The sequence below is a fragment of the Dendrobates tinctorius genome, unplaced genomic scaffold (assembly GCF_039654945.1).
Source record: "Dendrobates tinctorius isolate UK_male_01 unplaced genomic scaffold, ASM3965494v1 ptg000083l, whole genome shotgun sequence".
NCBI lineage: Eukaryota > Metazoa > Chordata > Amphibia > Anura > Dendrobatidae > Dendrobates > Dendrobates tinctorius.
Window position 1 is genome coordinate 27,207,174 of NW_027361751.1, and position 72,089 is coordinate 27,279,262.

Consider the following 72,089-nt stretch of genomic DNA (forward strand, 5'->3'; position numbering starts at 1 on the left):
TGGCCTGGAAGAATGAGGTGGGCGGGCCCGGAAGAATAAGAATGAGGTGGGCAGGTGGGCAGCACGGGAGAATGAGGTGGGCAGCCTGGAAGAATGAGGTGGGAGGGCGGGCAGGCCCAGAAGAATAAGGTGGGTGGGCATGCCCGGGAGAATGAGTTGGGTGGCAAACTTGCTCAGGTGCTGCCCCCAGCAATCTTGGTGCCATAGGCACATGTCCATGGGTGCCCAATGGCAAATACGGCCCTGGCAGCCAGTTATTTATTTTTCTTTTTCCATCTGAAAATATTTTAGTTTATTTCAATTGAATTGTACATATTATACAGTAGATGACATTAAAGGTGGAAAAAGTTTTTAAATGATTCTTCTTGGTAGGATTTTTATATGTCAAATAACAGGCATTTTAACAGAAGTATGGTATGTTGATTTTTTATACCCTCAGTAAGTGTCAATTTGCCTAGAGGTCCATGGATTTTCTATGAAAGCTGTACAACACTTGCTCTGCTCTCCGAGGAGAGCTAACTCGAATGAAAAAGATACAAAAGGGCAGAACACTCAGCTTAGTTCTTCTTTCCCTACATTTTAGTGTTCAGATTTCAGTACCAATCATGATTTCTAGCGTTTCTGTGAAGTAATAGTCAGAAGTTTATTGAAACGATTGTAAACCTTTAGGACTCCATAATATATTGTCACCTTTTATAGAGTAACATTGTAACTTTAAAAAATGCAGGATACAGTTAAACAGATAGTAGAAAAGCTGATTCAATGCAGTTTGATTGTTATTCGATTTCTTAAAATGTTTATATTTTTTTTTTTTATATATATTCTTTATTTAGAAAATTTCAATAATATAACAGGAAAGGAAAATTCCATTTTCCAGAAATAGTAAAAGAATGAATGAGATAAAAAAACAAAACAATCGTAATAAACCACAACGATAACACTACAAGGCTGCGGATTTGCGAACCAAAAGGGTTGTAAGAAGAGTTTAAAAAACAAGGGGCAGTGGTGGGGAGGGACACGGGAAGGAAAGGGGGAGAGTAAGGAGTCAGAAAATCCTGCTTAAAATATAGAGGTTAACTAAGCGATTTGGGAGATCAAGCTCAAATCAAGGCAGGAACATTACAGAACAAACTATATGTAAAGAAAAAAAAATGAATAACAAAAGAAATTTGTAGAGGGACAGAATTAAAGGATTACTGGTTGTGCTTATTTGGTGATCCTCTGAGGCGTTCAACCAGGTTACCCATGCGTTTAGAGTCTTTAAGTTTTTAGATCCTGAAAGTCTAATTTTCTCGTATATACCGATTTGGTTGGATTCTTTTATCCATTCTTTGCAGGTAGGGGTCTCTACATCTTTCCAGTGTCTTGCGATAGTTATTTTAGCTGCGTTGAGCAGGTGAGGTATCAGTGAGCCTTTTTTAAAGTGTAAATTTGAAGGATCCAGATTGAATAGAATGAAATTTGACGTTAATGGGATGTCTACGTTTAATAGATTTAAATACAATAATATCACAAACCCATACACTATGACTACCCTCAGATTATGGCACAAAACAAGTAAAAAAATGAATCTTATTCCAAATATATGCAAAGCCACTCCTATCTTGCATTTGATCCCTAATAAATATAGATCTCTTAAGAGGAAAATCAGGCTCTCGATTCCCTTCAGAAACATGCCGATTTACTCATTGGTGCACAAAAACAAATGTATGAGCAAGAAGATCAGCTCACTCACTAAAAACCTTCACTTGAAAGATGAGGAAATTCAAACTCTACAGGAAGTTACAAATCTTTATCTCCCAGACATTTCTACCTCAGCACCTGATCCGCCAATTCTTAAGCTAATTATGAACACAAAAGAAAAGGGTAAAATAATAGCCAAAATAAATAAGAACCTAACCCAAACACAGGAGACCCCAGATTTCATTAAAAAATGGGAATTAGAAGTAAACACAAAATTTCTCCCTGAAGAAATTCATACAATCTTCAAAAACATACACTTCCTAACATCTACAGTGAGATTCCAAGAACTTAATTACAAAATTATATCAAGATGGTATAAAACACCTGACATATTGAATAAAATAGACAGCTCCCAATCTCCCCTGTTTGTTGGAGATGCACCAGAGAGAAGGTTTCTCCATCTCACATTTGGCTGGAATGCACAAAAATTAAAAGTTTCTGGGAGAGAGTTAGAGAGCATATAAAGAACAAAATGTTTGTATTTTTAGTTTAAAACCTGCCCTTAGAAAAGTAATACAGTCCATCAACATTATGTAATGTGGAAAATTAAAAATATTCTATTTAGCTCCTTTAATTATTTCATATACCAGGGCAAATGTAATCTAAAAATGTAATAGAGCAGCAGACCTTTCGTTTCTATTTGTTACAGTTGAGACAAGTGGATCCTCTTAAGTAGATCATACAAAATGTAAAATTACTTGCTTTTTTAATTCCTAATGTGATAGCGGAATTGTGTGATTGTGAGATGCTGCGCTTTCAAGCACTCAGCTTTATTGCATTGTGATGAGGGGATTTTTCTGTTTGTTTTAGTGAGCAGAAGATAATTGTTTTTATTGCTAAGACTTCATCTTCAGAATAAATCAGTATTTTTACCAACATAAATGTTATATTAATTTCACATAAAGACGGGACCCTCTGGGTCATGGCACCCACCCACCTAGGGCGAGCTGACCTTATGAGGAACAGGGAGTGTCAGGGGCAAGACCAAGGGGGTGAGCCACCATGACTGCTGGCACCAGACGGCCGGCTCAAGTAGACACTAGATACGAGTGTCTGACGACAAGGACGAGCAGGAAGCAAGACAAGACGTAAGTTCAAGGTATCTTCATTAAGACAACTTCAGGATAACATGCAGTGCAAAAGCGTGAGAACAAGCAAACACGGCAAGGTGCATGCGTGGGCACGCCAAGGTCCATAGCATGGTACGTGCCAGGTGGCAGGCCAGGGAACAGGCGAAGGCACAATGGCATCGGACTCCGGACAGCTGGCAACGATCGACATGATCAGGGCATCAGGCTGCGGACATCAGCTCCGGACATCAGGCCGCAGTCATCAGGCTTACGATCTCTGGCAGCAATCGGCAGGTTCCGGGCATCTGGCAGGCAGACCAGGGTTCAGGCAAGGAGGCACAACAGATCTCCAGGCATGGTGCATGTCAGGGAACACGCCGATGTCCAAGGCAGGATTCCAGGCAGGGTGCATGCTAGGGGCACACCAGGGTCCAGGGCAAGGTGCAAGGCAGGGTGCCTGTGTAGGGGACACGTCAGGGTTCAAAGTTCAACAAACAAGACAGGGTGTGTGTGTAAAGACACGCCAAGGCACAAGGTACAAGGTAGAGTCCTGCGTGTGCAGAGAGACACGCTAGGGTCAGATTCAAGGCAGAGTCCTGCACATGCAGAGAGACACGCCAGGGTCAGGTTCAAGGCAGAGTCCTGCCCGTGCAGAGGGCATGCCAGGGTCAGGGTTCAAGGCAGAGTCCTGCGCGTGCAGATAGACACGCCAGGGTCAGGTTCAAGGCAGAGTCCTGCGTGTGCAGAGACATGCCAGGGTCAGGTTCAAGGCAGAATCCTGCATGTGCAGAGGGCCCACCAGGGTCAGGGTTCAAGGCAGAGTCCTGCGTGTGCAGAGAGACACACCAGGTTCAGGGTTAAAAGCAGAGTCCTGCGCGTGCAGAGGACACACCAGGGACAGAGTACAGGCAAGGACCTGTGCGTGCGAGAGGGCATGACAGGGGACATGGCAAGGTCTGCACTTACTTTTACAGAAGCACGGGGAGGTATGCCACGGGGCAGGTGAGGGCCTGCACATGCTAAGAGAAGCACAAAGACCACAGTGCAGACAGCGTGAGTTCAAGGAAGAACAGAGAGCACGGCTGTGGCACTGGCTAGCTGGATGGGCTGCAGCACAAACAGGCGGGCAAGACTCCAGCAAACCTGACTGGGGCATAGCAGGCGACACAGCTGTCACTGACCGACGAGCACAGCTGAGGCACAAGCAGGCGGGCACGGCTAGAGCGGGCACGGCTGAGGCACAAACAGGAGGCTAGGAAGGCCAGGCGCATGCAAAGGGCACACAAAGAAACAAGACAAGGCAAAGCAAGAAACAAGGCAAGGCAGGGAGCGGAACACAGAGAGGAACATAGGCAGAAACACAGAGTCAGAGAGAACAGAGCTAGCAGCGGAGCGTAGGCCGAAGCCCAGAGCTGGGCAAAGGCTGAGCCTTGGGACTAGCCAGGAAACGAGACATAGAACTAGCAGCGGAGCGTAGGCCGAAGCCCAGAGCCTTGGGACTAGTCAGGGAGTGTGCTAGAGAGCACCAGAGGACAGAGTCTAGCAGCGGAGCACAGGCTGAAACCCAGAGTGGGGCCAAGGCAGAGCCTTGGGACTAGACATAGAAATGTGCAAGAGAACACTATAGGGAAGAGTACGGAAAACCAGGCAGAGACCAGAAACATGATAAGCATTACAAGACTCAGAATAGCAAAGACCAGACATGGCGAAACAGGTGAGGCAGAGCAAGGACACAACATGGCGAAAACAGGCTAAGGCAGAGAACAGCGGAAGTACTACAAGGCAAAGCAAGGCAAACATGGCACAAAAGACAATACAAGACACGGCACGCGACAAGAGGCAGAATACAAGCACAGAGCATGTGCAGAGAAGCACTACAGGGCAGAGTGCAGGGGCACAGAATACAGGGAGCGACTGAGCAGACCAAGCAGCCATGCAGGGAAGCAACACAATACTCAGGCCCTGACCATAGGAAGGGGCGGTCTGATATAGCACCATAGCACCTGCAGTTCCGGGTCAGGATCAGGGAAGGACTTCCGATTCAGATCCTCCAGGATCATAGAAAGCGTTGCTAGATCAGACTGGGAAGAACCATAGAGCAGGTCACATGATCAGGAGTTCCAGGAATATAGCGGATTGCAGAACCAGAGCAGGGCTGGAACATAGGAAAGGTCACATGATCAGGGGTTTCCAGGAATACAGCGGATTGCAGAACCAGAGCAGGGCTGGAACATAGGAAAGGTCACATGATCAGGGGTTTCCAGGAATACAGCGGATTGCAGAACCAGAGCAGGGCTGGAACATAGGAAAGGTCACATGATCAGGGGTTCCAGGAGTACAGCGGATTGCAGAGTCAGACAGAGACGGATGGTTACCCAGCAACAGCGTGCAGCCATGAGGTAAGGCGCATGTGCACACTGCTCAAGGCAACTTGCGGCATAACATACATGGCGGACATGACATAAAGACAATTATAAAAACAAAAAGGGATTAAAGTGAAGACTTACCATGTGGCAATGGTTGGTGGGGGAAGGGATTTCCTATGTTAAAAATACAGCAAAAAAGGCAGAGATGCTTACCTGCCCCGGCCTCCAAACAAATGCACTATCAGGATGCAGTGGACATATACAGTTAAGATGGCGGCAACACAGGTGCAAGAATACTGATGAGACAACCGCTCACATCCTACCAATCCATGGAGGGGGCGGTTGCTTGGTATATTAATAATAATCTTTATTTTTATATAGCGCTAACATATTCCACGGCGCTTTACAGTTTGCACACATTTTCATCACTGTCCTCGATGGGGCTCACAATCTAAATTCCCTATCAGTGTGTCTTTGGAGTGTGGGAGGAAACTGGAGTACCCAGAGGAAACCCACGCAAACACGGGGAGAACATACAAACTCCTTGCAGATGTTGTCCTTGGTGGGATTTGAACCCAGGACAACTGAGCCACCATGCTATTAATGCACAATGAAGACTTGTATGCGGCACTGTTCACACTATGGCAATGCACAGCATCCAGGTTAACAGCTTATTAGTTACGCCCATCTATTAGATCAGGAGGGCTGCCCAGCACTATCAAAGTGCATCCCATGTGAACAGACATCACAGTTTACAAGACCAAATGGGCCCAACTGCACTCCGAAAAATAAAGTGCAAAAAACACATGAAAAATGTGAGGTATTAGTTGATATTTTGGCCAAAATACATAAACTTGTAATCCTCGTTACGGATCCCCATGCCTACGAGTCCTAACACTAAACAGCAATAGCACAAAAAGAGGACTTGAAAATCCTCCAAAAATTCAAAAATACAGCAAAGAAGGCAGCTATGCTTTAACCTGGATGCTGTGCATTGCCATAGTTTGAAGAGCGCCACATGCAAGTCTTCATTGTGCATTAATATAGCAAGCAACCGATCCATGGATTGGTAGGCTGTGAGCGGTTGTTTCATCGGTATTCTTGCACCTGTGTTGCCGCCATCTTAACTATATGGGTCCACTGCATCCAGTGCATTTGTTTGGAGGCCTGGGCAGGTAAGCATCTCTGCCTTTTTTGCTGTATTTTTGAATTTTTAGAGGATTTTCAAGTCCTCTTTTTGTGCTATTCCTTTTCCAATGTTACTAGGAACTTACTAAAAACTCATAACCGTCATAACAAGGCCATGAAGCAAGGTTTAAAATTTCACCATCACCACGTAGATACCGCACCAGAGCCATTATCAGTACATGAATGCACCGAAAGAACTACTATCAGTTCATGAGTGCAGCGTCAGAACCACCATTGATACATGCATAAATTACCAAGCTTAGTACAATGATTAATTGCAATTGTATTGCAGGAACCTAAAACTCCTAGCATGTTTTAACAATGGTAAGGAGATACTGGGAGTTGTTGCTTACGGTTATTATCAGACTTTGGACAATACAGGAAACATAGCACTGATGAGACGCAGGAAGGATCATAACTGAACAATTACATCCAGTTACCTTATATTTGACATCTTCTCTGACTGAAGTTGTAGGAGGGTGGACCAAATGCGTGGACTTGGACAAATGTGAATAGTTAAAATGTATCAATTCTACTGTACAAAATGTACTATGTATATATGTAACTATATCTACATGTTTCATGTTATTAGAATTGTAAGGGAACTATTTATTCAGAAGGTGTAGTTAGGGCTTTTGGCCACTAGGGGGAGACAGAATACAAGGAAAGGTCTTAAGAACAGCTAAGTCTAGGAAAAAAGCCAAGTCATGGTGGGTGGAGCAAGTGGAACAGGAGAAGGGGATTTCCAGGACGAAAGGATAAAAGGGGGAGGTTCAGAGATCTTGGGGAAGAAGAGCTCAGGAGGAGACAGAGAAGAGAGAAAGAAAAGAGGAGAGAGAGAGAGCTCAGGAGGGGGGTGGTCCCTTGAAGACAGCAAGAGAACAAGCCTGGGGTACCAGATGGGCAAGCTGCTGCACACTGAAAGGACATTAGGTGTGGCGGCAGATAGACGGGCTGAGTAAGCTGACCGCTGTAGTCGTGGCCTAAGGCAGGCGCAGAGAGGAGCAGACTGAAACGAAGTCGCCCCGGGTGGACGGGCTGAGTAGGTGATTGCTGTGGCCTCGGCCTAGGGCAGACGCAGTGAAACAGGCCGAAAGGACGTCGCACCGGCAAACAGAGGAGGGGTAGGAGGAAACGGATAAAAGGTACCCAGGCAGGTGTATGGAAGCTGTCAGAACAGTTGCTGTATTCTGTAGAAAGGAATAAACAGTTCTTGTGTGAAGCACTCTTGGCTCTGGACTCCCATCTTTGCTCATAGGGAAAGGGAAGGCGGATGAAAGTACAAAGTGCGCGGTAAGGGCCACCCCCCCGTTGGCACTCGATCCTACAAAGTCATTCCCATCCTTTTTGTCTTCACGTAGTAAAGATGCCATGAGGAGATTTCATGCCCAGAGCTGGTCTTTCAAGTCTTCCCTCTTCTCCGTCTTCATCACCACTTCTCAACACACTGACCTTTAAAATAAAAGTATAATTATACTGCTCCATAAATAAAAATATCTCCCATACTGTGCCACTGAATAAATAATTGCCCCTCATTGATTCCTGCACAAAATCTCCTCCCCAAACTGCCCTTCTACAAAATATCCACTCCACTGCACCTCTCCTATTATCCCCCACACACTGCTTCTCGATCTTTCCAAAATATACCCTGCACACTGCCTCTCTCCAAAATATCCCTCACTGCCCCTCTTCAAAACATCCCTTGCAGATTGCCCTTCTGCAAAATATCTCCTCCAAATTTCTCATCTGCAAAATATCACCCCCAAACTGCCCCTCTTCAAAATATCCCCCTCTGCCACTCCCAATAATATCTCCTCATACTGCCCCTCTCCAAAATATCCCCCATTGCCTTCTCAAAAATATCCCCCCACTGCCCCTCCACAAAATATCTCCTCCAAACTGCCCCTCTCCAAGATATCCCCCCACACTGCCCCTCTGCATAATATCCCCCACACTGTCTCTATGAAGAACGTACCCTCCACTGATTCTCACAAAATTGTTTCCTCTTTCACAATTTTCACCCCCATTATGTCCCCTCACAGTAGCATTAACCCCCTCCCCCCTCATTCACAGTGATAAAATGTTTAATCTTCAGCTTCTTGATGGAGCGCTTACTGTTGTTCATGCTGTCTCTGCTCTTCTGCGACACTTCATTGCCTTGTGCCATCAGCAGCATGCAGAACTCATCATGCCACTGCATGATGGATTTGGAGCTAACATGCGCTCCTCTTCCCCAGTTCCGGCACCGTAGTGTATATAGGAAGCTCTGTGGGAAACATTATTTGATGGGCCACATGTGGCCCTTAGGCCATATGTTGTGCAGTCCTGGTCTGACCCATACTCACTAATAGTATGTGCAATGTGCACTTTCTAGAACTACATACTTTTCCTATTGCAACTTGATGCAATTCAATATGGATATTCTGATTCTCTGTTTTCTTTACAGCTTCTTTCAATTATCTTGTTCCCATGTCATTCCTGATGTTACACTTCCAATGGTGTCTAGTCTCCCCTGTATCTTTTTAACACTGTCGTTTTCTAATGATTTCGCCCTCATCACATGTCCAAAATAGGTCAGTTTCCGTCTAGTGATCTCGCGCTCCAATGACAAGTCTTAGTTTATGTGATCAAAAACATCTGTGTTGGTGATTCTAGTTGTCCATGGGATTTGTAGAAGTCTTCTCCAGCATGACAACTCAAAGATGTAAATTTTTCGTTTACATGTTTCACGTTTCACAGCAATATGTCACTATTGGAAATACAATTGCATTGATCAGCCTTTCATGGTGACTGAGATGTCCCTGTACTTCCACATTTGGTCCATGCATAATAAGTGTGCACGCCCCAGTACTGATCGACCCTTGATATGTCTGTTATTCTTTACATTGGCTTCCTCATTAGTCCTAGCCATTTAATCTTCTTGATGTTCAGGAAAAGTCACATCCTCACGCTTTCTTTTTTCAATTTCAGAATCATCTTCAAGTAAATCTAACTCTCTGCCAGCTGGATGGTATCATCTGCATATCTAATTGCTGATGTTTATTTCACTCCAACACTCCAATCATCTAGATATACCCCTGTTGATAAAGCTAATGCGATACGCGCGCCGGGGTTGCCTCTGGGAATCCTGATCTTTGCGCTTTCATTATTCAAAAGATATATGTTATCTATTATGACCTTTCATGCACATGCACTTTATTATCATCTCTTTTTATTCTGCTACCCACGTTCAGTAACAAAATTTAATGAAAAAATAAGGAGTCATGACCTCAGCACAAGCACTTTACTATTTCCCTTTGTTAGGGGTTCATGAGAGTGATGTACTTACCTTTTTCCACATGGAAATTTTCTCTATACGAACTATCCGATTTTTGAAATTTTACCCTGATATTTATGAACTCTATGGCCAGTCCCTTTATTCCCAGGGTACTTTTGAGATCTTTTTTGTCTACCTCTTTTATCATATATGTAATCTAATTTTGTACAATTAATAAAGTATAGTTATCTAACACGACGGAATTTTAAGACAAGGGTGCAATAAACACAATCCTGACCCGGCTCAATCTTCCTGTCGTCCTTTTCCGATTCTCCCCACCGCTTTTGTGAACCACAGTCATTTTGAGTTGCACAGTCCATAGGTACAGAAAAGGGTTTCTGACCCTTTAAGAGTTCACAGTCCCGCAATCTAATGGGGGTACGCAACGTCTGTAAAACAAACTTGAAAGGGGATAAAAAAAATACAAAACACTTTGACTGTCCTGGCCATGATCCGGAAGTTCCTAGTACACTTTAGGGCCTTTTGCCCTCAGGAATATGGTACATTTATTTTTAATGGCTCTTTGCCTGTAGCTTGCGGCTAGTAAGCCAACTAACATGTCTCTGGCCCTCACCCTGGCTTGCCTCCTTCTCTCTTCGGACCAGCCCAGGCCCCACAGATCACTTACTAGTCGCTGGATCCTGGCTCTTCTGTCTTCGGTCCTCAGGAACCCCAGCAGTGAAGGCCACGGCCTGGATTTGGGCCTTAGTGGCCCAGTGAAATCAGCCAGTTCCAGACCACAAGCCTCTGCTCCTTGTGCTGCCAGTGTGGCCTGCTCCTGTTCTTCCACTCCTCCTGTTGCACCCTTGGAGGTCTCACTTGACTCTGCCATTGTCTCACTCTGTTGTTCTTCTGCCTTCTGGGACCCATCATGGTTCCGCTCTGTCCAGGGTGGAGCTATATCCAGCTCACCTTCCCAGTTTCCACCAGTCTTTGCTAAAGTTGAGCGACTTTTGGTTTTTTAGGGTCGCATTTCGTTTCGTGAAACCCGACTTTTCCAAAAGTCGGGTCGAGCAAGATTGTCCGATTATAGGGAAAAGTCGGGGTCGTCCCGAAACACGAAACCCAATGTAAGTCAATGGGGAATAAAAGTCGGCAGTGAGAGGAGGACAGGAAACACACCAACAGTGCCCATTTGAATGCCAAAAGCATCAATTCTTCTTACTTAAGCTTGTCAACCTTAATTAACTTCATAATACAAGTTACGCACTGAAAAATGGGGGTTATTTGGCTAAAGTTGTGGGGGGGGGAGGGCTGGCTGCAGGTTTTCATGTGCCCTGGGCGAAAGAGCGCCCCTTTAACACATACCACAACTCATCATGCTCCGATACGGCAGATAAATAGCGGTATAGTACAATGAAAAATACCTCACTTTTTACATCTCATGACGAGGCCCATCTATTTCTCCATACAGAATCATTGGTCCCATATAATGTTTGAAACAGTATATGATGAGCTCCACATAATGCTACAGTATATGTTGGTCCCCATGGATGAAGCTCCACTGTCTTATGGGCCCAAATAATGCTCCAAACATAATGGGCCCCATTTCTAATGCTCTAGTGTATAATGGGCCCTGTAAATGCTGCTCCAGTGTCTGATGTCCACCTTTGGAATGTTCCAGTGTATGGTGGGCCCCATCTATCATTCTCCAGAGTATAGTGCTCCCCAAAAATTGCTGTCCCAACATTGAAAACAATCAAATAAGTCTCCTCGCTAGGGAATCCCTGTACTTGTCTGGACAGGTGCTGTAGCTTGCTTAACAGCTCGCCAGCCGTTCTCACGCCCAGTATGGATTGCACGTGATTGCACAAAGGTTAGAAAGGGTACCGTATCCCTGGATAACATGTATGGATAGTGTACACATTCAAAATATATGTCTATACAGCATGAGGCAGGCTCAGACGGTGTTAGGCCCAGTATGGATTGCACGTCATTGCACAAAGGTTAGAAAGGGTACCGTATCCCTGGATAACATGTATGGATAGCGTACACATTCAAAATATATGTCTCAGGAGGCAGGCTCAGACGGTGTTAGGCCCAGTATGGATTGCATGTGATTGCACAAAGGTTAGAAAGGGTACCGTATCCCTGGATAACATGTATGGATAGCGTACACATTCAAAATATATGTCTATACAGCATGAGGCAGGCTCAGACGGTGTTAGGCCCAGTATGGATTGCACGTGATTGCACAAAGGTTAGAAAGGGTACCGTATCCCCGGATAACATGTATGGATAGCGTACACATTCAAAATATATGTCTATACAGCATGAGGCAGGCTCAGACGGTGTTAGGCCCAGTATGGATTGCACGTGATTGCACAAAGGTTAGAAAGGGTACCGTATCCCTGGATAACATGTATGGATAGCGTACACATTCAAAATATATGTCTCAGGAGGCAGGCTCAGACGGTGTTAGGCCCAGTATGGATTGCACGTGATTGCACAAAGGTTAGAAAGGGTACCGTATCCCTGGATAACATGTATGGATAGCGTACACATTCAAAATATATGTCTATACAGCATGAGGCAGGCTCAGACGGTGTTAGGCCCAGTATGGATTGCACGTGATTGCACAAAGGTTAGAAAGGGTACCGTATCCCTGGATAACATGTATGGATAGCGTACACATTCAAAATATATGTCTCAGGAGGCAGGCTCAGACTGTGTTAGGCCCAGTATGGATTGCACGTGATTGCACAAAGGTTAGAAAGGGTACCGTATCCCTGGATAACATGTATGGATAGCGTACACATTCAAAATATATGTCTATACAGCATGAGGCAGGCTCAGACGGTGTTAGGCCCAGTATGGATTGCACGTGATTGCACAAAGGTTAGAAAGGGTACCGTATCCCTGGATAACATGTATGGATAGCGTACACATTCAAAATATATGTCTCAGGAGGCAGGCTCAGACGGTGTTAGGCCCAGTATGGATTTGACCGCCCAGATTACACAGCGGAGGAGCAGGGAGAGGTAAAGATTGCAAATGCTGGGGCCCTGCCCAAGCAAGGGGGGCCCACTCGTGGGTGTCGGTACTGGCACTGGGCCCCTCATAGTACAGCGGTGTGTCTGACGGCGGGTGTGCACCACCACCGTCAGAGACACTTGATTGCACTATGAGGGACCCTGTGCCAGTGCCCGCGCCCAAGAGTTGGCCTACCCACCTGTCCAGGGCAACGGCACTCGCACGGTGTCGTGCGCTAGGTGTTGACCCCGGCCATGGGGGGGAGGCAGCACAGTTAGGGAGTTTTAGAAAGTGGCATATGTTGATGTTGGACATTCAGCTGATGCAAAAGGCGAAATAAGTGAAGTACCAGGAAGAGGTGGACCAAAGCAAGCCATTTTTCTGTCACCCTATGTGTCATCAGGGGAAGGTGGGACAAAATCCTTGGAAACCCATGCGTGGTTCATTTTAATGAAGGTTAGATCATCCACATTTTGGGTTGACAGACGGGTCCTTTTTTCTGTCAGGATTGATCCAGCTGCACTGAAGACTCTTTCCGATAGCACACTTGCAGCTGGGCAAGCGAGCTCCTGTAAGGCATATTGGGCCAATTCAGGCCAGGTGTCCAGTTTAGTGGCCCAATAGTCAAAGGGGAATGACCTGTGTGGGAGAACATCGATATGGGAGGAAAAGTAGTTTGTAACCATAGTTGACAACTGCTGTCTCCTGTCACTTTCCATCGATGCAGTATTACCAGTTGTGTGAGCGGTATTTGAAAAATCAGTCCACAACATTGTCATGAAACCCCTGTCTCCAACGCCACTTCTGCTGTGTGCACCACGAACACCTCTGCCAAGCTGCCCCCGGCCCGTACGGCTCGTGTGAGAACCATCACCGCTGCTGTGTGCTGGGAATGCCTCAAGCAACCGATTTACCAGAGTTGCTTGTTTATTAGCCAATATTAGGTCAAGGTTCTCCTGTGGCATGATGTTTTGTAATTTGCCTTTATAGCGTGGATCCAGGATGCTGGCCAACCAGTAGTCGTCATCGTTCATCATTTTGGCAATGCGGGGGTCCCTTTTTAGGATCCGCAAGGCATAATCTGACATGTGGGCCAATGTTCCCGGTGTCAATGATGCACTGCGAGTGCTGGGTGGAGGAGCACTTTCTGGCAAATCCACATCCCTCCAGTCACGCACAAACCCTGTACCAGACCTTGCCACGCCAACATTTTCACTTGCCCCACGAGATGCATCCTCCTCCCCTAAGTAATCATCCCCATCATCATCCTCCTCCTCTTCTTCCTCCACCTCGTCCAGGAGAGGTCCCTGAGCAGACAATGGCTGAATATCATCAAGGATTCCCTCCTCCTCTTCCTCCTCATCAACATTGGCTGCAAACGCCTGCTCCTTAAGGTGCGTCAAAGTTTGCATGAGCAGACGCATAAGTGGGATGCTCATGCTTAGGATGGCGTCGTCTGCGCTTACCAGCCGTGTGCATTCCTCAAAACACTGAAGGACTTTACAAAGGTCTTTCAGCTTCGACCACTGCACGCCTGTCAACTCCATGTCTGCTCTCAAAGTGCCTGGCCGTGTATCCTCCCACAAATGCATTATGGCCTGCCTCTGCTCGCACAGCCGCTCCACCATGTGCAGGGTGGAGTTCCACCTTGTTGCAATGTCGATAATGAGGCGGTGGTTGGGAAGGTGGAGCAATCGCTGCAGCTTCTGCATACGAACGGAGTGTACAGGCGACCGGCGGATGTGCGCGCACAGTCTTCGCACCTTCTGGAGCAGGGCTGTTAACTCCGGATAATTTTTGAGGAAGCACTGCACCACCAGGTTCAAGGTGTGAGCCAAGCAAGGTATGTGGCTGAGTTTTGAAAGGGCTATGGCTGCCACAAAATTACGGCCGTTATCACTAACTACCTTGCCTGCCTCAAGATGTACACTGCCCAGCCATGACTCAGTTTGTCGCTTCAAGTACTCGGCCAGCACCTCGGCGGTGTGTCTGTCGCCCAAACACATCATCTGCAACACAGCCTGCTGACGCTTTCCACTAGCTGCTCGATAGGGGGACACATCGTGTGCAACAGTGGCAGCTGCAGATGGAGTGCTCGTACGACTGCGCTCTGTGGACGAGCTTTCGCTTCTGGAGGAGGAGGAGGAGGAGGAGGAGGGTCGAACGCCTACAGCCAACTGTTTCCTATACCGTGGGCTAGGCAGCACTGTCCCACCACCGCTGTCCCCTGTGGACCCTGCATCCACCACATTAACCCAGTGCGCAGTGATGGACACGTAACGGCCCTGGCCATGCCGACTGGACCATGCATCAGTTGTGAGGTGCACCTTTCCGCTCACTGACTGCTTGAGTGCATGGACAATGCGGTCTTTCACATGATGGTGGAGGGCTGGGATGGCTTTGCGAGAGAAGAAGTGGCGACTGGGTAGGTCATAGCGTGGTACTGCATAGGCCATGAGTTCGCGGAAAGCTGTGCTTTCCACCAACCGAAAGGGCATCATCTCAAACGAGATTAGTTTGGCAATGTGGGGGTTCAAACCCAGTGTACGCGGATGAGAGACTGAGTACTTTCTTGACCTACTCATAGTGTCTGGGAGGGTGAGCTGGACTTGAGAGCTGCATATGGTGGAAGTAGCGGTGGACAGGGTGGACTGAAAGAGGGTTGATGATGGTGATGGAGTTGGTGTTCTTTCTGATGGCCTAGAATCAGTCTTTCGTTGATATAACAGTGGGATTCCCTGACTGCTGTGGTCTTGCAACGACACCTCAACATTTGCTGCTGTGCTAACCGGTGGGCTTACAGTGGGGGAAACAATGTAGCGTTGCTGACTACCTTCGTTGTGATCAGTTGCACATGTGGCACTTGAGGTTTGGTGTTGTGTCCACGCTTGCAAGTGCATGCTGGTTAAATGTCTAAGCATGCAACTGGTATTCAAATTTTTCAGATTTTTCCCTCGGCTAAAGGTCTTTGCGCACTTCTTACAGATAACCTTGGCCTGATCATGAGGATTTTGTTCAAAAAAGTGCCACACTGCACTCTTCCTACTTTGGCAGACATTTTGCGGCCTAGCACGCTGTGATCTTTTGACCCTCTGGACAAGCTGTCCAGCAACTCTTTTGATGTTTGGAACCTGTCTTTGGAGTGCTCCGGGCCTGCCAGATAACAGCTGTTGCGATGTCGATGTCTGCTGTGGATGCTCCTCATCTGAGCTATTGGAAGCAGCACCCTCTTCCCCCAATGGATGCCAATCTGGGTCAACAACTGGGTCATCCATCACCTCCTCTTCTATGTCATGTGCACCTTCCTCTGTGTCACCGTGTATGGTGGTATAGTGTGCGGGAAGGGGCACCTGAGTCTCATCAGGGTCAGAATCTGGCTCTGTACACTGCGAGGACAATGTAGTGCTCTGAGTGAATGTACCAGCAGAATCATCCATCAGCGGCTGTGCATCAGTGCACTCCATGTCAGATTCATCTTGGCCTGGGTAATTCACCATTTCACTTGATAATCCAGGCATGGTATGTGAAAACAGCTCCATGGAGTAATCAGTAGTATGGCCTGCGTCATCCTTCAATCTTGGTTGGGGTGAAGGACACAAGGAAAGGTGTGGTTCATGAACATGAGCCTCCAATGACGACTCAGTGCTTTTACTTTTTACAACTGAAGAAGAGGAGGCGATAGAGCTGGAGGCTGAGTCAGCAATGTAAGACAAAACTTTTTCCTGAAGCTCTGGCTTTAAAAGCGGTTTGCCAACTCCTAGAAAACTAAGCGTTCGAGGCCTTATGTAGCCAGACGATGACGCAGGGTCAGCACCTCCTGCATTCGGTCCTATTTTGCTCTTGCCACTACCATCAGATCCACCACCAACACCATCATTACCAGCTGCCAACCCCCACCCAATTCCACGGCCTCTTCCACCAGCCTTCCTCATTTTTGGTAGAAATGTAGACAAAATCCAACAAACTATATAGTAATGTAAAACAAGGTACAAGGTGTCTATAGTACAGGGGAGATTTAGAATTTATGCACACACTTGTGGACAGTGGACACTTTTGGATTGTGTGAGGCCCACTGATATCTGAGCGCTATGTGACAGGCTCGATGGCACAGCTGTGACCAAAGTGACGAGAGGATAAGGGAGATTTTGAATCTCTGCGCACACTTTTGGACACTGGACACTTGTGGATTGTGTGAGGCCCACTGATATCTGAGCGCTATGTGACAGGCTCGATGGCACAGCTGCCTGTGACAAAAGTGACGAGAGGATAATGGAGATTTTGAATCTCTGCGCACACTTTTGGACACTGGACACTTGTGGATTGTGTGAGGCCCACTGATATCTGAGCGCTATGTGACAGGCTCGATGGCACAGCTGCCTGTGACAAAAGTGACGAGAGGATAATGGAGATGTTGAATCTCTGCGCACACTTTTGGACACTGGACACTTGTGGATTGTGTGAGGCCCACTGATATCTGAGCGCTATGTGACAGGCTCGATGGCACAGCTGCCTGTGACAAAAGTGACGAGAGGATAATGGAGATTTTGAATCTCTGCGCACACTTTTGGACACTGGACACTTGTGGATTGTGTGAGGCCCACTGATATCTGAGCGCTATGTGACAGGCTCGATGGCACAGCTGTGACAAAAGTGACTAGGGGAGATTGGATTGCTTTTAAAAAAGCAGTTTGCGGAGCAGTGGGTAAACAGCAATGCCAGCGTGTCAGGAAGCCTTAAAAGGCAGCCCAACAACCAACACCACTGATACACCACTATATAGCCTCCCCTTGCACTGCACACACAGTGACTTGTGTGTTGTGCAGGCCAAATCGCTAGCAGCAGAAGCAGTTTTTTTGTCTTCTTCCCTGCCTAACGCTCTCCCTACAGAATCAGCAGCAACCTCTCCCTATACTAAGATCGGCAGAAGTAAGATGGCGGTCGGCGTGCACGCCCTTTTATACCCCCTGTGACGCCCACCAAAGCAAGCCAATCACTTGCATGCCCTTCTGAAAGATGGTGGTGACCCGTGCCTAGGTCATCACGTTGCCCACAGTGTCCGTGGATCCTGATTGGCTGAAAAAGAGCGCAAAACAAACTTTTGAAACGCGACTTTGGCGCGTAAGTCGCCGACCTCGTGGCCGACCTCATCCTAGGGTCGGGTTTCGTTTCATGAAACCCGACTTTGCCAAAAGTCGGAGACTTTTGAATTTTTTCAACCCGTTTCGCTCAACTCTAGTCTTTGCCCATTTACCATTGACTTGCTGCAACAGGCGTCATTTCTTTTTCTTCCATGCCACCCATTGTGGAGGGCCCTCTCTGGACAAACATCTTTCTAGGCTTTATGGATTTTCGTGTGGTTTCTCATTCGATACATTTACAATGAGTGATTTTCAGAGCCATCTTTGTTTTTGCTTGATCCTTCCCTGCATCTGTCAAGTTTTTTTGATGCATGGATTGATCCTGCTGACTACACCAAATGTAAAGTGCTGCAGAGCGGTAGTTGCAACCGAACTGCTGTCCGCTCTGGCACTTTACAGACTAGGGATGTCCCAGTCCTTGTGTGCTGTAAGGTGTGGGGAGCATTAGGCTCTCTTGTAGGCCACAGGTCTCTGCTGCTTCTGTCCTCAGGAGCTGCCGCTCACTATGCATGGGACACCAGGTTCTTTGCAACAGTCTAACTTTTACTAAACAGTCTAAGTTCATCAGGTGGGTACAGGTGGGATAGGACATAGCAATTCACAGTTTCTTCCTCCTTAGCACAACTTCTCTTCTGTTCTGCAACACATTCATTCTGCACTACCCCCAAGTCTGCTGACTCTGTCAGCCCTAGGGATTCGATGTCCACTCTGGAGATGCTCCCAGGACCATCCACCTTCACCTCATGTAACTCCATGTCCACCAACCTATTATAGCCCAAACCCTAGGCTCCAGGTGCTTTTGGAATGTCCATCAGGGATCTCTATTTGGCTGCCCACTGCCCTGAACGTTTGGTCCATGCTGTTCCTAGCAACCCACCACCCAACCTGAACTTGAATTCACTTGACACTTCACAAGCTAATACGGAAGTCCTTCCAATCAGGAAGTGCCTCCCTTCTTAAAAGCACTATTGCCCTCCCACTGAGCTAGTCTTATGATTAACCATTTCCTATCTACATGCTAGCATGTTTTATCTCCTATGCTTAGAAAGAACACCGTGAGCACAACTCAAGATGGTGCTAAGGTTAGGTTCCCAAACCGTTAAAGCAACAAATATAAACCTAGCACTCAACTTAAAGGTAGTTGAGTGCTAGGTTTATATTTGTTATCTCCTATGCTGTCCTAAGCTTATCCTTATGCTTTTTTCACATTATGCGCTAACACTGTATACTATACATCACAATAATACATTACATCATATTACATTAGACACGATACTCTCACATATAAAATCACACAATGTTATTCACACAGTGCGTCTTTTGTCTTCAGGGGAAGGGACCAGGCAAGACCATCTACATCCCTACAATTGCATTAATAAAGGAAAGTTACCAGTGAGGCCAATTGCTTCAGGAGAATCAGTGGACCCTGTTGACAGGATGGGCTCATGATTAGAAGCGTTCCCCAAGAAGCAGGCATGATTTATAAAAGTTTCAGTCATAGTTTTTATATCCTGTACAATGTACATTCAGCTGTCTATTCACTTAATTAAATTTCTTTCTTTAAACAACTTGGGGTGGCACATGATAAGATTGCTAAGAAAGTTAAGATGAGGTACAAGGCAGACACATTTTTCGAGCCTTTGTTGCCTAGTTTTTAAAAATTTCCATTAGGAATAGTACCTAAAAAGAACCCAGAAAGCAAAGATTAATTCAGTTCCTGATGGTGATTCAGTCAATGATGGTATCTACAAAAGGAGTCAGCAGTGTCTTACATATCTTTTAATAGGGCAATGCAGCTAATGACAAGAACTGACCTCCATGCATTGTTAGTGAAATCGGACACAGAGTCCACATTCCAGCTTCTCCCAGTCTACCCATAGTGTGATCATCTGTTAAAGTGTCAGTTGAATGTTTTGTACTACATACACTATATACACTCACTGGCCACTTTATTAGGTACACCTGTCCAACTGTGTGTTAAGACTTAATTTCTAATCAGCCAATCACATGGCGTAAACTCAGTGCATTTAGGCATGTAGACATGGTCAAGACAATCTCCTGCAGTTCAAACCGAGCATCAGTATGGGGAAGAAAGGTGATTTGAGTGCCTTTGAACGTGGCATGATTGTTGGTGCCAGAAGGGCTGGTCTGAGTATTTCAGAAACTGCTGATCTACTGGGATTTTCACGCACAACCATCTCTAGGGTTTACAGAGAATGGTCCGAAAAAGAAAAAAAATCCAGTGAGCGGCAGTTCTGTGGCCGGAAATGCCTTGTTGATGCCAGAGGTCAGAGGAGAATGGGCAGACTGGTTCGAGCTGATAGAAAGGCAACAGTGACTCAAATTGCCACCCGTTACAACCAAGGTAGGCAGAAGAGCATCTCTGAACGCACAGTGCGTTGAACTTTGAGGCAGATGGGCTACAGCAGCAGAAGACCACACTGGGTACCACTCCTCTCAGCTAAGAACAGGAAACTGAGGCTACAATTTGCACAAGCTCATCGAAATTGGACAGTAGAAGATTGGAAAAACGTTGCCTGGTCTGATGAGTCTCGATTTCTGCTGCGACATTCGGATGGTAGGGTCAGAATTTGGCGTAAACAACATGAAAGCATGGATCCATCCTGCCTTGTATCAACGGTTCAGGCTGGTGGTGGTGGTGTCATGGTGTGGGGAATTTTTTCTTGGCACTCTTTGGGCCCCTTGGTACCAATTGAGCATCGTTGCAACGCCACAGCCTACCTGAGTATTGTTGCTGACCATGTCCATCCCTTTATGACCACAATGTACCCAACATCTGATGGCTACTTTCAGCAGGATAATGCGCCATGTCATAAAGCTCGAATCATCTCAGATTGGTTTCTTGAACATGACAATGAGTTCACTGTACTCAAATGGCCTCCTCAGTCACCAGATCTCAATCCAATAGAGCATCTTTGGGATGTGGTGGAACGGGAGATTCGCATCAGGGATGTGCAGCCGACAAATCTGCGCCAACTGTGTGATGCCATCATGTCAATATGGTCCAAAATCTCTGAGGAATGCTTCCAGCACCTTGTTGAATCTCTGCCACGAAGAATTGAGGCAGTTCTGAAGGCAAAAGGGGGTCCAACCCCTTACTAGCATGGTGTACCTAATAAAGTGGCCAGTGAGTGTAGATGGCTTTCTTTTCATTTGTCCTTGCTATTCCACAATATGTCTAATCACCCATGATTCTTTTAGTAAGTTTATGTCACCATCTGGAGGTCTCTTGGCTGAAGAAAAATTATAAGGTCCAACAAAGTGTGTATCATTTTTAGGTAAAGATTGGTAAGGCTATGTCTCCATGCTGTGTACTGGCAGAGCTTTGGACACAGCAGAAACCCCGCTCCTCCCTAAGCGCCACCCCCTGTTGTATGTGCGGAGATTCCACATGTGTTCATTGAACACATGTAGAATCTCCGCATCATATTCATAGACTGTGGTATTTACAGTATCTTGCAGAGATGGAGCATCTCGGCAACATAAATAGACATGCTGCGGTCTATAAAGATGCGCCGCATGTCCAGTTACACAGGGCCGCCGGATGTGGCCCTGCACGCATACTGGAGACGGAATTTCATTAAATCCCCTCCACTATGCTGTAACATCTGGACACTGCGGATTGGACGATGCGGCTGTATGCAGTGTCCAATCCGCAGCAAATCCTGAACGAATATACCCAATGGAAACATACCCTAAAGATGAAAGTATATAGGTATGTTCCCACGGTCAGGAAAGGCTCAGTATTTGCTCTGGATTTGAAGCAGGTGAAATCTGCACCAAATCTGCATATGAGTTCACTGGCAGGTCATCTGCATTTTTGGTTCATTTTTTACATGTGTTTTTGATGCGTTTTTTCTGCATGCGTTTTTTCATTGCATGCATTTTTGTTGTCACTTGAAAAAAAGCTAATAGAGAGTTGGCTTCTGGGAAGGAAAAAAAGTGATTTCCTGTTTGCAAATATATTGGGATATGTTCCCACGGACAGTAAACGCTGCGGGTTGGACGCTGTGTACATCTGCAGCGTACAACCTGCAGCATCCAGCTGTAACAGCACAGTGGATGGGATTTCAAGAAATCCCATACCCACTATGTGTGCACCAATGCCCGCGGCTCATCCGCAGAGACAGACATGTGGGGCGTCTTTGCAGACCGCAGCATGTCAATATATGTAGTGGAGACGCTCTGTCTCCGCTGCGTACATTACCCATTCACTATCATTAGGTGTGGTAAAACACATTATCTTCCAAGTCACATGCATATTAGTGCAGAAACGCAGTTTACTACGAATGTGTACTAATTTAAATAATGGTGAATTTTGTGACACAGCCGGACGTACATGTCACAGAAAGTGGAGGAAAGCACAGAGAAAGAAGTGGAGGAAAGCACAGAGAAGGAAGTAGAGGAAAGTACAGAGACCCCCACTTTAATTAATAATAATAAAAAAAAATAGCATGGGTCCCCCTATATTTTTTAACCAGCCAGAGTGAAGCAGACTACTGGGACTGGTATTTCAGGCTGGTAAGGATCCAATATCCATGAACCTTACCAGCTAGCTTGATAGTACCAGGCCCCAGCAGTCACTTACCTTGAAAAATAGTGTGACCTGCTCCTAAAAAATAGTGTGGGGTCCTCCTATATTTGTTAACCAGCCAAGGAAAAAGCAGACAGCTGTGGCCTGGTATTCTCAGGCTGGAGAGGCCCATGGATTTTGGCCATTATCAGCCTAAAAAATAGCAGCTCGCAGCCGCCCCACAATTGGCACATCCAAAGATGCGCCAATTGTGGCACTTTACCCGGCCCTTCCCACTGTAGCTATGGCAAGTGGGGTAAAATTTGTGGGGTTGATATAGCCTTTGTATTGTCTGGAGATATCAAGCCCACGGCTTAGTAATGGAGAAGCATCTATAAGACAACTATCCATTAGTAATCCTATAGTTATATGGTAAAGACACAGCCAGAATAAAGTTTTTAATCGAAATAATGACACAGATTCCTTATAATAATAATAGATCTTAATTAAACCATACTCACTACATCGCCTAATTCCACCAAAGCCCTCGATCTTGTGAAAGAGAAATAAAATAAAAAAGCAACAGTATACCATACCTGTCTGCTGAGAAGATATGCATACTGTCCCATGACAAGTCCAGCTCTGCTACATCTGGATGTCAGACTGAACGGTGGCATTATGCCACCATCGAGCTTGACATCCAGACACAGCGAAGCTTGAAGATGATGACTGCTGATGACCGGAGATAACTCGGTCACCGGCGGTGACCTGCACTGTAGTTCTCGCGGTCAGATGACCATGAGAACTTGCCTAGTGACTGGAGATAACCCATCCCCGGCAGTCATGTGCACAGCCGTTCTTGTGGTCAGCTCAGCTCATTGCGAGAAATGCAGTGTAGCTGAACATGTGGCAGAAACAAGGTACGACATTATTTAAATTTATTCACGTGCGTAGTAAGCTGCGTTCCCGCACTGACTACGCATGTAACTAAGAGGATAATGCGGGTTTACCGCATCTAATGATAGTGTATGGGAAATTTATGCTGCGGAGATGGAGCATCTCCACAATGTAAATAGACATGCTGCGATCTGGAAAGGCGAGCCGCATGTCCATTTACGCAGGAAGGCCTGAGGCGTCTCTGAATGTATAGAGGAGATGGGATTTCTTGAAATCCCATCCACTATGCTGTAACATATGGATGCTGTGGGTTTGACGCTGCGAATGTACATAACGTCAAAACTGCAGTGTTTACTGACCATTGGAAAATACCCTAATACCACAAAGTTGGGAAGCAGCACACACACAAAAGGTCAGTCCTATTACCTAGCTGGTAGCTAGGAACTAGCTTTCTGGGTGGAGTTTGTGATACAAAACTGCTTCAATCATGGAGAGAGTAGTAACAGCCACATGTAGGAGGTTTACTCTCACTGTTCCAGCAGGAAAATGGAGCAGACTAATCTGAAAAGATGTGGAACAGCACATAGAATACTTTCAATACAGAAAAGGAGGAATACCATTGTCCCCCAGTGCACACACTCTAATAACAAGCATGCCTTGGATGCTGGAGGAGTACTCATGGACTGAAGTAAGTCTCCCGTAGAGCAATTGGGAATGCTAGCTACCCACACCTAATGAACATGAGAAATTGGGAGAATAAGGAGACCCAAACAAATAACATTCCCATGCATAAATAAAAAACACACATCAATAACCTTGAATTATTCCTATTTTAATAGGTGGAGGTCGGTCACAGCATGAAAGGTATATAAACATTACGCACATCTTGGTCTGGTATAACATGTATTAGTTCAAATAATTTGCTAACGGCCAGACTCCTGGTGATCATCAGTCCTTCTTACAGAGAAAAATGTAATAATTCCAAAAAGACCACCAAGGTGGGGGTGTAGTAACAAAACTGCGCTCCAATTCCTACATATTAAAGATAAAGCCTGACAGGAAAATGACCAAGCCGATGTCGATGAGGTGCACGCCGTCAAGAAGCAAGAGCTGGGAATTGTCCAATTCAAACTGGCGATGTTGAACAACAATGCTCCCCTTGAAACTTACAAAACGAGACATCAAGCTTTGAGAGTCAGTATAGAATGTAGAATGCTTGATAGTTGTCACCTCCCTGGCACCCTGCCAAGCTTCCTGAGGAATGATCTCTGACCAAACCAGAGCTAGCTCCAAGAATAAACTGTGGAAATTGTCCACGTAGGACCACATCATAGTGAGGAGCTCGGCCTAATCAAAGGGGCAGAGGTCATTCCCGCCCGCATCTGTGATCAGGATAATAGGAGAAAAGGTGACCTGCGTGATCCTAACAACTTCAGGTAAGACTTGAGACTAAATTAAACCTTGAACACCCTTCCAAAACACCTCCAGATCCCTAAAACCAAGTCTTCTTTCTCCTGGATGGCTCTCCGCCCTTTGAGCTGCCCAAAAAATGTAAAAGTGACCGAGAATCTACACTGTAGGTCTGGAACCACCTAGGAAGAAAATAATATTACTAAAGAAATAATTCCAGTCTGATATATCTAGCAAAGCAAGCAGAGCACCATCTGCCTATTTGTTGACTTTCAGAATTGGACAAACTCGCATATGCAGCTTCTGTCGCTGCCCAAATCCTTAAAGAATGAGTACCAAAATCCTTCGGGGGGTAGACCTAGGAACAACAGAACCATACAAAGAAGAGAATTAAATTGGAATTTTGTGAGATGGGAACCATCAGCATGAGATAAAAAAGAAAAAACAAGCCATCTATACTGTAAGTAATTATTAACTAAGGCTAGAGGACATATCGGACCAGGGATAGAAAATAAGGTGACCCTTGAACCAATGCCTGATGGGTTTGTGTTAAACTTATTGTGTTATTATTGTGCTATACATATTCGAACACACAACCCTCCATCACATAATGTAACATCATCATGTTGAAGATCCCCCGGGCTATGTTTTGCTGAAGAAACTAATTCGCTAATGCAAAAGACATCAAAGAACTCCAGACCAAAGGCAGCTGAAAAAAGAGCTACCTCAAAAGGAGAGGAGCAGAGAGAGGGGTTAAACCTGACAAGCGATTCTGAGCGACTACTTCCAATGCACCCGTATCATGCAAGCAAAGCAGATATTGCATAATAACTTCTAAGCGAGCGGAATCAGAAGAAGCGACCGGTTTATCACCAACAAGGTCATACAATTCTTTTCAGGTCTTAACGTAGGACTGCTAGGTCGATAGGGTCACCGAGCATCTCACCAGTGACATCAGTCGTTCTCCACCATCTCCCACATGGTGGATGGGCTCAGATGCCCCTCTACTTGGGCATCAGGACACAGCTGCCTGAATCTCTGTCAGTCAAAATGAGAGACAGTCAGCCATCACATTATTAAAACCTGAAATATGGCATGCGGGAAACCAAATGTTAAACGATAAACATTTTAATATCCAAAACCTAATAAAATTTATAACCGACATGGACAAGGAAGCCAAATAATTTATGGCTTGAACGACACCCATGTTATCAGACCAGAAACAAATACGTTTGTTGCTCAAACGGACCCGAGATGAAAATTGCGACGGCAATGGGAAACAATTCTAACAACGTGATATTTTTGACCCATCCACTGGAGTGCCAAGAACCCAGCCACTCTTCAGCACACCACTGCTCTCCAAAAACAACACCAAAACCAGTAGAACCTGCAGCATCAGAAAAGAGAAAAGTCCTCATTAGAAGATTCTGATGACTGAAAACAAGTGTGGCCATTGTAAAAAGCGAGGAACTCTCTCTAAACAGCCAAGTCATCACATATCGGAGGTTTGATACAGATCCGCTGGTGAGGAAGCTTTACACCTCTAGTAGTGTAAACACTGAAATATGACATGAAGGAACAGAAGGTGTCCAACAAAAGTTGACAAGACAATGAACCCTGTGGACCTGCAAAAAGGAAATCATCAAGATAGTGAATGCCAGAAAGAGACCCTGTCGCGCACTTAATGACCCATTCAAGAAAGGAGCTGAATAATTAGGAAAGGGTGGTGATGAAAAAGGACCCGCAATTCTGACCAAGGAAACTTCCTTCTGCAACTTCTCAGACAGGATATGGGGGAATTCCTTAGCAATTTTAAGTTTGAAGCAAACAGTGGAAGTCTAGTGAAAGTAAAAGGAATAAAGAAACCGAAAGTGAAACCAAAGCGTAATTGGGCTCTTGCTCCTATTGGGGTACTCGTTGAGCCAAGGCCTCATCATGATTATGCTCACTGGGGTCCTTACTTTCTGTCTGACTGGGAGGCTTTGTTGGTAGGGACGGGGGAATTCAACAGCTGCATGGGAGCCTCCGCAAGCGGAGCACTCATGCTTAACCTACAAAGTCTGTTAAAATGGCAGTGACCTTCATTGAAGAGCCAGCACGAGCCTGTTCTGCGGACGGCCACTGACCCAATGACGGTGAAGGGATCAGGGACCGTTGAGTGAAAGGAAATTGACACCTTCAGGGTCATCATTAGACAAAGCCATGAGTCCGTGGCTTTCACTACCCAACCCAAAGGAGGCTGAATGGCCAAATTGCCTTCTGAAATCATTGTTGTAGTGCCACAAGGCACTACCACCATGGGATTTATAAGAGTTATAAATGGTATTTAGATAAATGAACAACTCAGAGCATCGCTCAGGATGCTTTTGACCCATAGCACAGCTCATTACAGAAAAAGCCTGAAGCCAATTGTTCATTGTTTCAACAATTTTTGGTTTCCTATTGTAAGGTCTGTCTGCCACTTGGCGTTCTTTTGCCGCTATATGCTGGTCAGGGGATACCAAGGACCAGATGCCAATATAATCATTCGCCCAAATCTTATTAATGGTTTCCGCATCTAATTGAGCTCCCAGCAGGGTAATCCCGCAAAAGAACACATGCTTGTGTATACTGGCCTGAGCCAGAGGGGGATCCCTTTGAAGGGAGAGGTTCTGGCCTAACACAAGAGGGTTAACCAAGATTTTTCTGTTTATAAGTGGACGATGTTACTACCCTGGAACCCCCGCTCCAAGCACCCAAAAATTGGTACTCATAGCTACCTTGTTGAACGAAAGGAACCGAAACCTCCTGTGCAGGATCAATGACACCTTCAAGATGAGAATGGGTCGAAGAGACTCCTGGTGATCTCTGATTATGTCTAGCCTGCTGATGAGAAGGTCTATGCAGACTCGCCAAGGCGCAGGAGGACTCTTCCGTAGATGACGAATGCCAGCGAGAAGATCTAGATCGTTAGCTCCTTGTGGAGGATCTGGAACAGTGTGACAAATGTCTTCTGCATCTGTTATGGGATCTAGCGGATTGTCTTACAACGGGACTACGGAATTCGATGGGGATGAAGAGTCAGCGGTGCAGTTGCCACGCTCATGATGGCGATGAATCTGTAATGCTGTAATCCATAGTATCACAGGAGTAGTGGATAAAACGAAGGGCGCTGTGCAGGGTGGTGTGGAGATGACTAGAGCTGTTGTAAATGGCAGCATTAACACTGCATCCACAAAGTTACCAGAGTTGGTAACCGATGTCATGATAGGGGTAGATGACACTGGGGGTGCTGCAGCTAAAATGATGGTGTCAGAAAACAAATGCAATTGATTTTGAATTTGTGGAGGGGGTGGTGGCATAATAGCCTTTGAGCTATACGCTTTCTGGGCTGGAGGGAGAACTTGTGGGACACAGACTGCAGCATGGAGCGGCAAAACGGATGTCACATCAGTGGGCGGTAAGACACAAACTGCACCAGGGGGGCTGTGTAACTGTCATAACTGTGACTGTGGATGCGGCCCAGCCGGCACCTCCACTTCGACCAACCACGCCGACGTGGGGCGAGTGTCCCAGGTGGGGATGGAATGTAGACCCACTGGACCACAGGGGGGACCCAGGCCTACCCGGACTAGGGAAGGGTAGCGACCAGGGTCTGTGGCAGCTGAGCATGTGGATGAGGTACCAGAACAACATGACACTGCACAACTTCAGGTATAGACATAAAGTTTACTTCAAACGAAACATGGTACATAAACGGAACAGTTATGCAAGGCTCCCGGTTCCACACATCAGGGAAGGGTACACGTCTCAGGATCACAGACGAAGGCAGGAGGACATCACAGGATGATGCAGTCCAGGGTTGTCTGGCACGGGCATACTAGGGCGGCCTCTCTCTCAGGCCTCAGGTGTAGCACAGGTTCAGCAGGAGAACATCAGACACCGACCTCAGGCAGACTTCAGATGATGGCAGGGGTCTTCACGGGTTGATGCAGTCCAGGGTCATCTGGCAGGGGCATATCAGGATGGCCTATCTCTCAGGCCTCAGGCATAGCACTGGCTCAGCAGGAGAACATTAGACACACACCTAGGACAGACGTCAGATGATGGCAGGAGTCATCACAGGTTGATACAGTCCAGGATCCTCTGGCACAGGCATACTAGGCCGGCCTCTCTCAGGCCTCAGGCGTAGCACAGGCTCAGCAGGAGAACATCAGACAGCGTTCCCAGAAGGACATCATCACTGGGTGGACCTCAGGGAATTGGCGGAACATCGGGACACAGGCAGGGCATCAGAAACACAGACTGGACACCAGGAACATGGAGTGGACACCAGGAGAACGGACATCAGGCTCCGGACCACTGGCAGCGATCGGCAGGCTACGGACATCGGGCAGGGAAGCAAAGGATCCGGACATCTGGCGGAGGACATCAGGCACAGCACATCTGGAAGAGGTCGTCAGACACCGGACATCAGGCCATGGTCATCAGGCTCCAGAGGAGAGGCCACGGTCATCAGGCCTCGGACATCTGGCCGCGACCTAGAAAGGAACCCAAGCGGTCTGGTGCAAACTCCGCCGGGTTGCACTGGAACCGGCAGGGAATTGCACCATATAACCAGCTGAGCACAGAGCAGCAGAAACTCAGTGGATACACCGGACTCCTACTTCCAAGATGAACCCAGGTTAAATCACAGCAAGTCAGGTAGCAAGTCACTGGGCACAGGGTTCAAGACACGGAGGGACATCAGGAACATCACACAGAGGACACAGTTCAGACTGGGTCAGGTACAGAAGCAGATCCAGGATTCAGGGAACAAGACACAACATGGATAGGCCTGGGTATGAAGCCTCCAGGAAAGGCAGTCTGGGTACTATGCTCCCAGAGCAGGTGGAGAAACAAGACACAGTTCAGACAGGGTCAAAGAGCATCAACTCCCCTAGAACTGATCTGAAACAGAGCAGGAGCTGAACACACCAACTCACATGGCTAGGTTCAGGAACTCAATCCGAAGCTCTGGCAATACCCCACAGGGCAGGGAACTTTTATGTAGCAGCTGCCTCACAGCTGCTCCAGCGAAAGGCTGGAGCAGCAATTGTAGCACACACCCATTCCTCATAAAAGCAGGGGAGGTGTGGTCGTGAGCACCCTAAGCAGAGCTAAACACAAATCAGCATTGCAAAGGACAACTGGCGAGCTGCAAGCCTGAACACATGTGGTAAGCCATACATAGTGCAGAGGACCTTTTAATCCACGGAAAGCTTTCTACAGCGGCAGCCAGGGACCACACCAGCGGGTGGTCATGCAGAGCAGCAGAGCCACACATGCATGCACGGCTATGCAGCGAGGCAGGGAACTGAGCAGCATCCATAACGGTAGCAGACAACAGTATACCTGCTAGTTAGGAGGAGAGGAGCAAAGGGTTAATGCAGAGACATGCAGAGTAACGCCGGGGAAGCAAAGTACAAACACACCGGCGTTACAGTAACTGTTCTGCCCTCTGAATAGGGCAGATGTGTTTGTATTGTGTGCTGGTTTAGTTATAGCACCATCTAGTGGTGGCTGAATTTATAGCTGTGTCTTAAATAGCATTTACAGTCTGTGTCTTTAACAGAAGCAATGGTGGTATTGAAGCAATGCATTGTGGGAATGAAGTAGTGTATTCTGGGATAAAGATGATTCCATTTTATTCTGTGTATTTTATAAGGACATAAGTGTTTCTGTCCTCCTGTTAACTCCCCTACTTGAGTTTGTTATCCGGGTAAAGCATATCTGGTAAGATTAATATCTTTCTTGTAATGCAGTTTTGTTTAGAGATGTTTTTAACTGTATGGCAGCCAGTGCACAGCAGATGTAATTAGACACCTGTGTATTTATATGTAAAGTTTGCATCGCACTGTTATACTTCCTGTAATTGTGTTAGCTGAGTGATCATGTGCCGAGTACTTACCCATGTCGTTTGTATTTTTTATAGTTTTACCGCATGTTCTATTCTCTTCACCAATAAATAAGTTAGACTACAGAGAACGGTCTGCTTATTTTGGAAGATAGAAGGTGGTTTATGCTGTATGCTGGATTGCACACCGTGTCAACGTGTCTGAAGGCAGAATAGTAAATCAAATGTTAGATGCCTGCAATAGTGAATATGACTAAAGGAGCCACTTGTACCCACACTGCTCTGCCTGCGGATACTGCAGCAGCCGCCATACAGTCACAAGTACCGAGAGGGCAGCCTGCCATCAAGCGCTTCATCATTCCCACCAAGCGCAAGCCGCTGCGCATAAACTGTTTCCCGCCAGTATACTCAGCAATATGCAGCTAAGCGCACAATGTCAGGCAGAGAGAGAAGCAGAAACTGCATGTTTGCAAGTAGAGCTAGAAAGACTTGCAGCAGACAAAGAGACAGCAGCTGCAATAGCTAAGGCTAAATATTTGGAAGCCATGAAGAATCCTGATTATGAGAGACGCAGCAGCATTCTCGGACCAGATTTAGAGCAGCAAGACCCAGGGCAGCGTGTCGCAGAGTACATCTGTCAACATTCCGGCGTGGATGACAGCCCTGAAGCATCATATTGATCAGCCTATGCCGATTACCAGCGATCCAATCCTAAACTTCACTACCATAGTCGAGGAGACGTCCAGCACAGAGATGTCGACCACAGCTACCGTTCAACTGAGAAGAAGGTACGGCTCCCATCTCACCTTAAAGAGACACCTTCTTCACTGACAAGGTACCGCACAGACTATCCGGAGTCATAAGCGTCTTACAGGTATGGGGATACACCACACACTAGACATGACTATAATACAAAGGCTCATGCAAGCACTGACCGAGCCACCATGGACTTTGCAAAGTTCTTTGCCCGCCGAGAACTGGTTACAAAAGGACTTGTAAAGTTCACTGACAAACTCGAGAACTATAGGTCATGGCGAGCCTCGATCTGGCCGCCATTCATGGTCTGGACCTTTCTTGTAGTGAGGAGTTAGATCTCTTAGTAATGTGGCTCGGAAGTGAGTCGGTTGAGCATGCCAAAAGACAGAGACATTAATGTAAAGCATCGTTGCACAGGTCTATGTAAAGTGTGGGAAAGACTTGATGAATGCTATGGGACAGTAGAAGTCATAGAGAATGTTTTATATAAAAGAATTGTTGATTTTCCTAAGATAGGACCTAAAGGTTATCTAAAGCTTAGATATTTGAGTGATTTATTAAATGAGTTACAGGTTGCCCAGGAGGAAGGAGACTTGCTTAGACACCGCTAAGGGTGTCAATCCAATAGTACAGAAACTTCCTTACAACCTACAAGAAAAGTGGATTACATGTGGTTCACAGTATAAACAAAATCATAATATATCATTCCCTCCTTTCACTACATTTGTTGATTTTGTCACCAAACAATCTAGGATTAGAAATGACCCTAGTTTTGACTTTACTCTGTCATGTTCCACTGCCCCTGGTGTCAAACCCGGTAAGACACCCATGGCAGTCCACAAAACTAACATTGCTTCCACAGGCCCTCCTCACAAGGTGAATCTACCCCCTCCAGACAAGAGCAAGTCTCAGGATGTCAGTAAACATTGTCCTCTACACAAGAAACCACATCCTCTACTAAAATGCAGAGCATTCAGGGAGAAGACTTTTGAGGATCGTAAAGGTTTCCTCAAGGAGAAGAACATCTGTTTCAAATGTTGTGCCACAACCTCTCACTTCACCAGGAAATGTGAAGCTAGCGTGAAATATGCAGAATGCAGCAGCATGGATCACAATACAGCCTTGCACCCTGGATCACCATGAGTATTGTCACAAGCAGAGGAGAACGATGAGAAGCAGAAAGACATCGACAAAGATACCCCTGAGGTCAGCTCTAAATGTACAGAGATCTGTAGGGGACTCACAGGAGGAAGGTCCTGTTCAAAAATCTACCTCGTCCGAGTCTATCCTACAGACCGCAAGGACAAAACCTTCAAGATGTATGCAATCCTGGATGACCAAAGTAACAGGTCCCTAGCCAGGTCCATCTTCTTTGATAACTTCAACATTGTAGGCCCTGGTTCTCCCTACACCCTGAGGACCTGTTCAGGTACTGTTGAGATGGTAGGGAGAAAAGCTACCAGATACAAGGTGGAGTCCATAGATGGTCAAACCAGCCTATCACTACCGACCATCCTGGAGTGCAACCAGATTCCTGACAACAGATCAGAAATAGCTTCACGGGAGGTGGCGACACATCACCCCCATCTAAAGCGTATAGCTCACCTGATACCTGAGATGGATCCAGGAACCCCAATAGCTCTACTTCTGGGAAGAGATTTATTACAAGTCCACAAGGCTAGAGAATGTATAAATGGCTCCAGGAATGCTCTGTACGCACAGAGGCACGACCTTGGATGGGTCATCATAGGAGACATCTGCCTAGGAGGAGCACACAAGCCGGCCTTAGTCAACAGCATGCTTACCAATACTCTTGAAAATGGACATCCGTCTCTCTTCCAGCCATGTAAGAGCAGCTTCCTGGTAAGAGTTGCCATACAATGCTACTCTACCTTGTCCGTTAGCTGATCCTTCCTGTGAAGACCACACATGTGATGCTGACCTAGATAACATAGGGTGCACAGTTTTCCACAGAACAAGAGAGGACAACAAGGTAGCAATGTCCATAGAAGACAGACTGTTTTTGGACATCATGGATCGCAAGATGGTAAGAGATAAGTCAAAGAGTTGGGTGGCCCCTCTACCATTTAAACCCCAGAGGCAACGCTTACCCAACAACAGAGAACTTGTCTACGGTCGATTTGTCTCCCTCAAATGCAAATTTCAGATGGCACCTGAAATGAGAGAGCACTTCTTTGCCTTCATGGAGAAAATACTTCATAATGGCCATGCAGAAATTCCACCTGTACTTCAAGATTCTGGGGAATGTTGGTACCTACCCATTTTTGGCATGTATCATCCTAAGAAACCTGGTCAGATAAGAGTAGTATTTGACTCAAGAGCCAGATATGAAGGTGTCTCGCTAAACGATGTCTTTTTGTCCTACCCAGACCTCAACAACAGACTTCTAGGAGTACTTCTTCACTTCCGAAAAGATGCTGTTTGCATTCATGGCTGACATACAACAGATGTTTCATTGCTTTCTTGTCAAAAAAGAACATAGAAACTATTTGAGGTTTTTCTGGTACCGCGATAATGACCCCTACAAAGACATCATGGAGTATCGGATGAAAGTACACATCTTCAGGAATGGCCCTTTCCCTGCTGTCCCTATCTATGGTCTTAGACATTCAGCAAGAGAGGGTGAAGCAAAGTATGGGTCGGATGTTAGGTCGTTTGTGGAGGATTTCTACGTGGATGACTGCTTGAAATCCACACCTACAGATGAATCGGCAGTCAGACTCCTAAAGAGGACACAAGAAATGCTCACTTTGTCCAATTTGAGGCTGCACAAAATTGCTTCCAAGAGCCCAAAAATGATGGCAGCTTTTCCCTCTCAAGATTACTCAACTCATCTAAAAGACTTGGATTTAGACATGGACTCCCTTCCCATGCAACGTAGTCTTGGTTTGCTCTGGGATTTGAAGAGAGATGCATTTACCTTTCGGATCCACGAAGAAGAAAAACCTTTCACACGTAGAGGCGTCCTGTCCGTGATAAACAGCCTGTACGATCCTCTTGGACTTGTAACCCTTGTAACTATCCAAGGAAAAATGATGTTGAGAGACTTCACCCAAGAGATGTCTGAATGGGATGATCTGCTTCCCATGGAGAAGAGAGATTTGTGGGTAAGATGGAAGAAATCTTGAGAAGCCTTGTCAGATCTTTACATGGCACTACCATACGCTTCTGTGCCATCAACAGAAATCAAGATGCAAAGGCTCTGTATCCTCCGCGATGCCTCAACCAAAGCGATTGCAGCAGTAGCGTATCTGAAAACTACTGACATCAAGGATCAATGCCATGTAAGGCTTGTTATGAGCCGGGCAAAACTAGCGCCAGTTCAGGAGCACACAATACCCAGACTGGAACTCTGTGCGACTGTGCTAATAGTTGAGTTAGCTGAACTTATCTTGACAGAAATTGACCTGGAAATCAAGGACGTTGAGTTCTACTCAGAGAGCAAGGTAATGCTTGGGTACATTTGAAACGAAACTCATTGCTTTTATATTTACATCAGCAATCGGGTGCTAAGGAACAAGAGATCCACTTGCTGTAAACAGTGGCACTATGTGTCCACACACCACAATCCTGCAGACCACGCAACTAGATCTGTTGAATCTAGACACCTTAAGGATATGACCTGGTTTACGGGTCCTGCATTCCTATACCGTTCAACGCCTTACAGTGATGAATAAGACACCTTTGAACTGGTAGATCCAGATGCAGATGAAGAAATCCACCCTCAGGTATTCACTCTAAGTACGGTGACTTCAGACAATCACCTCAAATCCCACCATTTCAGCAGGTTTTCAACCTGGAACTCGCTTGTTCGTGCCATTGCTTGTTTAATTCATGTGGCTCAGTCTTACTCTTACAAGTCAACATCACCCACCAGTCAGAAGTCTTGTAAAGGTTGGCACCACTGCAAGCACGCCTTTACCGCTCCAAGCCTGGAAAATTAAGTGGCATTAGTTAATGCCAAGAGAGGAGTGTTCTGCCCTCTGAATAGGGCAGATGTGTCTGTATTGTGTGCTGGTTTAGTTATAGCACCATCTAGTGGTGGCTGAATTTATAACTGTGTCTTAAATAGCATTTACAGTCTGTGTCTTTAACAGAAGCATTGTGTGGGATTGAAGCAATGCATTGTGGGAATGAATCAGTGTATTCTGGGATAAAGACGATGCCATTTTGTTCTTTGTACTTCATAAGGACACAAGTGTTTATCTGTCCTCCTGTTAACTCCCCTACTTGAGTTCATTATCCGGGAAAAGCATATCTGGTAAGATTAATATCTTTCTTGCAATGCAGTTTTGTTTAGAGATGTTATTAACTGTATGGCAGCCAGTGCACAGCAGATGTAATTAGACACCTGTGTATTTCTATGTAAAGTTTGCATCACACTGTTATACTTCCTGTAATTGTGTTAGCTGAGTGATCATCTGCCCAGTACTTACCCATGTCATTTGTATTCTTTATAGTTTTACCGCATGTTCTATACTCTGAGTCTTCACCGATAAACAAGTTAAACTACAGAGAACGGTCTGCTTATTTTGGAAGATAGAAGGTGGTTTATGCTGTATGCTGGATTGCACACTGTGTCAACGTGTATGAAGGCAGAACAGTAACATTAGCAGCTTCCTCAGCAGAGGAAGAACTGCAGCTTTCCTGACCACCCATGACTGTATTGAAAGGCTGGGGATGAAATATGTAGGGGAGTGGTGCACTCTCTAAAGGCTCTCCAATGCTCTGACAGAGTGCAACAAAAATTGACCGCTAGTGGGTAGGCATGGCTAATGTGTAAGACACGGGAATAGTGCAAGAAAATAGCGGCCTTTTAATTTTATTAGAAATCTGGTGGGTGGGTGGGGCTAATGTGGCATGGGGAGCGGGCAGTGTGAGACATGATGGCGGTGATGTTTTGCCTTCGGGACAGTGAAGGCTTGCTTCCACCACAAGAATTATGGTCTGATGCGTGGGCATGGCTGGCACAGCAGAGCATGCAGCTCTTGTTCATGCTACCTGCGCCGTCAGGCTCACAAAGAATGCAGGTGAGCCAAGCGTTACCTTCCCATCTGATCCTGTCCCAAACAGCTTCAGCTATGATGTCAGTCATGCTCCAGTCTCTCAACAGCAAACAACCTGTCTCTAGATCCCACACTGTGAGGTGAAACCGGAAAATAACAGATAGGGAGTTTATAGAGAAAAGTATGGGAGGAGATCAGGAAATAAGGAGCTATTGGCTAGGGAATAGGAAAGGAGGGAACATGGGAATGAAATACATTAACCCCTTAAAACAGGGAACCTCAGTCAGGAGCATCCAACTGGGTGTTGGATTGCCCTACACATGGAGGTGAGCAAGAGGTCCTGACCTTAGAAGGGTGAATAACGTTCATAGTGTCAGTACTCGATACCAGCTTTAGACACTGGATGGACTTTCTGCTATGCACTCTTCACTTATACCTGGTTTCTATATCTGCAGCCTGTATCCTGGAATCTGCCTTAAAGGGGTTTTCCGGGCTTTTCACATAATCTCAGTACATATCTGGGCTACAGAATTATGACAATAAGTAATTTACTTTCTGTCACTAGTTTGCACAGTTTTCTAGATATTCTGAACAGAACGTCCAAGGGGGTGTGTGTTATGGCATTGAAATGAGAACTACTCATAACCTCCTACTCTACTCCAAACATGCCCTCTATAGCAACAACCCCACCCTCCATAGCTACAGGCCCTCCCCGTCCACATGAAGAAGCCCTCATCACACAGTAACAAATCCTCCCCCTCTAGCAGCCTCACTACAGAGAGCAGCTGCTACTCCCCCAGACACATGCTGAAAATTGTCCTGTATTCTGGGCCACTCCATGATTACAATACTCATTATCAGTAATTCCTTCCCTCACTGTCCCAGGCTGCTGGCAGCAGTGAGAACAGACTGTGTGATGGCCAGTGATGGGGGTCTGCAGCTTCTAATCTGCACAGGGGATGACAGTCACTGATGTAATCTGTTGTGTGACAAAGTCTCTGCTGTGTGAATGAGACAGCTCTGTGTCAGCAGATTTGGTGCAGTGTATGTGTGAGCACTGTGTCTCTAATGACACAAATACTGATGGGAGCAGCCTGTCCCAGAATACAGGACGATTTTCCCTCCTCACTAGTTTCACTTTCCATAGAACACTGTTCAGCGTGTGTCTGGGGGAGGAGCAGCTGCTCTCTGCAGTGAGGCTGCTCGAGGGGGAAGATTTGTTACTGTGTGATGAGGGCTTCTTCATGTGGATGGGGAGGGCCTGTAGCTATGGAGGGTGGGGTTGTTGCTATAGAGGGCATGTTTGGAGTAGAGGAGGAGGTTATGACTAGTTCTCATTTCAATGCCATAACACCCCCCCCTTGGACGTTCTGTTCAGAATATCTAGAAAACCGTGCAAACTAGTGACAGTAAGTAAATTACTTATTGTCATAATTCTGCAGCCCAGATATGTACTGAGATTATGTGAAAAGCCCGGACAACCCCTTTAAAGGGAAATGTACCATCAATGGCTGTTTGACACCTGCTGCCGTTGAATATACATTTCTCCAGTTTCACAAGTAATTTATTGTCTTTGAATATTTGTAAGACCTGCCTAACATGTACCTGATGTGACTCAAAGTCAGGTGAATAAATTAATATGTCATCAAGATAGATTATAACAAATCTACCTACCAGATGACTTAAAGACGTAACAGCCCGCTAGATCCAACCTTTTCATTTGGTGGCATTGAAATTGTTCTGTGTGCAGAGATGTTGCACATTAAAATTAATTTATTTTATTTTTTTTTACAAACGTGATACCGCAGCCAAGATCTGAGTTTGAAATTGTTTTGAGACTATCTTCTAGATTATGTGCATCTTTGGCATCCAATTTCTCACAGGCATCTTTTATACCTAACTTGAGACACTCATCTTTTACACCTATCTTCTGATGAGCCCATAGCCGCCCTGTTATTGATCCTGTTGTACGTTCCCATTCCTGCCCAAAAAATTTCTTCTGTTACTAACGTCATACAGTAGAGGGCATGTCACTTTTAAACTGTTTTGAGCTTCCACTCAATCTTATACAGACCTTATCGACAGGCTCAAAAAAATTCTTCTGTTGCTAGCGTCATACAGTAGGGGAAATGTCACTTTTAATTAGATTGAAGGCTATCTTCTAGAATATGTGCATCTTTGACATCCAATTTCTCATGGACATCTTTTATAACTAGCTTGAGACATGCATCTTTTGCACTTATCTTCTGACGAGCATCAAACGCTCTCTGGTAATTGGTGTTAGGTAGATGAGTAATAGTTGTAAGCTGGAACTTGGATCTTGTGCTTCCCATTGTTTCCCTGTATTGATCCTGCTGTATGTTCCCATTCCCGCCAAAAAAAAATTCTTCTGTTACTAACGTCACACAGTAGGGGGCATGGCCCTTTTAAACTGTTTAGAGCATCCACTCAATCTTCTACAGGAATTATTGACAGGCCCCCAAAAATTCTTCTATTATTAACGTCATACAGTAGGGGACATGCCACTTTTAAATTGTTTGGAGCATCTAGACAATTTTATACAGGCCTTATCGACAGGCCCCCAAAAATTCTTCTGTTACTAATGTCATACAGTAGGGGACATATCACTTTTAATCTGTTTCGCACATCCACTCAGTCTTTTACAGGCCTTATCGACAGGTCCCCAAAAATTCTTGTTACTAAAGTCATACAGTATGGGAGATCTCAGTTTTAAATTGTTTGAAGCACATCATCTTTGTCAAACAGGCCTCATCCACACAGAAATTTTATTCTATGACTAACTTGATTCAGCATGCCATATTTCACCATCTCATTAAGTGCCACTGACAGCAGTGGAGAGGTAATGCTGTGTAAAAAATCTCATTTTTAGTTGCTAATACTGTGCTCAAAGCACACTATGTGAGCAATATGACTGGGAAAAAGTGAGGTCGTCGTGGAAGGAAGATTAGGCTCGGTGTTCGAGGTCTAAATGGGGTAGGTGGTGAAATTGATGCCACTTTATTGGTGTCTGCCACTAATTTTTGGAAATGTGTACACTCTAGGTTGGGTGTCCATTTGCTGGGTTAACTGTAGTGGAAGATGTGTCGGCCCCTATTAAACTATTTCTTCTCTCTTGAAATTGATGCCACTTTGTTAGTGTATCCAACTAATTTTTGAAAATGTGTGCATTCGTGGTTGGGTGTACATCTGCTGGGTTGGCTGTAGTTGAAGAGATGTCGCTCCCCATTATACTTATTTTACTCTGGTAAAATTGATACCACTTTGTTGGTGTCTCCAACTAATTTTTGAAAATGTGAGTACTCCTGATTGGGTGTCCAAATGTCCATCTGCTGAGTTAGGTGTAGTGGAAGACCTGTCGGTCCTTATTATACTATTTCTACTGTGGTTAAATTGATGCCACTTTGTTGGTGTCAGCCACTAATTTTTGGAAATGTGAACAATTCTGGTTGGGAGTCCATCTGCTGGGTTGGCTGTAGTGGAAGATTTGTTGGTCCCTATTTACTACTTCTACTGTGGTGAAATTGATGTCTCTTTGTTGGGGTCTGCCAATACATTTTTTTGAAATGTGTAGACTATTGATTGAGTCTCCTTCATGTGTGTTGCCTGTAGCAGTAGGCCTCAAGACCAGCAGTCCTCCACTTTCATTGAGTCAACTACCCCTGTTACTACACTGCGTGCAGAATTATTAGGCAAGTTGTATTTGAGAGGATTCTTTTTATTATTGAGCAACAACTATGTACTCAATCAACCCAAAAGACTAATAGATATCAAAGCTTAATATTTTTGGAAGTTGTAGTGGTTTTTTTTTAGATTTAGCTATCTTAAGAGGATCATAGAATCATAGAATCATAGAATCGTAGAGTTGGAAGGGACCTCCTGGGCCATCTGGTCCAACCCCCTGCTCAAAGCAGGATTCGCTAAATCATCCCAGTTAGATGTCTGTCCAGCCTCTGTTTGAAGACTTCCATTGAAGGAGAACTCACCACTTCTCGTGGCAGCCTGTTCCACTCATTGATCACTCTAACTGTCAAAAAGTTTTTTCTAATATCTAATCTGTGTCTCCTCCCATTCAGCTTCATCCCATTGCTTCTAGTCTTTCCTTGTGCAAATGAGAATAAAGTTGATCCTTCTACAATGTGACAGCCCTTTAGATATTTGTAGACAGCTATTAAGTCTCCTCTCAGTCTTCTCTTTTGCAAACTAAACATTCCCAAATCCTGCAACCTTTCCTCATAAGACAGGGTTTGCAGACCGGTCACCATTCTGGTCGCTCTTTTCTGAACTTGCTCCAGTTTGTTGATGTCTTTTTTAAAATGTGGTGCCCAAAATTGGACACAATATTCCAGATGAGGTCTGACCAAAGAGGAGTAGAGGGAAATAATTACTTCACGTGATCTAGACTGTATGCTTCTGTTAATACATCCTAGAATTGCATTTGCCTTTTTTGCTGCTGCATCACACTGTTGACTCATATTCAGTCTGTGATCTATTAGTATACCCAAGTCTTTTTCACATGTGCTGTCACTTAGCCCTATTCCTCCCATTCTATATATACTTTTTTCATTTTTATTGCCCAGATGTAGTACTTTGCATTTCTCCCTGTTAAAAACCATTCTGTTAGTTGCTGCCCACTTCTCCAGTTTATTTAAATCTTTTTGAATCCTCTCTCTCTCTTCTCTAGTATTAGCTATCCCTCCTAGCTTTGTGTCATCAGCAAATTTAATCAGTTTACCCTCAATTCCTTCATCTAAATCGTTGATAAAGATGTTGAACAATACAGGGCCCAGGACAGAGCCCTGTGGTACCCCACTTGAGACATTCTTCCAACTGGATGTGCAGCCATTTACGACCACTCTTTGGGTCCGATCACTAAGCCAGTTATGAATCCACCTAACAGTTGCCTTGTCCATTCCATACTTAGTCATTTTTTCAATAAGGATTGTATGAGAGACTTTGTCAAATGCTTTGCTGAAGTCAAGATATACTATATCTACAGCATTTCCTTGATCCACCCAATCAGTAATACCATCATAGAAGGAAATTAAATTAGTCTGACATGACTTATTAGTTACAAACCCATGCTGACTCTGTTTAATCACTTCATTCTTATCCAGGTATTGACATACATGTTGTTTAATAATTTGTTCAAAGATCTTTCCTGGTATAGAAGTCAGACTCACCGGCCTATAGTTGCCTGGGTCCACCTTCTTCCCCTTTTTGAAGATAGGAACAACATTTGCTCTTCTCCAGTCTTCTGGCACTTCTCCTGTTCTCCAAGAATTTTCAAAGATTATGGAGAGGGGTTCAAAAATTTCTTCTGCTATCTCCTTCAGTACTCTGGGGTGTAATTCATCTGGACCTGGAGACTTGAATACATTTAGGTTAGCTAAGTGTTTCCTCACTATCTTTCTGTTTATAGATATCCTGGATTCTTCTATTCCCTTAATAGGACAGTGAATAGCAGTTGATGTTACATTTCCTTTCTGAGAGAAAACAGATGCAAAATAGGAATTTAAAAGTTCAGCCTTCTCAACATCCTGTCTTACCATTTCATCATTTTTATCCTGTAAAAATCCTATAGCATCTTTGACTTTTCTTTTACTTTTGACATATCCCCAAAATCCTTTATTATTGCTTTTGACATCTCTTGCAAGCCTCAATTCATTTTCAGCTTTAGCTAATCTGATTTGTGCCTTGCAGGTTCTGCAGACAGCATTATATTCTTCTTTAGATATGCCTCCTTCTTTCCATTTTATAAACATTTTTTGCTTCCTTTTTAGCATGTGCTTAAGTTCTGTGTTCATCCATCCTGGTTTCCTTAAATGCTTCCTATTCTTCCCTCTTTTCGGAATTGTTAACAACTGTGCTTTGAGAATTTCATTTTTCAAGATTTCCCATCCTTCCTGGACATTTTTGTCTTTAAGGATATCCAGCCATTGGATCCCTCCAATTCTCTTTCTGAATCCCTTAAAATCTGCCTTTCTGAAATCTAACCTTGACGTCTGAGTCTTCACAGGTCTTCCGCCTCTAGTTATCCAAAATTCTAAAATAGCATGGTCGCTACCTCCTAGGGTCCCAGCCACTTTTACCTCCTCAACCATTTCCTCCCTGTTTATAAGGATTAGATCCAAGGTAGCAGTTCCCCTTGTTTTCTCCCTTACCTTTTGGAAGATAAAGTTGTCAGCAAGAGAGGATAAGAATTTCCTTGACCTGTTAGTTTTGCCTGAGAGAGATTCCCAACAAATGTCTGGATAGTTGAAATCTCCCATGACAACTATGTCATATTTTTTGGAGAACTTGGCCATTTGATGCATAAAGAGTTCATCCATATCTTCAGCTTGCACAGGCGGCCTGTAGTAAATGCCTACAATGGTGTCCTTTCCATTGTTCTGTCCTTGTATTCTTACCCAAACAGTTTCCACAGAACTCCCAGTCTCTGAAGCTTCAATCTCTGTGCAGATATACGCGTTTCTAACATACAATGCGACACCCCCTCCTCGTTTATCAAGTCTGTTTCTTGCAAATAAGTTGTATCCTTCTAGTCTTGTATTCCAATCATGTGTATTGTCCCACCAAGTTTCAGTGATTCCAATGACATCATATTTCTTTTCCTGTGTTAGTAGTTCCAATTCTCCTTGTTTGTTGCCCATGCTTTGTGCATTAGTATAGAAACATTTTAGTTTGTGATTGGTTTCTCTTTCTCCAATATTTTTTTTAATTAGATTCTTTCGTCTTTGTTCTTCCTTTCCACTTCTAATAGCAGAGTTCTCAATAGCATTTGTCAGGTGTATAGCTTTTTCTGGTCTTTTGCTTCCCTTCCCATGTTGTTCTAGTTTAAAGCTCTCCTTACAAGTGTAGCAAGGCGACTTCCAAATACATGCTTTCCAGTCTTTGTAAGGTGCACCCCATCTCTAGCAAGTAGTCCATCGTATAAGTAGTTCACTCCGTGATCCAGAAATCCAAATCGTTGCTGACGGCACCATCGACGTAGCCAGTTGTTCACCTGCAGAATCTTATTCCACCTCCTTGTTCCATGGCCATCCACTGGGAGGATGGAAGAGAAGACCACCTGCGCTCCCAGTTCTTTCACTTTCTTGCCTAAGTCTTCAAAGTCTCTGCAGATGGTTTCCAGGTCATTTCTTGCGGTGTCATTTGTCCCCACATGTAGTAGCAGGAATGGGTAGTCATCTGTAGGTCTGAAGAGTCCTGATATCCTGTCAGACACATCTTTAATTTTTGCACCTGGAAGACAGCACATTTCTCTTGAAGTTATATCCGGTCTGCAGATAGCGGCCTCTGTTCCTCTCAGCAGGGAATCCCCCATGACCACCACTCTCCGTTTCTTCTTCACAACATTTTTCTTTCTCCATCCAGGAGGACTCTGAAGGCGTACAAGGTTGCTGCTTGTTGGCAAAGTCTTATCCTGATGTATTTCTTCATCGTTTTCCTGCGTGAGAGCCTGGTACTGGTTTCTGAGCAGTATGGGTGCTGACTGCCTCCTGATCCTCCTGCTTCTCTGGGTCACATGTCTCCATTCCTCTGTTTCTTCAGGTGCACTTCGAATTTCTTCTCTTTCTGTAACATGAAGAGATAATTCTGCTCTGTCCAAGAACTCTTCACCTTCCTTAATGATCTTCAACGTAGCTAACCTCTCTTCGAGATTTTGCAACTTTTCCTCCAACAGGGTCACAAGCTTGCATTTGTGGCATGTGAAGTTTGGCTTTTCCACTGGTAAATCTGTGAACATGTAGCAAGAAATGCAGCTCACCAAATGGCTCCTGGCCTCTTCCATCTTGAGATTTCTTAAAAAGATGAAAGATGAGCCAAAATTTCTCCGATTTCCTCTTTTCAGCTGCAACGGCCAAAACCCAGTGATCGTTGAGCTCGCGGAGACTCTTCACTTATCCCAGAAGGCACTGGGAATATGCAAATGATCTCCTCAAGACTCTTCCCCTGGTTTCTCCGATTTCCTCTTTTCAGCTGCAACGGCCAAAACCCAGTGATCGTTGAGCTCGCGGAGACTCTTCACTTATCCCAGAAGGCACTGGGAATATGCAAATGATCTCCTCAAGACTCTTCCCCTGGTTTCTGTTTGTGCAGGTAACTATTACTGTGCAAAATTATTAGGCAACTTAATAAAAACCAAATATTTACCCAACTCACTTGTTTATTTTCACCAGGTAAATCAATATAACAACACAAAATTTAGAAATAAACATTTCTGACATTCAAAAACAAAAAATAAAAAATCAGTGACCAATATAGCCACCTTTCTTTACCATGACACTCAAAAGCCTTCCATACATCGATTCTGTCAGTTGCTTGATCTGTTTACAATCAACATTGCGTGCAGCAGCCACCACAGCATCCCAGACACTGTTCCGAGACGTGTACTGTTTTCCATCCCTGTAGATCTCACATTTTATGAGGGACCACAGGTTCTCTATGGGATTCAGATCTGGTGAACAAGGGGGCCATGTCATTATTTTTTCTTCTTTTAGACCCTTAATGGCCAGCCACGCTGTGGAGTATTTGGATGCATGTGATGGAGCATTGTCCTGCATGAAAATCATGTTTTTCTTTAACGATACCGACTTCTTCCTGCACCACTGCTTGAAGAAGGTGTCTTCCAGAAACTGTCAGTAGGTCTGGGAGTTGAGCTTCACTCCATCCTCAACCCGAAAAGGTCCCACAAGTTCATCTTTGATGATACCAGCCCATACCAATACCCCACCTCCACCTGGCTGGCGTCTGAGTCGGAGTAGAGCTCTCTCCCCTTTACTGATCCAGCCTCAGGCCCATCCATCTGGTCCATCAAGAGTCACTCTCATTTCGTCAGTCCATAAAACCTTAAAAAAATCAGTCTTAAGATATTTCTTGGCCGAGTCTTGATGTTTTATCTTATGTTTCTTGTTCAAAGGTGGTCGTTTTTCAGCCTTCCTTACCTTGGCCTTGTCCCTGAGTATGGCATACCTTGTGCTTTTTGATACTCCAGAAACGTTGCAGCTCTGAAATATGGCAAAACTGATGGCAAATGGCATCTTGGCAGATTCACGCTTGATTTTCCTCAATTCATGGGCAGTTATTTTCCACCTTTTATTATCAACATGCTTCTTGCGACCCAGTTGGATATTTGCCATGAAACACTTGATTGTTCGGTGATCACGCTTCAAAAGTTTGGCAAGTTCAAGACTGCTGCATCCCTCTGCAAGACATCTCACAATTTTTTACTTTTCAGAGTCCGTCAAATCTCTCTTCTGACCCATTTTGCCAAAGGAAAGGAAGTTGCCTAATAATTAAGCACAACTTATATAGGGTGTTGATGTCATTAGACCACACCCCTCCTCATTACAGAGATGCAAATCACCTGATTTACATAATTGGCAGTAGGCTTTCAAGCCTATACAGCTTGGAGTAGGACAACATGTATAAAAAGGATGATGTGATCAAAATACTAACTTGCCTAATAATTCTGCACACAGTGCATTCTGACATTTTTCTGACAATAGTAATCTACAAAACTGATATTTGTGCCATCTGAGTGTGGCTGAGAACCATTTTCAAATGATTTTTCTCACTTATATAGAGCCAATAATTCAATATTCGCTTCGCTTTACAGACATTTACAGGCATTACTGCCACTGTCACCTTTGGGATTAACAATCAAAATTTACAATCTGTATGTCTTAGGAGTGTGGGTAGAAAAATAAGTACTGGGAGGAAACCCTTGCATATACGGTTAGAACATACAAACTCTTTGTAGATGCTGTCCTTGCTGGGGTTGGAACACAGGACTTTAGCACTGCAAGGCTGCTAATGTTCTTGCATTGACGACTCAACGTTTCTGTGGTTGGAAGCGTATCACTGTGATGCATGCTATGTGCGTCACTGCTGTCTTGGGGATAGCCACTGTCAAGATTGTCTTCAAGCATATTTTGATACTACAGAATGAGTGCGTCCCTTTTTCAGAGGGGGGGGGAATCAACTGGAAAAATGTACTTTTGTATCATGGATAGAACACACTGGCACCCAGTAGTCACCACTATTTAGAATCATAACTATATGGGTAACAATCATGTTGCAGATAGTGCTGCAAGAAGCCGCACATGGGTCGGTCTCTTTCATGAGGTCCAACTCCACAGTGTGTTGGTGGCAGGATAACATTCAAGCTTTCTTCCTCCAGCCTTTTGTGGCAATCATGGACAACAGAGATAGAATCATTATCCTCTTCATCTCCTAAGTGGTGCGAATCCATCACCTCTTCCTTCTCGTACTTTTCATGGTTCATCTCCATTTGTTCCTCCTCCATTTGTTCCTCCCACGGCAGCAACCTGTGAGACCACAGACCCGAACTTAAAGATATTTGTGAGGTAGCGCTGTCATTCAGGGTTGGGGAACACTCGCTTGGCAGCGAATAGTCACATCCGGCATGGGTATTCCATAAACTCATAACAGTCCCTTCGGTTTATTTATCATCATAAACCATCACAGCAACAGAAAGTTCACTTAGCAGAATAATCAGCATTGCGTCCTTTACAGAGTTTCCCTCTGTTATCAATGTCCTATAGTCATATAAGCTATGCAGTGTTCAATGTGCAGGCTTCCTAGCCCCAAGTTATCTCACCCACGTCCGGGTAACCTCATGGTTCCTTTATCATGCAGCCGACATTCATTCCCTCCAGGGAACTAACAGGTGCTGGCAGCCATTGCACACAGCCACTCCACAGGCTGTTAGCCAGGAGATGCTTCTCCTAGCGGGACCTCTCACACTTGACCAACCGGATCCCAGCATTCACTCCATGTGACCTATTCTGGCCATATTATATGGTCCATAGCCATGCCCACCAGGTCACATGACCATGACCTCATCACAGGTCCTTCAGGCATTTCCACACTCTTTTACAATAGTGCTTTAAACAGACCCCCTGAGTGGGTTTGTAGGTAACCAGGCCCTCCCAACTCTCTAGTTACCTGGAGACTTCTCCCTAACACGTAGAAACGACACCTCAGCAGTATCACTGCTGGTCAATACACGCATCAGTCTCCATCTCAAGGCCACCCACCTTGAGATACATAACGGTCCTTCATGGTTCTACCATTCATCCTTTCTCCTAGGACATCCGCACAGCACCCCCTAGCGGACAAAGTGGTCATTACATCACATATTGTTAACCATAAAGGCATCCTTCTCTGCTTCCTTGTCTTCCACCGGGACCACCACTACCTCCTCACCCAGACTATTTAAAGTGTGGTCCAGGATTTAAATGACAGTAATAGTGATGCTGATGATGGCATCGTCACCGCTAACCTATCTTAGCAGCCATATCAAAAACATGCAGAAGGGTGCACAGGTCCTTCATCTGTGTCAGCTACGCAAGTGTGACTTGCACCATGTCCGTATTGCGATGTGCCAGGCTATGCAAAATGTCATACTGCACCAGGTCTCGGCGCTACTGCCACAGTAGCTGCAATATGTGCAGAGTTTAAATCCATGGTTTGGTCACTTCGCATATTAATCGATTAACCACTAGTCTGAAGGATCTCTATACCAACTTAAGTGGAATGGTGAAAGTGAACACACAACAGCAGTGTTTTCTACATCAGCGTATCTATGCTGGGACAGTGGTGTAGGAGTTGCTGTACCATCAGGTTGAGGATGCGATCCATGCAAGGCACATGTGTAATGTTGGCCCAGAGTAGGGCCACCACCAGGTTTGCATTATCACACAAGACCTTCCCTGGCTCCAGGTTGAGTGTAAGCAGCCATTGCTCAGTTGTGGATAGCTGTCCACAACTGTTGATCTGTATGACTGCGATCTCCAAGGCAAATTAATTTAAACACTGCCTGATTGCAGTGAGCCATGGCTGCGCAGTACAGAGGTGGGGGGGTTTCCTTCTGCAGTGTTGTAACTTCTGTTTCATTAAAGCATAGGTTGCGAACACAGGTGGAGGCCCTAAAGGAGGTGGAGGAGGCAGAAGCACTGGAGGAAGTATTAGATACTGAAGTTTCTTCTGCAAGCCTTGGGGATTCTAAAACTTGGTGTCTAGTGACACCTTGCTGTCTAGTGCTTTAAGTCTCCATCCCCTGGTGTGTAGTAGTTTAGTTCTACAACTCAAGCTGTTTTGTAGTTTATTTCTCCAACCCCTGTTTTCTAGAAGTTTAGTTCTCCATGTTCTGGTGTATATTTGTTTAGTTCTGCAATCATAACTGTTTAGTAGTTTAGTTCTCTAACCCCTGTTATCTGTTAGTTTAGTTATCCATCGTATGGTGTGTAGTGGTTTAGTTCTACAACCCTGTTTAGTAGTTTAGTTCTACAACCCCTGTTGGCTAGTAGTTTAGTTATCCATCTTATGGCGTGTAGTGGTTTATTTTTCCATTCCCAAGCGCCCTGTAAGCCTTGGGGATTACAAAACATGAGGAGCAGCCCCTTCCCCGACTGCCCCTACAGTTACCAGAGTCACCTAGTGCCCTGTCATCTAGCTGTAATTCCCCTGTCAATGCTTGCTTGTCCAGATTTCATTATTGAAATTCCCCCTGGCAGACATAGAATTTTTCCGGGAACAGGTGATGTTGTCTGCGATTTGTTGCTGCAGCACAGGCACATCTTTCTTACAGAAGTAATGTTGACTGGGCAACTGGTATTGGGCGGACTGCAACGACCATCAGCTTTCAGAAACCGTCTGTATCCATAAGGCATAAAGGCTGCATGTCCAAGGCTGACAGATTGGAGTGGTCTTGCAATAATCACAGAGATCACAGGCCATGAGTCATACAGAAACAATCGCTGTGATCTTAGAAGCGAATAGCTCTCAGCTGGCCCCTATCTTCCAGACAATGACACAATTGGGCCACGAATCATCCGAGGAGGCTGCAGGCTGTGCACAATAACTAGTTCTCAGAAAAGTAATAGTGAGCGTACAGTTTATCCAAGTCCAGATTACAACACATGGAATATGCGTATATCCTGCTGCACGATCACTGCTAACTCTATGATAAAGGCCCTTTTACATTTAGCGATGCACCAGCGATCCCGACCATTGATATGACACGGTCAGGATCGCTGGTGCATCACTAAATGATCGCTAGTGAGCTGCCACACAGGCAGATCTCACAGCGATACCGCGGACGATACTTACCTTTCAGACGCGGCGATCCTGACATCCTCCGCCCGCCTCCACACGTCGCTCATCGGCGCCAGCAGGAAGCCCAGCAGGAAGCGCCCGACGAGAAATGGAGCTGCGCGATCTCGCGCGATCAGCGATGGACAGCGGGGGAGCCGGTCGGAGGTAAGTATCACACATAGCGATATCGCTATAACGTCACAAAATCGGTGACATTATAGCGATATTGCTAGCGATATCGCTATGTGTGAAACCCCCTTAACCCTACTCTCCAATCCTGATTTTAACCCATTAAATAAATGCAGGCCAATCGGATGCCATTCTTCTTTTGAGGTTCACACCATCAGGGTGTTTCTTCTCCTCTCCCTCAGAGTAGCAGTCATATATTGACCCCTAGGCTCACCCACCCACTTCCTTGACCACTTTTATGGGCTGCGGTGACACTTCATGTCCTCAGAATGGAAAATCCTTATCCTGGGAGACTTCAACAGCACCACCTCTCCAACTGAAAACCCAGCTTCAATCTCTGTGGCCTATCACAACTTTCAAACTCTGAGACACACAAAGACAGTAACACCCCTGATCTGAACTTTGTCTTGTTCAGTTCAATCTCCTACCTACATGACTCACCTCTTACCCTTTGTCCCCCATGAAACTAGGAGTATAACTACAATTTAGACATTTTTAGGTTCTCCCTAAAAACACATCTGTCTAGGGTGGCCTATCACGTTCCCTAATCAAAGTCCTTTTCATATATATATAGGTTATTCTCTACTTCTCTAAACATAATTCACCATCAAACTCAATCGTACTCAAAAGGCTCATGCAGCCTTTATCTATCACCCATTTCCTCAAGATGGTTGTACCATCATTGTAAATAAGCACCTGTAATTGGTGTCACCCCCACCTCATTGTAGATTGTAAGCTCTGAAGAGCAGGGTCATAATTATTTTTGCTTGACTTGTTTGATTATTATCTTAAACTTGGTAACTTTTGACTGTTTTATATGAACTGCTAACTCAAAAAGCTGTGTAATGTGTTTGTGATATATAAATAAAGTTTACTATTATTAGTAAATTGAAGATGGTGAAATTCAAACTGTTAATTGTGCCATGTGTTAGAGTGAAGAATCTTTGACGTGAGCACAACCGCACAAACGAGGGTTTGCTGCTGTGCCAACACAGGGTGAAGTAGGGTGAACACGACAAGCTGTTGGACTGTCAAAGAGGTGCAGGCGGGCATGTTACGGTGGATTGAGAAAGATGGGGTGTGCTTGGTGTGTAAGATCAGTCAAAAACAGCAGGCATGTCCAATTCCGTATCAGCTGACAGGCTATCAATCACCCCAACAGTAGGGATAAACAAGTGGAGGTTCTTCGGCCGGAGACCTGTGTGACAATACTTGCCATGGTGAGGAAAGAGGAAGACTCAGAAGATGCATTTGATGGGGTGGACAGTGTTTGGCGAGACGCACTAGTCTGCATTTTATCACAATGACATTGCCAGATTAACGCATGTTGATCATGCTTGTGCCAGATCATGCATGTAGTACTGAAATGAGTCACCCTCCTCCTATTCCTGCCTTGACAGCACAGTACAGTCTGCAGGTGCCTCAAATATCTGAGTCTCGTCACAAATGGATCACCTTTACCCAACGGGGTTAACATCTGTTGAAGAGGGTTTGGTTTATGCTCGACAAAACTTTGTCTGGCCATAGATCTAAGTCAGAAAAAATTTGGCCATTGGTGCAGATGATTTCCTCTTCTTGACTCTGTGAATCTTTAGAGTACACTTCCTATGCCCATGGCATACAATGTGTGAAGAGATCTGCAGACTCAGCCATCTGTGGTTCCCAACAGTCAGTTGGGCGCTTGGAGAGTTGTGATGTGGGGGGAAACAAAGGATAATTGGGGTGCCACCACTGAAGACTGTACTGTGTGTGATGTTAAGGTGGAGGAAGAGGAGCAGAGGCCACTTGATGGAACCCTTGCCATCTACTGGAGCACATGTTCTTTCTGGCCCTCATCTACAAATCGTACCATTGTACGGCTGCCAAAGAAAGGAAACGGAGTTGCCCGTCCAGTAACAGAAGTTGTAAAAATGCTGCGCAAATTTTGACTGCAGCAAAACAAACCGACTTCTCATCCCTCATATCATACCTGTCTCACAATCCCAAACAGCTATTCAGTACTTTCCATTCTTTCCTGCATCCACCAGTTCCCCCTCCCTCTCCTCTTATCTCAGCTGAATACTTTGCCTCACTACCAGTGAACTTGACACAATAACGTTCCACCTCATTCCAAACTTTACCACAGTCTTAATCACAAGCATAACCCACCTCTTCAACCTGTCACTATCAAGTGGTGCCTTCCATCCTAATTGAAACATACCTCGATCACACCCATCCTCTAAAAGCCCACCCTTGACCCATCCTCTGTGTCTACCTATCGCCCCATATCATTTCTCCTCAATGCCACCAAGCTACTGGAACAACATGTCCATTTTGAACTGTCCTCCCACCTCTCCTCTTGCTCACTCTTTGACCATGAACAATGTGACTTCAGACTGCACCATTCAACTGAAACTGTCCTGACTAACGTCACCAACGACCTACTAACCGCCAAATGAAAGCGACACGAGTTTGTCCTCCTCCTCCTGGACCTGGCATCTGTCTTTGACAGAGTGGGCCATTCCCTCTTACTACAGACTTTCTGATCTGTTGACATTACTGACTTGGCCCTTTGTTGGATCTCCTCGTACCTAACAGACCGGACATTCAGTGTCTCCCACTCACACACCACCTCCTCATCTCGCCCCCTATGTGTTGTGTCCACCAAGGTTCAGTTGTAGTACCGGCAACTATGCTTAGAAGATGAATTTGCATGCTCCCTCCCTCTTAAAGGGACAGTCCGCATCAACTTAAGGTATTCTCAACCTATAGCTGGCAACACCTATTTAAGGATTCTCCTCCTATATGGAGGTGCCTGAGCTACGTTGTTAATTTGCCTTGCATGCTTGCTAGTTGTCAGGTTCCCCAGGTCCGTCTGTCTGCTTTTCTACCCTGTAGCCATCTGCTCTTACCTGCCTGTGCCCATCTGCTTGTACCTGTTTGCGTTCTTCTGTCCATCAGCTGGTCCAGAGTGCAACTGCCAGCACCCATCTGTCTAACACTCGATACAGCCCCCACTGTTATGAATGAGTCACCGTAGGAGGCAAAAGCAGAAATACAAGCTAAGTCCAGAAAACCAGAGAAGTTGGCAACTATCAGATTGCAGACCCCTGAACCTATCAACACAACTAGCAGTAGCCGTGGGGGGTTCCTACGATGCCCTAGACCCCTCGATCACAGCCGGAGAATTACATAGGCCTAAAGAAAGAAAGGGGAAATCTAAACTGCCCCAGAGCAGACCCCAAAGCAATAGGCAGCCCCCAACATATAATGACGGTGAAGCAAGATGAAAATACTAACACAGACAGAAAGATAGACTGAGCAAAGACGGGGCCCAAAACTACCTAGATAGGAAAGGACAGGAAGGCTGCTGTCTGCAATCTGCCAAATCCCTATCAAATACATAAGCCAACAAGCTGATATGAAAAAGGCCCTGAAGCAGCTAGGCTTCAAAAACTAAATCAGCACTCAGGTATTTTCAGAAGACAGAGCTAAATGAATTCAGCACACCCCAGCAGGGAATGGCAGAAATCCAGAAAAACAAAGCAAAACAAAGTCAAAGCACCAAAGAAGAAGGCCGAGCAGCAAACGTAGCTTTAGAGGAGCAGGAATTCAGACTGGTCTCCAAGGATCCCACAGAGAAATCACCCGCAGGGCAGAAGGGCGTCGGCAGCCTTATATCCAGTCAGTAACTCCACTCAGCCAGTCATCATCATCAGCCTCAGGTGTTTGATAATCAGGCTCACTACCTTTCTTTACCAGAAGAGGGAGTTCCTCGGGACTCAGTAATGAAGGGGAAAATGTACTCACAACACCCCACCTGCCATGCCTTTCTGTTCCTCAGCTGGTCCCATCTGCACCCGTGTTTCCTTATGGTGCCTGCATGCATTTTTCATCCCTCCTTTGGGCCTCAGCAGCTTACCGGCTGTAGGAGGTCAGCTGCCACATTCTGTAGGTCAGCCATGGAGTAGCACCTGGTGCCACCTTTTTGTACCTTCTTGGGTCGTAGTTTTTGCCTGCTGACATTTTTGTGAGTAGGAATTTGGTAGGCCACCTAGTTAAGCCCCTTCCAGGCTTTCAGAGGGATATGGAATAGTGATTCCACCACCTTGCCCGTTACAGTCTCCATCTGCTGGGTTGACTGACGTGGAAGAGGTGTCGGTTCCCACTATACTAATTCTACTTTATTGCAATTGATGACACTTTGTTGGTGTCTGCCACTAATTTTTGCAACTGTGTTGACTCCTGGTTGGGTCTCCTTCATGCATGTTGCCTGGAGCAGTAGGCCTCCACTTCCTTGGACTCAACTATCTGTGCTACTATCCTTAAATTTTTCTGACAATGGTAGTCTAGAAAACTGATATTTGTACCACCTGAGTGTGGCTTAGCACGAAAGCAGGTAGAGGTGTTGCCTGTGGTATCAGGGCTCCCAGCAAAACGTCCCTACACCAATCTCTCACCCACCTCGTCTTACTGTGGCGTTCATTTGAAAGTTGTAAATGCTGTTCCAGACCCCAATACCTCTTGCCTGTCTGCTGCAGTGCCATGCTAAAATCTGAACTTTGGGTGAATTGAGGCCACATAGCTCGTGTCTGTCCCTCATTTGATGTTTTAGCAGCACTCGGAGTCATTATAAGGTGTGCATGTGTTTGCTTTTGCCTCCCATTGACGTGAATGGCGATCGGTTATGTTTGGCGAATATTTGAAGAATTAATCTGCGAATATTGCAAATTCGGCAAACGTAATCCAAACCGAACATTGAAATATTCGCTCATTTCTAGTCAAGACCCAAAAACTAGATCTACGCCAGTCAAGACCCAGAACCCAGACTGTACTGGTCAAGGCCCGAATCCCCGATTTGCTCTGGTTAAGGTCCAGTGGCAAGATGATGATAGCCGAGAGCCGGAGCCCAACCCTTTTTCATCTAGGCTCAGGAGACACTCTCTGTGGGTCAATCACCGGATCCAAATGGAGACTTCGACCGGGGGAGGACCTCTGCGATGATAGAATTGAGACATGAGTGAAATGAGCTGGCACTTCTTACACCAAGGGCAAGGACAGGAAGTGAGGTGGGGGTCATCTAGGGTGAAGGAGGCTCAGCATTCCTTGATAGACTTGATTAAGAGGACTTTTGGCCTAGCAGAAATACCCAGTGACCACCACTAGGTCCATTGTGTCAAGAGGATCTAGCAGTTCTCCCAGGAATTAGTGTACCACCCTGTTATAGAGATAGTACTGTAGTTTAATCCTTTAAGGGACTTCTTAGATTATTCTGATTAAATTGTAAGACTTACTGTATGTTTTGCATTATATAACCCATGTTTGTGCTGTTTTCTATTGTGAAACTGCTTCCCCAGGTTTGAAATCCTGCTAGTGCTCATTTAAATAAAGGACTATGTTTTTCTTCATTCTCCCAATGGTGGGGCAGGTGGGAAAATGAACACTGCAGATTAGTTACAGTGAGTACGGAAAGTATTCAGAACCCTTTAAATTTTTCACTCTTTGTTTCATTACAGCCATTAGGTAAATTCAACAAAGTTCATTTTTTTTCTCATTAATGTACACTCTGCACCCCGTCTTGATGAAAAAAACAGAAATGTAGAAATTTTTGCAAATTTATTAAAAAAGATAAACTAAAATATCAACTGGTTATAAGTATTCATACCCTTTGCGCAGACACTCATATTTAAGTCACATGCTGTCCATTTCCTAGTGATCCTCCTTGAGATGGTTCTACTTCTTCATTGGAGTCCAACTGTGTTTAAACTGATAGAACTTGATTTATAAAGGCACACACTTGTCTATATAGGACCTCACAGCTCACAGTGCATGTCAGACCAAATGAGAATCATGAGGTCAAAGGAACTGGCCGAGGAGTTCAGAGACAGAATTGTAGCAAGGCACAGATCTGGCCAAGATTACAATAGAATTTCAACAGTCTCAAGGTTCCTAAGAGCACAGTGGCCTCCATAATCCTTAAATGGAAGAAGTTTGGGACCACCAGAAGGCATCCTAGACCTGGCCGTCCAGCCAAACTGGGCAATCGTGGGGGAAGAGCCTTGGTGAGAGAGGTAAAGAAGAACCTCAAGATCACTGTGGCTGAGATCCACAGATGCAGGAGGGAGATGGAAGAAAGGTCCACAAAGTCAACTATCACTGCAGCCCTCCACCAGTGGAGCCTTTATGGCAGAGTGTCCCGACAGATGCCTCTCCTCAGTGTAAGACATATGAAAACCCACATAGAGTTAGCTAAAAACCACATGAAGGACTCCCAGACAATGAGAAATAAGATTTTCTGGTCTGATGAGATGAAGATAGAACTTTTTGGTGATAATTCTAAGCGGTGTGTGTGGAGAAAACCAGGCAATGCTCATCACCTGCCCAATACAATCCCAACAGTGAAACATGGTGGTAGCAGCATCATGCTATAGAGGTGTTTTTCAGCTGCAGGGACAGGACGACTGGTTATAATTGAAGGAAGCATGAATACGACCAAGTACAGAGATATCCTGGATGAAAACCTCTTCAACAGTGCTCTGAACCTTAGACTTGACCGAAGGTTCACCTTCCAACAAGACAATGACCCTAAGCACACAGCTAAAAAAGCAAAGGAGTGGCTTCAGAAGAACTCTGTGACCATTCTTGATGGGTCCAGCCAAAGCCCTGACCTAAACCTAAGGGTCCCGTTTCACTTAGCGAAACACCAGCGATCCCGACAACAATACGACCTGTTAGGGATCGCTGGGGCGTTGCTAAATGATCGCTAATAAGCTGCCAAACAGGCAGGTCTCTTCAGCGACGCAGCAATGATCCAGCGATCAAACACAGCGATGCGACGAAAAATGTCCCAGGACATTCCTGTACGATCAGTGATATCCAGCAGGGAGGCCGGTCGCTGCTACGTGTCACCTGTAGCGAGATAGCAGGCGAGATCGCTGTTGCGTCACAAAATCGGTGACGCATTAGCGATCTCGCTAGCGATCTCGCTATGTGTGAAGTACCCTTAATTGAGAATCTCTGGAGTGACCTGAAAATGGCTGTCCACCAGTGTTCACCATACAACCTGATGCAACTGGAGAGGATCTGCAAGGAAGAATGTCAGAGGATCCCCAAGTACAGGTGTGAAAAAGTTCATTCATCATTCCTAAGAAAACTCATGGCCATACTAGCTCAAACGGGTGCTTTTACTCAATACTGAGCTAAAATTTCTATATTTCTGTCTTTTTTCAGTCATGATGGAGTGCAGAGTGTACATTAATGAGAAATAAAATGAACAAAGAGTGAAAAATTTAAATGGGTTTGAATACTTTCCGCACCCACTGTAAATGCTTTGGTTCCCTGCATTAGGACACGTTATGATCAGCTTATTTTATAATTTGCTATTTAAGCAAGTTTTATTGACATAAATTCTTCTGGGCATGAATCCCGAGACCTATAATAAAATTGTACATATATACACTTTTCCACTTTTTTATACCATTTTACAATTTAGGCACCACTATGGTCCACCTAAGAATACCCAGGAGGAATCCCAAAATGCCTATTTATTTGAGAGTTCATCTGAGTAAGCCACTACCACTTGACAATCCCACCTAAAATGGTATTTTAGAATGTACACTAGTGGCCAAAATTGTGGATACCCTTCAAATTTTTGTCATTTTTTAATCAGGCAAGTAAGACCACCGACAGTTCCAGCAGCCTTGAAAATGATTAAAAACTTCAAGTGTATCCAGAATTTTGGCCACTGTAGTATAATTATTCTTGTCCATAGATCTCATAAATAGGCAGGCTACAAGAGGACGTGTTATTTTGCAATTGGATATATCCAACAAGTCTTCAGAATTCTGAAGTCCACTGTATTACATTGCGTTCCACAGTAATTTACACCTTTAAAAAAAATTGCAATCAATTTCCGTTTAGCAGCATGTAGTCCCATCTTCCATTTCAAAACAAATTAAACATATAAATGACGACATAATACAAGGAAATAGATGTTATATAAATAGTTATTCTTGCGGCAACAATTTTTGGAAGTATGCAATACTTTAAATATTTAGGTTGATCCTCAACTGATGTGACAAGTCACTTTACAATTCAGGCTATTTTCACAGAATAAAAGAGAGGCATATCGAAGACATTTACATGCAGTGTTTCACTAAATGTTCCCATTAAGGAATTATATTTCATTTATTGAATAATTGCATTGAAAATATGGAATAGAAATATATAAATAAGTACATTACATATATACATGTGTATATAAAAACTGTATGTATATATTTACATATATATGGTGTGTATAGTTAAAAAACGGAGTCAGCACACCAATTAGAATTATGAATAGGTCATTTAACTAGTGATGAGTGAGTGCTAAAATGCTCGGGTGTTTGTTTTTCGATTCAAGTGCCCAAGTAACTAGTACAATGGAAGTCAATGGGGAGCATCTTTCCGTCGGCCTCTCCCATCAGCCCCCCCGAACATCTGGAAGGGTCTAAAAATCAATGGAAACACCGCTGAAATGGCATGGAGAAGCACCCTGCATCTCTGAATCCTAGGTCGCTGCTGGGGACAATGTTGTCAGAGTATTATGACACTTTTACGGACTGGCAATAAAACATACAAGACCGAAGATAAAATGGATTTTACTGGAAAAAATGTTAAGAAACATTCCTTCCAGGATAATGGCTAGTATATAAGGTAAAATAAATAAGAGAAAAAAATGCTTCTCTGCACCATGGGTTTTGTTCACATGTAATGTTTTGCTGCATTTTTCATGTTTGCATTGCTTTCAATGGTGAAAAAAATGTTCTCCAGGAAATGTGATTTTAACATTGTACTACCTTATCTGGCCATGTGGTGTGTTAGGGCCCCGTCACACATAGCGACTCACCAGCAATCCCGACAACGATATCAACTTGTCAGGATCGCTGGTGTGTCGCTACATGATTGCTGGTGAGCTGTCAACAGGCAGTTTCACCAGCCATCAGCACCAGCGACGACAAGTGCTCGCGTCGCTGAGTACCTTAGATACCAGCGCGCTGATGCAGGGAGCTGGTAACCAAGGTAAACAGCGGGTTTCTAAGCGTTGCGCGGTGCTTAGAAACCTGCTGTTTACCTTTGTTACCAGCTCCCTGCATCAGTACACTGGTAACTAAGGTACACAGAGGGTTTCTAAGTGCTGAGCGGCGCTTAGAATCCCGCTGTTTACCTTAGTTACAAGCTCCTACTCGCTGATCGATGCGTGCTGGCCAGCGGGAGACCAGTGACCAAAAAAATGTCCACCCCTTTCCACAACGATCAGCGATACCTGGCAGGGGGGCCAGTCGCTGATAGGTGTCACACACAGCAATTTCGCTGGAGAGATCGCTGTTGCGTCACAAAATTTGTGACTCAGCAGCGATCTCTCTAGAGAGATCGCTGTGTGTGATGGGGGCTTAAGACATGATCAGACATTTTTGACGGAGGGACTCTGAAGTCACAAAGCTTTATTTTCAGGGCCATCAGATGGCCTCACTATTTATACAGTGTGATCAGGCGGGCCTTACTATTGTTAGAGGGCCAGCAGTCGGCCCTCACTATTGTTAGAAGACCAGCAGGTGGCCATCGCTATTGTCAAAGGGCCATCAGTCTGCACTCACTCTAAGGGTCCCGTCATACTAAACGATGCACTTTCTCAGGATCGCTGGTGCCTTGCTACATGATCGCTGGTGAGCTGTCAAACAGGCAGATTTCAAAAGCGATCAGGACCAGTGAGCACACTGGTATCCAAGGTAAATATTGGGTAACTAAGCGAGCACGTTTCTTAGTTACCTGCTGTATACCTTGGATACCTGCATGCTCGTGCTGGGAGCTGGTATCCAAGGTAAATATCGGGTAACTAAGCGCGCACGTCACTTAGTTACCCACTGTGTACCTTGGATACCAGCTCCCAGCGCGAGCACGCAGGTATCCAAGGTACACAGCGGGTAACTAAGCGATGCGCATGCTTAGTTACCCAATATTTACCTTGGATACCAGCTCCCAGCGTCTGCTTATAGCTGTGGGAGCCCGCTGATCGTTGCTCTCCCGCTGCCACACGCAGCGATGCATGCTGGCCAGTGGGAGATCAACGATTAAAAATGGCCCAGGACATTCCTTCACGACCAGCGATACCCAGCGGGGGGCCGGTCGCTGATGTGTGTCACACACAGTGATATCGCTGGCGAGATCGCTATTGCAACACTCGCTGTGTGTGACGGGGCCTTATTTTAAAATGGCCAGCAGTTAGCCCTTACTAAGCATTTTTCGAGGGGAAGCAACTGACTAATGTAATATATTGCTAATGCAGTGTAATTTATACATCTGAGGTGGTCAAATTTTATTTTTTGTATTAATATTGTAAAGTTTGAAACTTGGAGGGCCAGCAAGCGGCCTTCACTACTTATAAAGAGCAAGCAGGTGTCTTATGGACAGATGAGATCAAGATAGAGCTTTTTGGGAAAGCACATCATTCTACTGTTTACTGTAAATGAAATGAAGTATAAAAATAAAAGAACACAGTAGCTACAATCAATTATGGTAGAGGTTCAAAGATATTTTGGGCTGTTTTGCTGCCTCTCTCACAGGCAAGGCATCATGAAATGTGAAGATTCCCAAAGGATTTTGAGTCGCAATGTATTGCCCGTGGTAAGAAAGCTGGGTTTGCACCCTAGGTCATAGGCCTTTCAGCAGGACAATGGCCCCTAACATACGTCAAGAAGCCACCAAAAATAGATGGAAACAAATCACTGGAGAGTTCAGAAGTGATAATTTCAGCTCCAGTAGAGTAAAGTCTCCCACCACTACCTCTTACATAAATATTCTACAGAGAAACTGCAAATGGACACATTATATTAGTTAATTTTGCATTTTTTGATGAATTTCTGAGTACAGATCACCATAAAAAAACATGAATTTGTCAATGAGTGTATGGAAAAAAAACAATCTAGTTAAGGACTATGGAAGAGACATATGTAACAATAATGAACACTCATTTCCAGCAGATAATACCTAGCACCTATCCTTACCCTAAACACATTTAAGAGCGGTATTAGTAGGGAAAAGAAAAGATGTTACCTTGATATTTTTTTTACATTGCAGCAGCAAGGATTATAATTAGAGTTGAGCGAAACGGGTCTAAAAAATTCAAAAGTCGCCGACTTTTGGCAAAGTCGGGTTTCATGAAACGAAACCCGACCCTAGGATGAGGTCGGCCACGAGGTCGGCGACTTACGCGCCAAAGTCGCGTTTCAAAAGTTTGTTTTGCGCTCTTTTTCAGCCAATCAGGATCCACGGACACTGTGGGCAACGTGATGACATAGGCACGGGTCACCACCATCTTTCAGAAGGGCATGCAAGTGATTGGCTTGCTTTGGGGGGCGTCACAGGGGGTATAAAAGGGCGTGCACGCCGACCGCCATGTTACTCATGCTGATCTCAGAATAGGGAGAGCTGCTGCTGCTGCTGATTTTGTAGGGAGAGCGTTAGGCAGGGAAGAAGACACCAAAAACTGCTTCTGCTGCTAGCGATTTTGCCTGTACAACACACCAGTCACTGTGTGTACAGTGCAAGGGGAGGCTATATAGTGGTGTATCAGTGGTGTTGGTTGTTGGGCTGCCTTCTAAGGCTTCCTGACATTCCTGCATTGCTGTTTACCCACTGCTCCGCAAACTGCTTTTTTAAAAGCAATCCCAATTTTTTTTTTTGTCCTGCTGAGAAGAAAAAAAAACTGCTTCTGATGCTAGCGATTTTGCCTGTACAACACACCAGTCACTGTGCAGTGCAAGGGGAGGCTATATAGTGGTGTATCAGTGGTGTTGGTTGTTGGGCTGCCTTCTAAGGCTTCCTGACATTCCTGCATTGCTGTTTACCCACTGCTCCGCAAACTGCTTTTTTAAAAGCAATCACAATTTTTTTTTTTTGTCCTGCTGAGGTACTGAGCGTGCATTTTTTCACACCATACAGCGGTGTACGCTCCTCACACAGTACCGTGTAACAGCTGTTATCACAGCCACAGTGAAGCTATCAGTGAGTCACTCTGTGAGAATAAGTCGAGGACATGTTCCGTTCTTACAGACCTGCACTCTAGGGAGATTCCAATTCTGCCCAATTCTACATACACCTTGTAGTTTGTGATACACTAGCCAATTTCTGCCTGTGACATAGCGCTCAGATATTCAGTGGGCCTCACACAATCCATAAGTGTCCAGTGTCCACAAGTGTGTGCAGAAATTCAACATCTCCCTTATCCTCTAGTCACTTTGGTCACAGCTCTGCCATCAAGCCTGTGACAGAGCGCTCAGATACTCAGTGGGCCTCACACAATCCATAAGTGTCCAGTGTCCACAAGTGTGTGCAGAAATTCAAAATCTCCCTTATCCTCTAGTCACTTTGGTCACAGCTCTGCCATCGAGCCTGTGACAGAGCGCTCAGATACTCAGTGGGCCTCACACAATCCATAAGTGTCCAGTGTCCACAAGTGTGTGCAGAAATTCAAAATCTCCCTTATCCTCTAGTCACTTTGGTCACAGCTCTGCCATCGAGCCTGTGACAGAGCGCTCAGATACTCAGTGGGCCTCACACAATCCATAAGTGTCCAGTGTCCACAAGTGTGTGCAGAAATTCAAAATCTCCCTTATCCTCTAGTCACTTTGGTCACAGCTCTGCCATCGAGCCTGTGACAGAGCGCTCAGATACTCAGTGGGCCTCACACAATCCATAAGTGTCCAGTGTCCACAAGTGTGTGCAGAAATTCAAAATCTCCCTTATCCTCTAGTCAATTTGGTCACAGCTCTGCCATCGAGCCTGTGACAGAGCGCTCAGATACTCAGTGGGCCTCACACAATCCATAAGTGTCCAGTGTCCACAAGTGTGTGCAGAAATTCAAAATCTCCCTTATCCTCTAGTCACTTTGGTAAAAGCTCTGCCATCGAGTCTGTGACAGAGCACTCAGATACTCAGTGGGCCTCACACAATCCATAAGTGTCCAGTGTCCACAAGTGTGTGCAGAAATTCAAAATCTCCCTTATCCTCTAGTCACTTTGGTCACAGCTCTGCCATCGAGCCTGTGACAGAGCGCTCAGATACTCAGTGGGCCTCACACAATCCATAAGTGTCCAGTGTCCACAAGTGTGTGCAGAAATTCAAAATCTCCCTTATCCTCTAGTCACTTTGGTCACAGCTCTGCCATCGAGCCTGTGACAGAGCGCTCAGATACTCAGTGGGCCTCACACAATCCATAAGTGTCCAGTGTCCACAAGTGTGTGCAGAAATTCAAAATCTCCCTTATCCTCTAGTCACTTTGGTCACAGCTCTGCCATCGAGCCTGTGACAGAGCGCTCAGATACTCAGTGGGCCTCACACAATCCATAAGTGTCCAGTGTCCACAAGTGTGTGCAGAAATTCAAAATCTCCCTTATCCTCTAGTCACTTTGGTCACAGCTCTGCCATCGAGCCTGTGACAGAGCGCTCAGATACTCAGTGGGCCTCACACAATCCATAAGTGTCCAGTGTCCACAAGTGTGTGCAGAAATTCAAAATCTCCCTTATCCTCTAGTCACTTTGGTCACAGCTCTGCCATCGAGCCTGTGACAGAGCGCTCAGATACTCAGTGGGCCTCACACAATCCATAAGTGTCCAGTGTCCACAAGTGTGTGCAGAAATTCAAAATCTCCCTTATCCTCTAGTCAATTTGGTCACAGCTCTGCCATCGAGCCTGTGACAGAGCGCTCAGATACTCAGTGGGCCTCACACAATCCATAAGTGTCCAGTGTCCACAAGTGTGTGCAGAAATTCAAAATCTCCCTTATCCTCTAGTCACTTTGGTCAAAGCTCTGCCATCGAGTCTGTGACAGAGCACTCAGATACTCAGTGGGCCTCACACAATCCATAAGTGTCCAGTGTCCACAAGTGTGTGCAGAAATTCAAAATCTCCCTTATCCTCTAGTCACTTTGGTCACAGCTCTGCCATCGAGCCTGTGACAGAGCGCTCAGATACTCAGTGGGCCTCACACAATCCATAAGTGTCCAGTGTCCACAAGTGTGTGCAGAAATTCAAAATCTCCCTTATCCTCTAGTCACTTTGGTCACAGCTCTGCCATCGAGCCTGTGACAGAGCGCTCAGATACTCAGTGGGCCTCACACAATCCATAAGTGTCCAGTGTCCACAAGTGTGTGCAGAAATTCAAAATCTCCCTTATCCTCTAGTCACTTTGGTCACAGCTCTGCCATCGAGCCTGTGACAGAGCGCTCAGATACTCAGTGGGCCTCACACAATCCATAAGTGTCCAGTGTCCACAAGTGTGTGCAGAAATTCAAAATCTCCCTTATCCTCTAGTCACTTTGGTCACAGCTCTGCCATCGAGCCTGTGACAGAGCGCTCAGATACTCAGTGGGCCTCACACAATCCATAAGTGTCCAGTGTCCACAAGTGTGTGCAGAAATTCAAAATCTCCCTTATCCTCTAGTCACTTTGGTCACAGCTCTGCCATCGAGCCTGTGACAGAGCGCTCAGATACTCAGTGGGCCTCACACAATCCATAAGTGTCCAGTGTCCACAAGTGTGTGCAGAAATTCAAAATCTCCCTTATCCTCTAGTCACTTTGGTCACAGCTCTGCCATCGAGCCTGTGACAGAGCGCTCAGATACTCAGTGGGCCTCACACAATCCATAAGTGTCCAGTGTCCACAAGTGTGTGCAGAAATTCAAAATCTCCCTTATCCTCTAGTCACTTTGGTCACAGCTCTGCCATCGAGCCTGTGACAGAGCACTCAGATACTCAGTGGGCCTCACACAATCCATAAGTGTCCAGTGTCCACAAGTGTGTGCAGAAATTCAAAATCTCCCTTATCCTCTAGTCACTTTGGTCACAGCTCTGCCATCGAGCCTGTGACAGAGCGCTCAGATACTCAGTGGGCCTCACACAATCCATAAGTGTCCAGTGTCCACAAGTGTCTGCAGAAATTCAAAATCTCCCTTATCCTCTAGTCACTTTGGTCACAGCTCTGCCATCGAGCCTGTGACAGAGCGCTCAGATACTCAGTGGGCCTCACACAATCCATAAGTGTCCAGTGTCCACAAGTGTGTGCAGAAATTCAAAATCTCCCTTATCCTCTAGTCACTTTGGTCACAGCTCTGCCATCGAGCCTGTGACAGAGCGCTCAGATACTCAGTGGGCCTCACACAATCCATAAGTGTCCAGTGTCCACAAGTGTGTGCAGAAATTCAAAATCTCCCTCATCCTCTAGTCACTTTGGTCACAGCTCTGCCATCGAGCCTGTGACAGAGCGCTCAGATACTCAGTGGGCCTCACACAATCCATAAGTGTCCAGTGTCCACAAGTGTGTGCAGAAATTCAAAATCTCCCTTATCCTCTAGTCACTTTGGTAACAGCTCTGCCATCGAGCCTGTGACAGAGCGCTCAGATACTCAGTGGGCCTCACACAATCCATAAGTGTCCAGTGTCCACAAGTGTGTGCAGAAATTCAAAATCTCCCTTATCCTCTAGTCACTTTGGTCACAGCTCTGCCATCGAGCATGTGACAGAGCGCTCAGATACTCAGTGGGCCTCACACAATCCATAAGTGTCCAGTGTCCACAAGTGTCTGCAGAAATTCAAAATCTCCCCTGTCCTATAGACACCTTGTACCTTGTTTTACATTACTATATAGTTTGTTGGATTTTGTCTACATTTCTACAAAAAATGAGGAAGGCTGGTGGAAGAGGCCGTGGAATTGGGCGGGGGTTGGCAGCTGGTAATGATGGTGTTGGATCTGATGGTAGTGGCAAGAGCAAAATAGGACCGAATGCAGGAGGTGTTGAGCCTGCGTCATCGTCTGGCTACATAAGGCCTCGAACGCTTAGTTTTCTAGGAGTTGGCAAACCGCTTTTAAAGCCAGAGCATCAGGAAAAAGTTTTGTCTTACATTGCTGACTCAGCCTCCAGCTCTATCGCCTCCTCTTCTTCAGTTGTAAAAAGTAAAAGCACTGAGTCGTCATTGGAGGCTCATGTTCATGAACCACACCTTTCCTTGTGTCCTTCACCCCAACCAAGATTGAAGGATGACGCAGGCCATACTACTGATTAATCCATGGAGCTGTTTTCACATACCATGCCTGGATTATCAAGTGAAATGGTGAATTACCCAGGCCAGGATGAATCTGACATGGAGTGCACTGATGCACAGCCGCTGATGGATGATTCTGCTGGTACATTCACTCAGAGCACTACATTGTCCTCGCAGTGTACAGAGCCAGATTCTGACCCTGATGAGACTCAGGTGCACCTTCCCGCACACTATACCACCATACACGGTGACACAGAGGAAGGTGCACATGACATAGAAGAGGAGGTGATGGATGACCCAGTTGTTGACCCAGATTGGCATCCATTGGGGGAAGAGGGTGCTGCTTCCAATAGCTCAGATGAGGAGCATCCACAGCAGACATCGACATCGCAACAGCTGTTATCTGGCAGGCCCGGAGCACTCCAAAGACAGGTTCCAAACATCAAAAGAGTTGCTGGACAGCTTGTCCAGAGGGTCAAAATATCACAGCGTGCTAGGCCGCAAAATGTCTGCCAAAGTAGGAAGAGTGCAGTGTGGCACTTTTTTGAACAAAATCCTCATGATCAGGCCAAGGTTATCTGTAAGAAGTGCGCAAAGACCTTTAGCCGAGGGAAAAATCTGAAAAATTTGAATACCAGTTGCATGCTTAGACATTTAACCAGCATGCACTTGCAAGCGTGGACACAACACCAAACCTCAAGTGCCACATGTGCAACTGATCACAACGAAGGTAGTCAGCAACGCTACATTGTTTCCCCCACTGTAAGCCCACCGGTTAGCACAGCAGCAAATGTTGAGGTGTCGTTGCAATGCCACAGCAGTCAGGGAATCCCACTGTTACATCAACGAAAGACTGATTCTAGGCCATCAGAAAGAACAACAACTCCATCACCATCATCAACCCTTTCTCAGTCCGCCCTGTCCACCGCTACTTCCACCATATGCAGCTCTCAAGTCCAGCTCAACCTCCCAGACACTTTGAGTAGGTCAAGAAAGTACTCAGTCTCTCATCCGCGTACACTGGGTTTGAACGCCCACATTGCAAAACTAATCTCGTTTGAGATGATGCCCTTTCGGTTGGTGGAAAGCACAGCTTTCCGCGAACTCATGGCCTATGCAGTACCACGCTATGACCTACCCAGTCGCCACTTCTTCTCTCGCAAAGCCATCCCAGCCCTCCACCATCATGTGAAAGACCGCATTGTCCATGCACTCAAGCAGTCAGTGAGCGGAAAGGTGCACCTCACAACTGATGCATGGTCCAGTCGGCATGGCCAGGGCCGTTACGTGTCCATCACTGCGCACTGGGTTAATGTCGTGGATGCAGGGTCCACAGGGGACAGCGGTGGTGGGACAGTGCTGCCTAGCCCACGGTATAGGAAACAGTTGGCTGTAGGCGTTCGACCCTCCTCCTCCTCCTCCAGAAGCGAAAGCTCGTCCACAGAGCGCAGTCGTACGAGCACTCCATCTGCAGCTGCCACTGTTGCACACGATGTGTCCCCCTATCGAGCAGCTAGTGGAAAGCATCAGCAGGCTGTGTTGCAGATGATGTGTTTGGGCAACAGACACACCGCCGAGGTACTGGCCGAGTACTTGAAGCGACAAACTGAGTCATGGCTGGGCAGTGTACATCTTGAGGCAGGCAAGGTAGTTAGTGATAACGGCCGTAATTTTGTGGCAGCCATAGCCCTTTCAAAACTCAGCCACATACCTTGCTTGGCTCACACCTTGAACCTGGTGGTGCAGTGCTTCCTCAAAAATTATCCGGAGTTAACAGCCCTGCTCCAGAAGGTGCGAAGACTGTGCGCGCACATCCGCCGGTCGCCTGTACACTCCGTTCGTATGCAGAAGCTGCAGCGATTGCTCCACCTTCCCAACCACCGCCTCATTATCAACATTGCAACAAGGTGGAACTCCACCCTGCACATGGTGGAGCGGCTGTGCAAGCAGAGGCAGGCCATAATGCACTTGTGGGAGGATACACGGCCAGGCACTTTGAGAGCAGACTTGAAGTTGACAGGTGTGCAGTGGTCGAAGCTGAAAGACCTCTGTAAAGTCCTTCAGTGTTTTGAGGAATGCACACGGCTGGTAAGCGCAGACGACGCCATCCTAAGCATGAGCATCCCACTTATGCGTCTGCTCATGCAAACTTTGACGCACCTTAAGGAGCAGGCGTCTGCAGCCAATGTTGATGAGGAGGAAGAGGAGGGAATCCTTAATGACATTCAGCCATTGTCTGCTCAGGGACCTCTCCTGGACGAGGTGGAGGAAGAAGAGGAGGAGGAGGATGATGATGGGGATGATTACTTAGGGGAGGAGGATGCATCTCGTGGGGCAAGTGAAAATGTTGGCGTGGCAAGGTCTGGTACAGGGTTTGTGCGTGACTGGAGGGATGTGGATTTGCCAGAAAGTGCTCCTCCAACCAGCACTCGCAGTGCATCATTGACACCGGGAACATTGGCCCACATGTCAGATTATGCCTTGCAGATCCTAAAAAGGGACCCCCGCATTGCCAAAATGATGAACGATGACGACTACTGGTTGGCCAGCATCCTGGATCCACGCTATAAAGGCAAATTACAAAACATCATGCCACAGGAGAGCCTTGACCTAATATTGGCTAATAAACAAGCAACTCTGGTAAATCGGTTGCTTGAGGCATTCCCAGCACACAGCAGCGGTGATGGTTCTCACACGAGCCGTACGGGCCGGGGGCAGCTTGGCAGAGGTGTTCGTGGTGCACACAGCAGAAGTGGCGTTGGAGACAGGGGTTTAATGACAATGTTGTGGACTGATTTTTCAAATACCGCTCACACAACTGGTAATACTGCATCGATGGAAAGTGACAGGAGACAGCAGTTGTCAACTATGGTTACAAACTACTTTTCCTCCCATATCGATGTTCTCCCACACAGGTCATTCCCCTTTGACTATTGGGCCGCTAAACTGGACACCTGGCCTGAATTGGCCCAATATGCCTCACAGGAGCTCGCTTGCCCAGCTGCAAGTGTGCTATCGGAAAGAATCTTCAGTGCAGCTGGATCAATCCTGACAGAAAAAAGGACCCGTCTGTCAACCCAAAATGTGGATGATCTAACCTTCATTAAAATGAACCATGCATGGGTTTCCAAGGATTTTGTCCCACCTTCCCCTGATGACACATAGGGTGACAGAAAAATGGCTTGCTTTGGTCCACCTCTTCCTGGGACTTCACCTATTTCGCCTTTTGCATCAGCTGAATGTCCAACATCAACATATGCCACTTTCTAAAACTCCCTAACTGTGCTGCCTCCCCCCCCATGGCCGGGGTCACCACCTAGCGCACGACACCGTGCGAGTGCCGTTGCCCTGGACAGGTGGGTAGGCCGACTCTTGGGCGCAGGCACTGGCACAGGGTCCCTCATAGTGCAATCAAGTGTCTCTGACGGTGGTGGTGCACACCCGCCGTCAGACACACCGCTGTACTATGAGGGGCCCAGTGCCAGTACCGACACCCACGAGTGGGCCCCCCTTGCTTGGGCAGGGCCCCAGCATTTGCAATCTTTACCTCTCCCTGCTCCTCCGCTGTGTAATCTGGGCCGTCAAATCCATACTGTGCCTGACACCGTCTGAGCCTGCCTCCTGATGTATAGACATATATTTTGAATGTGTACGCTATCCATACATGTTATCTGGGGATACGGTACCCTTTCTAACCTTTGTGCAATCACGTGCAATCCATACTGGGCCTAACACCGTCTGAGCCTGCATCCTGATGTATAGACATATATTTTGAATGTGTACGCTATCCATACATGTTATCTGGGGATACGGTACCCTTTCTAACCTTTGTGCAATCACGTGCAATCCATACTGGGCCTAACACCGTCTGAGCCTGCCTCCTGATGTATAGACATATATTTTGAATGTGTACACTATGCTATCCATACATGTTATCCGGGGATACGGTACCCTTTCTAACCTTTGTGCAATCACGTGCAATCCATACTGGGCCTAACACCGTCTGAGCCTGCCTCCAGATGTATAGACATATATTTTGAAAGTGTACGCTATCCATACATGTTATCCGGGGATACGGTACCCTTTCTCACCTTTGTGCAATCACGTGTAATCCATACTGGGCGTGAGAACGGCTGGCGAGCTGTTAAGCAAGCTACAGCACCTGTGGTTTGCACACGTAAGTTTTTCATTTTTTCAGGAATGACGGTTAGGCCTAATTCCGGAACTGCGGTTGACCTGCACTTACTGGGAAATCATCGTTCGCGGGTAATAATTGTAATCAGTGATCCCCATCACTAACGTTGTTCAGCGGGTTATCTGCACCTGTAAGCGACAAACGCTGGCCTTTTCAGTGTAGCGCACATGCAGCCACGGACATGTAAGGGCATGACACACCAGTTATTGGCCAATCTCATGTGCCAGAGCCTCACGTGTCCCTCTAGTAAGCCGGACTCGGACCGCGGGGCATGATGGAGTCTCGTTCGTTAACGGAATTAAGCTTGCAATGTGTGCATCTGTTCTGTAGCTGGCATGGTTGAGGTTTCCCAGGTGGAGTCGAATTTAACCGTAGGCTCCACTCCTGGTGGTGCCCTTCTGGACATTCCTTTAAGGTTCAGCTTTGCAACCATACTGCCCACGTAAAACAAACACTTTGCCTTCTTGAACGCTGTTTGGAGGGTCATGACTCGTGGGAATAACGCCGCCCAATCAGTTAACCTGCTAGAGAGATCCTTCGTTGCTCCCAAGCATGACATCACACTCCCTAGGAGGAAGGTAATGCCACTGTGGCGACCGTACTCCTGGGGGCGACACAAGTGCACTGATGCCCAGCCACTGCTCGATGAATCTGCTGGTACATTGACCCAGACCACTACATTCCCCTCGCACGCTACACGGCCTGAATCTGACCCTGATGAAACTCAGGTTACCCTTCCCATATACAGTTCCATCTTACACGGTGACAAAGAGGAAGCTGCAGATGAAAGTGCAGGTTCGGCCCACCCGCCATCAGACACACCACCGTACTATCAGGGGCCCTGTGCCAGTGCCGTCGCCAACGAGTGGGCCCCCCCTGCTTGCTCAGGATCACAGCACTTGCAAGGTTGAAATACTATGCAGTGAGATGGAAGATGGGGACGACGAGGAGTCCAGACTAGTACAGGGATTCCCTAGCGAGGAGACTTATTTGATTGTTTTCAATGTTGGGACAGCAATTTTTGGGGAGCACTATACTCTGGAGAATGATAGATGGGGCCCACCATACACTGGAACATTCCAAAGGTGGACATCAGACACTGGAGCAGCATTTACAGGGCCCATTATACACTAGAGCATTAGAAATGGGGCCCATTATGTTTGGAGCATTATTTGGGCCCATAAGACAGTGGAGCTTCATCCATGGGGACCAACATATACTGTAGCATTATGTGGAGCTCATCATATACTGTTTCAAACATTATATGGGACCAATGATTCTGTATGGAGAAATAGATGGGCCTCGTCATGAGATGTAAAAAGTGAAGTATTTTTCATTGTACTATACCGCTATTTCTCTGCCGTATCGGAGCATGATGAGTTGTGGTATGTGTTAAAGGGGCGCTCTTTCGCCCAGGGCACATGAAAACCTGGAGCCAGCCCTCCCCCCCACAACTTTAGCCAAATAACCCCCATTTTTCAGTGCGTAACTTGTATTATGAAGTTAATTAAGGTTGACAAGCTTAAGTAAGAAGAATTGATGCTTTTGGCATTCAAATGGGCACTGTAGGTGTGTTTCCTGTCCTCCTCTCACTGCCGACTTTTATTCCCCATTGACTTACATTGGGTTTCGTGTTTCGGGACGACCCCGACTTTTCCCTATAATCGGACGATCTTGCTCGACCCTAAAAAACCAAAAGTCGCTCAACTCTAATTATAATTTATAAGCCAATAATGACTAGATGGCTGTAATACATTATTCCTGCTGTGACAGCTCAACCTACATAAATTGCAGATAAGAGCAGTATTATTGCAGAATATAGAAGGGATTTGAATCGGCCATGAAAATATTCTTTCTTGTATATGGCAGCAACAAACTCTGGATGAACGCAAGCAACCCTGCCTGCTTTGATGAATTTCTGAGTAGAGATCACCATAAAAAACATGAATCTGTCAATAAGTGTATGGAAAAAAGCTATCAAGATATGGACTGTTGAAGAGATGAATGTAACCAGAATGTAACCAGAATGAACACTCATTTCTAGCTAATGATGCCTAGCACCTATCCCTACACTAAATGCAGATAACTTCTATTCTATCTTGCTATTTTTTTTAGGTCGCAGCAGCAAGGATTACAATTTATAAGACAATAATCCTTGACTAGATGGCTGTAATATGCTATCCCTACTGCAACAGCTCACCCTACACGA